At 47.2% G+C, this 70,097-nt stretch overlaps 4 protein-coding genes and 3 long non-coding RNA genes across 9 annotated transcripts in view; 4 read left to right on the forward strand and 3 right to left on the reverse strand.

Moving 5' to 3' along the window:
- itpr2 (inositol 1,4,5-trisphosphate receptor, type 2) overlaps nt 1-4,803 on the forward strand; it is an 87,089-nt gene extending 82,286 nt beyond the window's left edge. For both annotated transcript variants that reach the window (XM_035402253.1, XM_035402254.1), the window contains 2 exons: nt 2,403-2,564; nt 4,687-4,803. In XM_035402253.1, the coding sequence (XP_035258144.1) occupies nt 2,403-2,564; nt 4,687-4,767 (243 nt within the window). In that variant the 3' untranslated portion in view covers nt 4,768-4,803. The remainder of the gene's footprint in view (nt 1-2,402; nt 2,565-4,686) is intronic.
- A 6,235-nt stretch (nt 4,804-11,038) lies between these two features.
- Nucleotides 11,039-15,759, reverse strand: sspn (sarcospan (Kras oncogene-associated gene)). The gene is made up of 3 exons (XM_035402476.1): nt 15,564-15,759; nt 12,643-12,729; nt 11,039-12,115 (listed from the first exon to the last, which is right to left on the reverse strand). Exons 1-3 carry the CDS (start codon nt 15,621-15,623, stop codon nt 11,756-11,758), a joined length of 507 nt encoding a protein of 168 aa, XP_035258367.1. The 5' UTR covers nt 15,624-15,759; the 3' UTR covers nt 11,039-11,755.
- Nucleotides 15,760-18,500: 2,741 nt separating this feature from the next.
- On the forward strand, nt 18,501-23,817 carry bhlhe41 (basic helix-loop-helix family, member e41). Of its 2 annotated transcripts, none has more exons than XM_035402354.1 (5): nt 18,501-20,232; nt 20,336-20,399; nt 20,527-20,658; nt 20,831-20,942; nt 21,193-23,817. In XM_035402354.1, exons 1-5 carry the CDS (start codon nt 20,171-20,173, stop codon nt 22,122-22,124), a joined length of 1,302 nt encoding a protein of 433 aa, XP_035258245.1. In that variant the 5' UTR covers nt 18,501-20,170; the 3' UTR covers nt 22,125-23,817. The 2 variants fall into 2 exon arrangements, with proteins under 2 accessions (XP_035258245.1, XP_035258246.1); XM_035402355.1 differs by having other exon boundaries at nt 18,691-20,232; nt 20,551-20,658.
- Nucleotides 23,818-25,829: 2,012 nt separating this feature from the next.
- On the reverse strand, nt 25,830-56,683 carry rassf8b (Ras association domain family member 8b). The gene is made up of 5 exons (XM_035402353.1): nt 56,311-56,683; nt 39,452-39,683; nt 33,256-34,205; nt 32,595-32,733; nt 25,830-30,395 (listed from the first exon to the last, which is right to left on the reverse strand). Exons 2-5 carry the CDS (start codon nt 39,552-39,554, stop codon nt 30,274-30,276), a joined length of 1,314 nt encoding a protein of 437 aa, XP_035258244.1. The 5' UTR covers nt 39,555-39,683; nt 56,311-56,683; the 3' UTR covers nt 25,830-30,273.
- A 10,493-nt stretch (nt 56,684-67,176) lies between these two features.
- Nucleotides 67,177-70,097, forward strand: part of LOC118219320 — a 14,900-nt gene continuing 11,979 nt past the window's right edge. The window contains exon 1 of the long non-coding RNA XR_004763681.1: nt 67,177-67,201. This is a non-coding gene — a long non-coding RNA (uncharacterized LOC118219320). The remainder of the gene's footprint in view (nt 67,202-70,097) is intronic.
- On the forward strand, nt 67,208-68,975 carry LOC118219363. The gene is made up of 2 exons (XR_004763749.1): nt 67,208-67,326; nt 68,895-68,975. It is a non-coding gene; the product is annotated as an uncharacterized LOC118219363 (long non-coding RNA).
- The window catches only part of LOC118219328, a 3,822-nt gene continuing 3,439 nt past the window's right edge, over nt 69,715-70,097 (reverse strand). Inside the window, exon 3 of the long non-coding RNA XR_004763699.1 lies at nt 69,715-70,097. This exon is cut by the window's right edge and continues 614 nt beyond it. This is a non-coding gene — a long non-coding RNA (uncharacterized LOC118219328).

Raw genomic sequence — 70,097 nt, forward strand, 5'->3', positions numbered from 1 at the left:
TGCAGAATCACAGGAGCGATTAGTGAACGGGTTCACTGCTGAGCATTGTGCAGAATCACAGGAGCGATTAGTGAACGGGTGCACTGCTGAGCATTGTGCAGAATCACAGGAGCGATTAGTGAACGGGTGCACTGCTGAGCATTGTGCAGAGTCACGGGAGCGATTAGTGAACGGGTGCACTGCTGAGCATTGTGCAGAATCACAGGAGCGATTAGTGAACGGGTGCACTGCTGAGCATTGTGCAGAATCGCAGGAGCGATTAGTGAACGGGTGCACTGCTGAGCATTGTGCAGAATCGCAGGAGCGATTAGTGAACGGGTGCACTGCTGAGCATTGTGCAGAGTCACAGGAGCGATTAGTGAACGGGTGCACTGCTGAGCATTGTGCAGAATAGCAGGAGCGATTAGTGAACGGGTGCACTGCTGAGCATTGTGCAGAATCACAGGAGCGATTAGTGAACGGGTGCACTGCTGAGCATTGTGCAGAATCACAGGAGCGATTAGTGAACGGGTGCACTGCTGAGCATTGTGCAGAATCACAGGAGCGATTAGTGAACGGGTGCACTGCTGAGCATTGTGCAGAGTCACAGGAGTGATTAGTGAACGGGTGCACTGCTGAGCATTGTGCAGAGTCACAGGAGTGATTAGTGAACGGGTGCACTGCTGAGCATTGTGCAGAGTCACAGGAGCGATTGGTGAACGGGTGCACTGCTGAGCATTGTGCAGAGTCACAGGAGTGATTAGTGAACGGGTGCACTGCTGAGCATTGTGCAGAGTCACGGGAGCGATTAGTGAACGGGTGCACTGCTGAGCATTGTGCAGAATCACAGGAGCGATTAGTGAACGGGTGCACTGCTGAGCATTGTGCAGAATCGCAGGAGCGATTAGTGAACGGGTGCACTGCTGAGCATTGTGCAGAATCGCAGGAGCGATTAGTGAACGGGTGCACTGCTGAGCATTGTGCAGAGTCACAGGAGCGATTAGTGAACGGGTGCACTGCTGAGCATTGTGCAGAATAGCAGGAGCGATTAGTGAACGGGTGCACTGCTGAGCATTGTGCAGAATCACAGGAGCGATTAGTGAACGGGTGCACTGCTGAGCATTGTGCAGAATCACAGGAGCGATTAGTGAACGGGTGCACTGCTGAGCATTGTGCAGAATCACAGGAGCGATTAGTGAACGGGTGCACTGCTGAGCATTGTGCAGAGTCACAGGAGTGATTAGTGAACGGGTGCACTGCTGAGCATTGTGCAGAGTCACAGGAGTGATTAGTGAACGGGTGCACTGCTGAGCATTGTGCAGAGTCACAGGAGCGATTGGTGAACGGGTGCACTGCTGAGCATTGTGCAGAGTCACAGGAGTGATTAGTGAACGGGTGCACTGCTGAGCATTGTGCAGAGTCACAGGAGCGATTGGTGAACGGGTGCACTGCTGAGCATTGTGCAGAGTCACAGGAGCGATTGGTGAACGGGTGCACTGCTGCCAGTTTGGGCTTTCCCTCTGGGTCTCAGCGTTTCGGCTGCAAAAACTGCTGAGGAGCATCACAGCGCTGAGACAGCCAGCCTCCTGCCTTTTTATTGGAGAAAGAGAAAGCTCTCCCCCCCCCCCCCCCCCCCCCCCTTTCCCTTTCTGTAACCCCCTCCCCCCCCCCAATCCAATCCGTTATGTAAGCGGCAGAATCTCCAGCACAACATGGCGCCGTCACCCAGCACCTATCAGCAGTGAGTCCGGCGGATTACATAAGAGCACCTGATCCGCTTCGGGGGGGGGGGGGGGGGGGCTCAGACGGAGGGAGCCTCTCTGTTTTTCCCTCTCGCACTTTCTCGTCTTTCGCCGGCGCGGAACTAACGGCCGGGAGAACCCCGCCGGGCCGAGAGCGCCGCCGGAGCGTCCGTCGCCATGGCGACGCTTTCATTATCTCTGCCCCCACCTCCCCTCCCCCCTGCACGTGTTCATATGCCCCCCCCCCCCCCCCCCCCAAGGGTTTAAGGGTGGGCTGCTTGTGGCTGTCTGGGTTCGCGCGGGTCGCCCCCGGGGGTGAAATGAACAGTTAAAACTGAGCTATGCAGCTCCTGTAAACAGCACTGTGACTGTTACAGTACTGCTCCACTCCTGTACCTGACTGAAGTTTTATGCATTTTTATTTTGTAGCTGTAGCGTGTGGCTTCCTCGAAAATATCAGGTCAAATAAACGATCAGGCTAATCGATTGTGAGTGAATCCTTCGCAGGAAACCACAAGGAAGGGTAGTCTCCTCTGCAGCAGAGTCTGGATTGCTGTTTTAGACACATGGAACGTACACACATGGGGTAGCCCGCCCCTGCTCCAGAAGTTAGACGCAAACTCATCAGGAGGTCTCGTGTGTTCTGACCCCCCCCCCCCCCCCCCCCCCCCCCAACCACAGGAGAAGAACCTGGACTGGTTCCCACGCATGCGCGCCATGTCGCTGGTGAGCAGCGAGGGCGACGGCGAGCAGAACGAGATCCGCTCGCTGCAGGAGAGGCTGGACGGCACGCTCTCGCTGGTGTCCCTCCTGTCCGCCCAGCTGGCCGAGCTCAAGGAGCAGGTAGGTGCTGCCCCCCAGAGGCCGGGAGGTCCCCGCTGCTCCACGGCTGCGCCTGCACGCTCAGTCCACCTAGCAGGCTAACACTGAGGCTCACGCACATAGCAGTCTAACCCAGAGACTCCACCCACATGGAAGTCTAACACAGGGGCTCTGCCCACATTAATGTCTAACTCAGAGGCTCCACCTACATGGCAGTCTAACCCAGAGACTTCGCCCACATGTCAGTCTAACACAGAACTCCGCCCCCATAGCAGTCTAACCCAGAGACTCCGCCCACATGGCAGTCTAACCCAGAGACTCCACTTACATGGCAGGCTAACACAGAGGCTTCGCCCACATGTCAGTCTAACACAGAACTCCGCCCCCATAGCAGTCTAACCCAGAGACTCCGCCCACATGGCAGTCTAACTCAGAGGCTCCACCCACATGGCAGTCTAACCCAGAGTCTCCGCCCACATGGCAGTCTAACCCAGAGGCTCCGCCCACTTGTCAGTCTAACACAGAACTCCGCCCCCATAGCAGTCTAACCCAGAGACTCCGCCTACATGGCAGTCTAACTCAGAGGCTCCACCCACATGGCAGTCTAACCCAGAGGCTCCGCCCACATGTCAGTCTAACCCAGAGGCTCCGCCCACATGTCAGTCTAACACAGAGGATCTGGGCTCATTAATGTGTAACTCAGAGTCCATACAGTCCATACGCAGTAGCATCTCCCATTAGTTCATAGACCATCTGATCCTTTTAAGAAATCTGAACGTATAAAGCACAGTAAGTTGGCTTCCAGTGTATGCTACTGAATGTATAATGTTTGTAGCAGGCCTACTTTGCTGCACAAACATAGTTAATCCAACTCGTGAAAACACAACTTCCGCGGCCGTCGAAGAGCGAGCTTCGCGCAGGCGGACAACTCCGCATTTATATATAGAACGCCTGGCCGCCGTGCGCGAAATGTACAGTTTCCGCTCGTTTCCACGAAATGATTGACATGTTTCTGTGTCTCTGGGTGAGGAACAGAAGCCGCTTGCGGGAAAAGGAACTCGCTCACTTTGTCGAGCTCTGAGAGCCGCTCTGCAGCCCTGCGTTTATCCGGAGCGGCATCCGGTTCTTTTGCGTCCCAGTTTCCCCGAGTTTCTGAAAAAAACGCGTTCGCCGTCTGCCTGGCCCTGACAGGGCAAAGCTTTCGCTTCCCAGAATGCCTCCCGGTGCGCTGTCTCTCTTTATTCTGCAGTGCTGACGGCTCGCTTCGAGGGCTCCTGGGTCCTCCCCCCCCCCCCCCCCCTTGTTTCTGTTGTCGCTGTTTATTTGTGGCTCCGGGCCCCCGTGTTCCCTGCCTGCAGCCCTGCTTTCGCCGCGCTGCCAGGACGCGGCCAGATCGCCTCCCGTGGCTCTGCCCCGACTCTGTGATAAACTGCATGCGTGAAGACAAAGTGGCTCACGTACTGTTTGTGTGATACTGAGGGACCAGGCTTTTCTGTGCTTTTCTGGGCTATTCCGTGCTGTTCCCAGCTCTTCCCGGCTCTTCCCGGCTCTTCCCGGCTCTTCCCGGCTCTTCCCGGCTCTTCCCGGCTCTTCCCGGCTCTTCCCGGCTCTACCCGGCTCTTCCCGGCTCTACCTGGCTCTTCCCGGCTCTTCCCGGCTCTTCCCGGCTCTTCCCGGCTCTTCCCGGCTCTTCCCGGCTCTTCCTGGCTCCTCCTGGCTCTTCTGGGCTCTTCCGGGCTGACTGCATAGGAGCACTTAAGGCTGCTGCATTGCAGGTCTCTCTCAGCAGCCCTGCAGGAGCCACAGCATTAGTTAACTTCACTGTTGCTGAATTATTAAAGGGACGGTCCCTCCGTGACCAGGCTTATTAAAGGGACGGTCCCTCCGTGACCAGGCTTATTATTGTGGGTAATGATTGGCGTTTGGGTCTGTAGATAACTGGCTGTGGGGAAAGACTGGCGTGAGGTCTAGGTCACTGGCTGTGGGTAAACTGCAGAAACACAGGAGGATCTGCTGAGGGGGGGGGGGGGGGGGGTGCATATGAACTGCTCAGTGTTTGAGGAAGATTCTCTTCTCCCTCCTTCTCTTTCCATTCTTCCTCCTCTCCCTCATCCCTTCATACGCCTCTACCTCCACCTCCCAGATGACGGAACAGAGGAAGAACAAGCAGAGGATGGGCTTTCTGGGCCCTCCGCAGGTCAACCATCACATTTCTGCCCACTGAAGTGCCCCCCCCCCACCCCCCACCCGCCCAGCCACCCCGCCCCCCCAGCCAGGGGAGGCCGTCACCTGGGCAACCGTCCCGGGGGGTTTGGACCCAGCCGGAAACCAGTCGGGGGAAAGCGGAATGGAACGGGCGTGGCAGGCAGTCCGGAAAGTGCCAATCAGACTGGGGTTTGGGCGGGACAGGGGCGGGGCGGGGTAAGCGGGTGGGATGCATGGAGTCAGGAGCCAGCCTCTTTCGGTTTGGCGCTCGCCTTGCAGCCGCTTGTAGTCGCGGCGGGAAGCGAGCCGCGCGAGCTCAGGCGTCGCGGCGCCTGCCGGCAGTGGCGGCACGCCACCTTCCTTCGGCCTGGAAGGCTAACGCGTTTCACGTCAAACGACCCCTTCCTTCATTTTAAAATAGTGCCTCTAGACTAAGCCTCGCTATGCCATTTGTGTATGACACAAATGGGACCGGGAGTATTTGAATATGGAGAAAGTGTGTTGGCAGTGGCTTAGCCAAAGTCTCAAAATGCTAATAGCGACAGACAGCCCTCTCCTGACTGGTCGGTTGCACGTAAGGGGAAAAGAACTGGACTACTCGATTTTGCACTCTTTTCAATGCAAGTCAAAGTGTTTCTCAAAATTCAGTCCTCCTGGTTAAGCTTGGATAGTTCCCGTTGTTTGTTCCTTAGTACAAAATAAACACGTTTAATAATGCAAGGGAATCTCACCACTAGGTCTACTGCTGCAAATGGCTGCACCATTTTGTGTCTTTTTTTTTTTTTTTTTTTTAAACGATGTACGTAGTTTATAAAGTTTAAAAAAAGTATATTTTTTTAAATGTATATTTTTGTGGAATTAACTGGAAATATGTAATACCATTTGTGCCTAATGTCTGTTGTGGGTGTGGCCTAAGCTGTATTATTGATTTTCGCCGAACCTGCTCCTAATCCGTGGACTGCACAATGTGTTCGGGAGTTTGATCCGTTCTTAACAGATGCCGGTGGTTTTTAGTTTGTCCTGTCACGTGATTGTTCTTTTATTTCTCTTCAACTAACTGCGTACAGTGCTAGCCAAAAGTCCTGCTGAGTAACAGTGAAATGTGATATTTCTGCTCGTATTATGTATTGCAATTTTTTTTTTTTTTTTTTTTTACTAAGCGCAGTTGTGGTTCAGCACAAAGAAACGAATGCAGATTTCAACACGTAAGGTGCACGTTTTCAAGCTTTGGATTGCCTCACGTTTTACGAGCGCGTTCGATCCACGGCTGTGAAGAATAGGCTTTTTTTTTCCGCTTTGCGCTCGCACCTGAGCCCCCCCCCCCCTGCGGCTTCTGAGCGCGTGCGGACAGCCGGCGGTCCTGCCGACGTACGGCGACTCCGTATCCAGGAAGCGACCTTTACCGCGACTTACGACATCATCCGCGCGCCCGGGGGGCGGGGGGGGGCGGGAAGTCTGGTCTGTGTCGCGTTTGCCCACTTCCGATAAGAGCCCCTGGCAACCCAAGCCAATACCCCCCCCCCCTCCCCCACGGGGATTAGGGCACCTGTCCCTTTGCCGTTAGATCACAGTGCCTTACTAAATAGCGTGTCCTTGCCACGGTTAACCGCAGGGCTTTTTAGGATGTTATTTTTAATGTACAGAGGAAACAGCGGTGTTAACGCAAGTGTTCTGTGCTCCGAACGAACATTCAGATTGTTCATCTCGTTCGATTGACACACAGTAGATTTTCAAGGTTTCTTTAATAGCGAGGAAACGTCAGGATATTTACCGATCATGATTGACCAAGAGAGAGGTCATAGGAACCTAGAATCAGGATAAAAATTTATTTAGTTTTTATTTCTTAGGCCGCTCAAATTCATGACTAAGAATGAATGCTTTTCTGTGGAGTTGGCCCTCTGCAGCGTAGGCAGTTGTAGATGTGGCTCCAGCATTGTACTACAGCACTTTGGCATGTCACAGATGCACAGGAAGTAGAGCGGGAAAAAATTGTGTGTAAAAGGGGAGAGGTGTGTGGGCTTTTGGAAAGATTTGGAAAGAGATTTGTGATAATAAAGAATTTTGTGATCTTGTGATGTCTTTGTGTGGGTGTGTCTGTGTCTGTCTGTGTGTGTGGGCATGCAAGTGTGTGTATGTGTGAGAGAGAGGGGGCTACAATTAGCCACTCCAGAGAGGGTTAGGGTTAGAGGTGGAAAATCCAACAATTAAAAATTTTCACTGTCGTCGGGGGTTGCAGTGACACTAGGCCACAGTCTGTCACTGCAGTCCCCACAAAGCCCCCCATCAGACACGCGCACACACACACACTCACTCATGCACACTCACACTCACACAGACGCTGACACACATTCGCACACACACACACACATGCACACTCGTGCATGTGCGCACACTCACTCACACAATCTCCCCTTCATGGGGAAACAGCCTTCTCAACTCAGTTTGGAGTTCAGCATTTCGCAAGAGAGGAAGGTACCGTTGCTGTTTCCGACCCCTTGTGGCCTTAGTTTTGTATTATCATGATTCATTTCACTATGTGGCTAGCTAACAATATTCTGTACCTTTACCTTCGATTGAGCCAATAGTTCCTCTGCATGATAATACCTGATGCAAAAAGATCTGCCCCCATGAACATAAGCAACCTCTGAGACTTTATTAATTTGGTCAATGGCAAAATCAAACCCCTTTTCATCCTGCTTAAATTGACCACTGAATCAGTCAATCTGATTTTAGCGAAGCGGCAAAGTTGACTCGCTGGTCTGGGAACTTGATTAGTCGGGTCTGGCTTTCCGGCTCGCTAAAATCAAGTGAAAGCACTTGGGTTCACATGCATTTTAAGTTCCTTTTAGGGGTAGAAAGTGTCTGGTGAATCAATGTCGTGCAGCGCCGTGCGACGTTGTGAGCTTCGTTCCAGTTCGTCCAGGTCGGCTGTCGTTAGCGGCTGATTTTAAAGACGCCGTTCGGTCGGCCCGCTTTGATTTGAGAAAGGGAACTGACCCCGATGGCGGCTGGCCTCGCTCAGCTCAGACGAATCGCGGCGGCACTGTAGCCTTTCATGAACACTAATGGCCGTGACAGAATTGCTTGGCAACTGTCACGCGTTGTCTGCGTCGACCAGCGGGACGTAAATCGGGTCGAGGGAAGAGAGTGTTTTTCGCGAATGCCGTTCTGAGGAGCCGCCGTCGATAATCTCGACTGCGAATGAGGGGCTCTAAATTTATCGCTCGGGGGAGGGGGAGGGGGAGGTGGGGGGAGACGCGTGTGGTTCCTCCCGTCGCGCCTCGCCGTCTGGTCGCAGGTCCGCACGTGACGAGGGGAGCGGTTTCTGTGTTCGCCGCGGTAACCTGCGCCGCCGCCGCCGCCCCTCTGGGACACGGGATTGGCCGCCCTCGACCGTGTCTGAAACGGAAGGCGGCGTTTTCACTGTCTTCGCAATTTTTCACGCTTGTCCTTCGTGAGCATGTCCCAAACTGCAGCGATTATAAAAAATAAAAAAAAATGCTTCTTCCTACAGTGATTTATTCCTTATGTTAAATGTTCTATGTAGCCGTCACCAGATAGGATATCCCATAGATCTTTGCTATGACCTCAGGATTCTTACTGTCGCTGCCCGATCCGTGCCTGCTGCCCGATTTGTACCGTGTGCGCGTAACCGCCCTGCATATGCCACACAGTACTACAGGAGAGAGCTATTGCTGTTTGGAGGAGGCGTCTCTCATTGACGTAATCTGGTTTTTCATTGGTTCCCGGCACGCTGTTCTGACAATCTAATGCTGCAGTTACCGTAGGAACCCAGGCCAAATGACAAGGTGGTCACAGTCGGCCAACAAAGTAGTCCGGCATCAAACTTGCGATCCTTCCGATATCTTGAAAGAGACAATTTCACACAAGACACAGAATAGTAAAAAAGAACATTATTGCACATCATTAGGAAACAAACGGTCATTTATTAAAAGTACAGGAAGTGACATGTCCATAGCAAAGTACAAAGGAAGCTGACAGTATTGCCTACATTAATAATGTTTTTTTTAAAGGTATATATTGTTTTTGCTCTGAATAGAAAAGAGTTGCACATCTGAGCTCCAGCTCCATGGTTTGCTTTTGAAGGTCATAAATAACACGGTGCAAATCAACAAAAAAATGTTCTTCGTGGCCCCCCTCCCCGCCCCAATCTCTTTCTTTCCCTTACAAACTCCCACTCTCCACACATTTTCGTCTTGGACTCCAGCTTCATTGAATTTAATCTGACTCACACTCACAAGTTCACAAAATCGTTCTGCGGTGTGTGTGTGTGTGTGTGTGTGTGTGTCGCAGGCAGTGGCCGTTACATTTGAGGTCGGCGTTTGACGTCAGACCGTGATTCAGAGAGTGAAGGCATCTTCTGTTAGCGTTTGCGATAGCCTTAGACTTCTCACAGTTTACGCAAACCTCAAAAAATCGCAGGAATCTCCTGAGATAATCTCTCAGGGTGTTGTTGTTTATTTTTTTATTTTTAAAGAGGTGGCTGTCAATTTGCTCGTTTCGAGCTTCAGAGCAGCTGAAGCGGGTTGCGTGGACAAATCCACGCTTTCAAAGAAGCGAAACCTTGATGACTAAAAGACCTCTAAAGCTTCGTAATTAAGAGTTTGAGAATGGAGGTGACACTCGAGATGTGCTTTGTGACGGCCGTCACTTCGGGCGTGCCAGAGAGAGACGGCCTTTCCAGAAAAGCCCCCCCCCCAGCTCGAGCAGAGGCTTCGTACGGAACGTGATGAGCTGCACAGCCGCTACAGAATCTGAACCTGCAACTGTAGCCGTTACAATTCACTGTGAATTACGCATTATAGTTCAACTATTTAGTGAAACTGTTTAAAAAAAACGTCTATTCGTTAACCCCACGGAGTGGTATCATGCCGACGTGCCTAGGTCCGAAAGTATTACCCATTTCAGCGATATACGCAAGTGTATTTGGTGTCATTTTCGGCCGTAACTAGGCAAAGTGGTCACTTTTCATTCATCACGTGTAGTCTGCAGCTGTGAGTTGTGTGTGTGTGTGCGGTCTGTAGCACAACAAACCACTGCAACTACTGAGTGTTCAGTTCCAGTCCATAGATGGCTAAAATTGCATAATTAATTAATTCCTTAAATCGTATTCAAGGTGCTCTTGAATTTTGTACTTACTCAACGAAAAACGAAAAGTTAATAGTGTCAAGAAAAAGTGCCTGGATCATTTTATGCCAAAAGGCCTCAGACCAAAAGCCAATGGAGAATGACAAGCATGAGTTTATGGTAGTGCTAATGTTTAATGTAGCATTTCTGCACCCATTTGTCACACTTTTTGCAATGCTTACTGTTTGTCAGTTACGCACTATGACAAAATGTAAAACTTGTAAAATTGCAATGCATCGATCCCGTCAATACTGTGTATATTTGTGCACAACATATGGTTTATGAACACTGTAGGCCAAACTCTCGAAAGAATAAATGGCGGTGGTGGTCTCGCCGCTCCTCCTCTAGATTCCATTTTGTTCTCACTACATTGCAAGCATTCAGCAGACATACTTTTTTTTTTTTTTTTTGCATTTTTACAAGGTACCCATTTATACAGATGGATATTTATTGATGCAATACTTGATTTGCTCAAGGGTGCAACGGCAGTGTTCTACCTAGGAATCATACCTGCAACCTCTAGGTTACAAGCGCAGTTCCCATTATACTATGCTATTGCCACATTCTCTACGACTAGGGCACAAATAAAATAAGACAATATCGTTTTGTCGCTGTCCCTTACAGAATGGAACATACTGATTAAATAAAATATATCATCTATATATTGCAACACTTCCCCATGCACTGGCAAACATTCCAGTTATTTCACTATATAAAACCAATTATATGCTTTCAGATATTGCAAATATGTGTGTATATATATATATATATATATTTAGAGCACACTGCTGTAAAACAATTTCTCATTTTCAACAATCCCATGTGGAAAAAGTAGTATCCTGTAGTATACTAGTTTATACTAAACAATACTTGAAGTATAATGAATGTTCAAATGAAGTATGCTTAGTGTACTATTTTTTTTACATGGGATTCCACATACCTTTATGCACCATATATTGCACTACATTCCATTCCAGTGAGGGTTGTATCTACAAGCAAAGTGCTATCAAACCAGGTGAAAGGGTGATCTACGATGAGATGTGCATTTTCCCGGGCCCTAGAGAGGCTCGGTTCTCAGAGAAAGTGCTGTGTATCACACGTTTATTAAAAAGACGGGTAAATGATCTGAAATGGGTGTTAAATCACACATTTGTTAAAAAGATGGGTAAATGATCTGAAATGGGTGTTAAATCACACGTTTGTTAAAAAGATGGGTAAATCTGAAATGGGTATGTTAAATCACACATTTGTTAAAAAGACGGGTAAATGATCTGAAATGGATATGTTAAATCACACGTTTGTTAAAAAGACGGGTAAATGCTCAGAAATGGGTATGTTAAATCACGTTTGTTAAAAAGACGGGTAAATGCTTAGAAATGCGTATGTTACATCACACGTTTGTTAAAAATATGGGTAAATGATCTGAAATGGGTATGTTAAAGATGCCCCGCTGGGCTTGCCCGTATAGGTCTACACGTCCGAGAGTCCTGCTGTCCTTCCTGTCTGTGTGACTAAGCTATTCACTCCTTCGTCCTCCGTCACATCTCCCCGCCTAGCATTTGGAGCTCAATTTTGATACATAACTGCCTTAATGTGTTTTGTCTTTGGAAAGAATATCTGCTTTAGCACACGCATCGGCGAGGTATCTTCAAGCAAACGCGAAAAACTTAAACAAAAAGAGTCGGTATAGAAAAATTTGAAAAACAAACGCACCGAAAAACATGTCTCCGGGAAAAAGGAAGGCACGTACAAATGCACACAGTGCTCGGGAGGGGCATGCGAACCGCGCGTCCTTGCGGCGGTTGGCTGGGTGGCCGGAAGGGGAGGGGCTTCCCTCCATTGCCCCGCCCCCCCCAGACCTAGACCTTCTGCCACTGGCCGACGGAGAGCGAGTCCACCTGGAGGCCGGCGAAGAACACCTGGTACCTGTGCTTCCACATGACGAAGGCGGCCGCCAGGCAGACCAGGGCCTGGGCCAGGTTGAGCACTATCTGGAGGATGAAGCACAGCTTGAGGGTGCTGGTGAAGGAGGAGCAGTCCCCCGCGTCGGCGTACAGGAAGGAGCGGGCGATGGGGTCCTCGGGCTCCAGCACGCACCGGCAGTCATTCCCTTCCTGGCTGCAGGTGAAGCCGTTCACCTGGGCGTAGTGGTGCCCGGCGAAGGCCAGCGCCAGGAGGGACAGGACCAGGGCCAGGGTGCAGAGCAGGAAGTACAGGAGCTGTAGGGGGGAGGAGCCTGTGTTTATGTGAGCAGGAAGCACTGGAGCTGTGGGGGGAGGAGCTGTAGGGGGAAGAGTCTGTATCATGTGAGCAGGTGGTACAAGAGCTGTAGGGGGAGGGGGCTGTGTCATGTGACCAGGAAGTACAGGAGCTGACGGGGGATTTTAATGATTTTATATTTTAATGAATTAGGATAGGGTGGCCTATCTCTAGTTATGGACATAACTGATCATCTCAAATCGTTTTGTTTTTTTTCTCTATTATATATCAATGCTTCTTACATCTCAGTATTGATTGATTGGATTTAGCCTTATACAGAAATGGAACATACTAGAAATACATATGAATGAAAAAATTAAATATTTAATCAAGATAATGCATTGCTTTACAATATGTGGACAGATATTTGTGATGTTTTGCAGTGTGCTCATTTCGACGCGGGGACGTGCTGCAGTGACTGTGAGCTTAGCCAGGGTACTGGCAGCGCTAGCGCAAGCTCGAACACAGACTCGTTTGTCTGCCTCACCTTGGCAACGAACTGCAGGGACGTCTTCTCGTCCGGAAGGTACGTGATGCAGTAGAGGGCAAACCCCAGCAGGGACACCAGGCAGACCTGCGGCGAGAGAAAAGGGGGGTTTAAAATCAGGTCCCCCCCTTGCCATTTCCGTTTTGTGTTTTTTTTTTTGTTTGTTTGTTTTTTTTTTAACACAGTGTTCACATCCTTTATTATTATCAAGTCACTGGTTCTTTGTGCAGCAGGAAATCTGAACAAAAACACCTCGGTGAAATTAAACGGTGAAACGGGCACAAGTCGTGCTTTTAATCTGGGCGCGGCCGAAGCGGTAAATACTTAGCGGCAAAAGCCTGCCGCGGGGTTCCGGTGATGTGACTGCCCCCCCCCCCCCACTGTTTTGGCTGTTTATCTCCTCCCGTTTGCGGCTCGGTCCCGTTCCCTTTATTCGCGGCGGAGCTTCACGAGGTCATAATGTACGCTGTGTAAAATGGTAATGACTCAGCATCTGGTAATATAATTACCGCCATAACGAATTGAAATGCGCTCCCTCCCCTCCGCCCCCCTCGCTCCCACCCCATAGGAAGACTCAGTGGGATGTGCCGGTCTTGTGACTAGCATGCAGCTTCTAATTTGATTGTTTTTCTTGAGCTGTTTACGGCGCCCTTGCCCGCCCTGCCGTGTCTTGTGAGAGCCAAACTCGGGTTGCCCCGCTGGATGGTCCAGTTGCTTCCTGTTGTTACGAGCTGACTCTGCAGTGAGGTCATCTATTTATCTATTTATTTATAGTCAGTGGCCCCTTATGACAATGAAATATACTGAATAATTATATATATAATTATATATTGTAACACTTCATTGCAGTCCCCCACCCCTTAAGGAGAAAGATGGGTTTTTGGCCATTGTGTTGGAGGTACCCTGAGCTGCAATGACTCTGATACGCTCAATAAGATGCATCCAGATGTGGTTGCAAGTTATACAACACGTAAAGTCTGACTGGGGGGGGCGACACAGCTCAGGAGGTAAGAGCGATTGTCTGGCGCTCGGAGGGTTGCCGGTTCGATCCCCTGCCCTGGGCGTGTCGAGGTGTCCCTGAGCGAGACACCTAACCCCTAATTGCTCCCAACGAGGTGATTGGTGCCTTGCATGGCAGCCTTTCACCGTTGGTGTGTGTGTGTGTGTGAATGGGTGAATGAGAGGCATCAGTTGTAAAGCTCTTTGGATAAAAGCGCTATATAAATGCAGTCCATTTATACCATGACTGCCGCGGGTTTATTTGGCCTGTCAGTCAGTGTCTTCTAAACGCGTGCCGAAGTGCAAAAAGGTGACGGGCTCCAATGAATCGCATCCTAGTTGACCGATGGTCTAAATGGCTAATTTAGCCAACGTGCATGTGTGAGCGCGGGAAACAAAACGGAGGAACCGCGGCGTCACAGGAAGTGCGGAACGCGTATACGTTTCTGTCCGCTTCCTGTTTGAAACTTCCATCCTTAATGGGCTTCGGATCGTAGAGAACCAGAGACGAACGGTGGGTTTGCTGAGGTGAGCCAGTGTACCGATCTGCTCCCAGGCAATTTAAACCCAGCCGCTCCCCTGCTAGCTGAGCCAGCCGACGCAGGGGGTTGGGCAGCGTATAATTAGCCTAGCCTTGCTCAGGTAAGATGTGGCGCTATTTCGGCATGTTTAAAACATTTTATTCTCTCTCTCTCCGGTACGTCACGAAGGTTATAAATACCTGGATGCCGTCTGTGGCGGCACAGAAAACTGTTATTCAATTCTTTGAATGAGTCATTGGCTGGGATTCAGTCAATCAACACTTTTCTCAACTTTCGCTAACAAAAAGCAAGATACATTTTTTTTTTCTACTCGCAAAGTTTGAGTTCGTTAGTTGCTGAAAAAAACTTCCCAAACTGAGTTTGTAAAGAAAAAAATGTAATGCTTGCATTTGCTTGTACGTCAGTGACAAAATGTTGATTGAGTAGAGTCCAGGTTTGTGATCCCTTGCAGTAAACTACCGTAGAAATGGGAGACCCATAGGCTGGGCCTATCGATTCTGCTAACATCTGGCCTTTAAAATGCAAACTGTGCCAAACCCGTTAGTGTTTTTTAAGGCACAAACGCAGGAAGACCATGAAACTGAGGCCAAAGGAAGACGAATGCGTCTGCTCTCAAACCTGCCAATGGCCGGACTTTTGGCTGAACTTCTTTGAGATTTGTTTAGTGTTCGAACCCTGTCTCTAAAATCACATACATGCGGCCAGTCAGGTTGAAGATGGGCCGACCAAAGGTTGCTAAGCAATCCTTCAACGAAAAAAATAGAACATGACCACCTGTTTCAGCAATATAGCCGGCTGTCGTGTTCGGACCGGAAAAAGTGTATCCTGGCGTTACCCTAAACGGGGTCGTGTTTTGCCTGGATATCCGTTTTGTGTGCTTTTGTTCGCCACTTACAAAACAAAAACACGGCTACGGAAACGGAGACCTTGTGCTCGTTGGCTGGAGGAGAACACCACGACCTCAAACCTGCTAGATGGTAGTTTCTTCAGTAGTTTCCACAAGTACGGGTGTGGTTTGGGTTGTTTATTTTTCCCCCAGTCTTGGGCATTTCTGCCGTGCGAATGTGAGCTGTGTGTGTGTGTGTAGGCCGCGGGCGGCGCATGCATATTTTCTTGTGGCTATTTTTGGCCCCTGGAGGAGGGGGGGCAGGCAGCCGTGGCATGCAACCCAATCATGCAGACACTCCAACAGCGAGAGAGAATGTCACAGGAGGGCACGTGGAGGAGAAAGAAGAAAGTAAAGAAAGGGGAGAAAGAACAGAAAAGGCTGAAGAGGACAAAGGAAGGAGAAAGGGAGGGGGGGTAAAGGAGGGAAAGAGTGGAGAAGAGAGAGAGAGAGACGGAGGGCGGTAGGTGGAGAGGAGGGCCTCCTCAGCTTACGATGATCCCGGCCCAGTGTGGGGTCTCCCTGGCCAGCAGGGAGGGGCTGATGCTGGTCATGACGAAGGCCAGCGCCGTGATGGCGACGCCCAGGAGCAGCTGCAGTATGGCCACCAGCAGCGGGAAGCGGCAGCTGCAGCAGGTTCGCCGGCCCGGCCTCGGCCCGCCGGCCTCGCCGCCCCCGCCGCCCTTCCCCTCCGGGCCACCCCCAGCCGCCTTGCTCTTGTCCCCCGCCGCCGGGCCCGCGCCGGCCTGCCGCTTCTCCTCCTCCGTCCCCATTCCTGCTCTCGTCTGCTTCTCTCTCCGACGCTGACTTTCCTCTCTCTCTCTCTCTCTCTCTCTCTCTCTCTCTCTCCGTCGTCTCCTCCTGAACTGCCCGCCTCTAACTGCCCTGCCCCCCCCCCCCACCCCCCCCCACAAATAGCTGGGTCTCCAGGCACAGCCCGGGAACCGACCGCTGCTATTTGGAAATCAGAGACGGCTCTGAGCTAATATGGAAAACATTTGGAGCGGGTTCCTCCGAGCCACATATAGAGCAGCGCTCAGAGGGAGGGGGGGGGGGGCGCAGCGGACACGCAGGGGGGATTCCGACACACAACTCTCACAGGCTGGTAATCAGCGGCCGGGCCGAACAGACGGCCGTGGGAAAGAAAGGGAGGGGACGGGGGGGGGGGGGACGGGGGGGGGAGGTTGGGGGAGGCCTCCACCACAGACACACAACCGAGCCTGCTTCCACGCCTGTGGGCGCATGCATGCTCAGCTGCGTGAGCTCTCACACCCTCCTGGAGTGTGGGGGGGGGGAAGGAGAAAGGGCGGTGTCACATGACTGGTACAACGCCTAAATGTGATCCAGAGTCATGTGAGGCTTAAGCCTTAATCTCATGTGATCAAAAATACATTGAATATCCAGGCTTTTGAGGTGGATTCTTCCCCGGCATTTGTGTCAACTTCCTCATCTTTATTCCTCTGGTAACCAGTCAGATGGGTTACTGGTCAATGTGGCCTACAACATACTGCATTACTGCTGTTAATTTTAAACTCATTTTTATTGAAGAGAAACAGCATTACATATTTTACTTTCCTAAAGTATGTCCCCCTTTTAATCAAACACAGTGCCGTGAAAAAGCATTTGCCCCCTTCCTGATTTCCTCTATTATTGCATATTTGTCACACTGAATGGTTTCAGATCTTTAGACAAAATGTAATATTAGACAAAGGGAAACTGAGTAAGCACAGAATACTTTTTAAAATTATTATTATTTAATTTATTTAATGCAAAAAGTTATCAAACACTCATATCATCCATGTGAAAAAGTAATTGTCCCCTTTAGTTACTCAGTCAACCAACTGCCCAAATTTAATTGAAAATTGAAAATTCAGCTGATTGAACGTGGCCCTGTTGAATCTAAACCACTAATATTGAGAGTGAAGTCACCGCCACAAAGATTCTACATTACGCTATGCCACAATCAAAGGAAATTCCAGAAGAGATGAGAAGAGAAGTTTTTGAAATATATCAATCTAGAAACAAAAGTAACAAAGCCATTTGTAAGGCTCGGGGACTCCACCAAACCACAGTGAGAGCCATTATTTCCAAATGGAGAACATTTGGAACAGTGGTGAATCTTCCCAGGAGTGGCCGGCCTCAAAAAATGTATCCAAGAACATGGAGACAAGTCACAAAAGATCCAAGAAGAACATCCAAAGAACTGCTGCTAGGCCTCTCCAGCCTCAGCTAAGATCAGTGTTCATGACTCCACAATAAGAAAGAGACTGGGCAAAAATGGGACTCATGGGATAGTAGCTACGCAGAAACCAGTGCTAACCAAGAGAATCAGCAATGCGTATCTTGGATTTGGAAAAAAAAGCATGTCTAGTCATCTGTCCGTGAGCTGAAGCTGAAGTGCAATTGGGTCATACAGCAAGACAGTGATCCAAAACCCAAAAGCAAGTCCACATCTGAATGGCTGAATAGAAACAAAATTAAAGTTTTGAAGTGGCCATGTCAAAGGCCTGACTTGAACCCTATAGAGATGCTGTGGCCAGGCCTGAAACGAGTAGTCCATTCTTGACCCTTTCAATTTGTCTGAATTAAAGCAGTTCGGCAAAGAAGAGTGATATCGAATTATAGGAAGCATTTGGTTGCAATAATTGCTGCTAAAGGTGGTGCTCATTTGATCTGATTTACTTGTTTATTTTAATTATGGAGGCCATGTTCCATTTGCTCAAAACTATAAGTATGTGTCTGACTTCTTTTAAATATATTATAAAAATTAAAATAAAGAACTGCAATAGCTGTAAACTTAAGGGGTATCCCCGCAATGTGAACTCCGCATGTAAAACCTGCCTGTTTTGTGCGCAGTGGTATCGCGTGACTCGCATCTCGACTGTCCTGCAGTCTGTTTTTTTTTTTTTTTCTTATGGTCATTCTGTTTTATTGCCTGTTGACCGCGGCTCAGTTAAAAAGAACAGAAGCAGTCCAGAAGTATTAGGTTACGCAGAGTGCGTTTTGGTCGTGCGCTATAACCGCGTCTTGGGTTGGCGTGCGCGTCTTGGGTTGGCGTGCGCACACGAGACTTTTAATTTCGGTGAAGCGAATTGATCACATTTAAGGCCTAGTGGCTTTACCAACTTTAAGACGGATTAAGGTGTCGTCTGCATTGCTCGCCGGAGTTGTATTTAACACGTTTCCTTGGCGGCCGCACAACGTTGCCTGTGAACGTGGGGCCAGAGGACATTCAGAAAATAACCCTGTAGTTAGCGTCAATGATAGTTCATGTTATTATCGGGTTAATTATAAAAACCTCTATCAAAATATTTAACAACGATTCGTGAATGTTTTAATTCAAAAGAACTCTATTTGAATTTCTCAAACATTCCCAGCAATTATTTGGCAACTGAAAAATGAAAGTTTAATTCATGTTTTTATAACATGAAATTTTGTTTAAAATGGAACATGAAATAGGTTTCTGTTTTACTGGAGCAAAGCAGGCGATGATAGCTTTAACAGAAGTAAAAAGATTCTCAAGCGTGAAATTCTGTTCAGGATAAATCCGTAATTACGCCAAGCAATGTGCATCAAAAGGATGAATGTCAGTTTCTTTACTAATTCATTGTGCAAAACGATTTTAAATATTTTTTGGGAGTAAAACGTGCATGAAAAAGGCTTCCTTCAGCGAAAACGTTTTTTCCATGATATGGCTAACTTATTATAAATGGAAATAGGCTACACCCGTCCATACCGCACAGGACATAGGCTGGTACTGTGCCAGCCTATCGGTGAACATCCTGAAATTATTTACCAACAATATAACATGCAGTCGAACAATATTATGTAAGGCATTTAAGCGGAAGGCATTCGTAAACCTCTTATCTAGTTGATCTAGTGCGTTATTACGCGCTCCACTGAGTGTCTTCGTTGGCCAGTAATCGTTCCGTGGCGGCAGCACGGTTAACTGTCAATTGCATGACTTCAGGTCCGTTCAAAATACACTTGGCTCTGTTCTCTGTTTGCAAGACTGCAGGTAAAACCTCAGGCTGACTGTCAGGTGGCGGAATACTTAGGCTACGTATGACCATGCACTGAATGCACGTGATGCAACGGTTGTTACAATAAATAAACGGTACATATTAAAATTCAGAAGATGGGTCTTTGTGATATTGTAGTAGACCTACACAAATGTAAATTTAATATTGTTTCGGCAATATAACAGATTTAGTTTAGGAACGGTCAGCATAAAAATCAAATAATTGCACCTTTGCAAATGCTTGCAATTAAACGGCAATGACGACTGCACGGTATGTGCCATTTCCCCAAATATAATGCTACGTACAGTTTATGTTCGTTATACTTCACAGCTTTGCTTACATATACTGTATACCTACTGTATGGGCTGTCCGCACGAGCGACTGCGTTCCCCTTTTTCTTCCCAAACTGCGAGAGTAAAAGTAAAACTAAAATCTCCCCCAAAACCCCGATTGGCTGGTGAATGCTCAGTGGCGTCCAATGAAAATAAGCCCTTCCTATTTTCGCCTTGTACAGCACATGTTTCAGCACGAAATGTTTCTTGCTGCTATGGTTACTGGTTATGCCCCGTCGGTAGGCTGATTTTGAGAGTGATTGGTGAGCCAGGAAAGGGTTAAGGAGGAGTAGCTTATCTTCACGTTGGCTAAAGACTGTCTGCACATCACATATGAGCCGTCTACTTGTGTCCCGGGCACATTTATTTCCATGTGGTCTTTGCAGAGGGAGGTGCACGCCGCTGCAGAGTTCTCCAGAACTTTTCACGAATGTTAATAAGTATTGCCGTTATTATTCTAGAACGTATCCTATAGAGTTTATACCATTAACAAATACCGTCTTTTGGATTGCTTGAAAAGGAAGGGACAATATTTAACGAACCCATAATTGCCAGTGCGCGAGTTGGTGCATTTTACACGTGAGTTGGGAGCTGTTCTGTTTGGAGACGCGCGTGCGCTCTGGTTACACACAAACTGGTTGCAAAGTGACCGCAGAGACGAACTGGTTGTCATTCTAAAGTACTGCACCAGTGGATGTAGACCAACTGCTCAATATCCCCCTAAACGCACTTGCAAGCAGGAAAGTTATGGATGAAAGAATATCACGTCTGCAAGAGAGGCAATTGCTGGACCACGCGGATTTTCTTGGGTAAATTTATTATTATTATCATTATTATCATTATTATTATTATTCACATTTTATTTTACGATTGTTGTGCAAAGTCTGACAAGTGAGCATTGTTTTATGACAGGGTCGAATATTCATCGCTCTACATGTGCAAATCAAAAAGAGCCATGAAGAGAGAGGAGAGCAAGGTACCGTAAGCTTAAATTTTGTTTTGCTGGGTGAACGTTTTGTCTTTTAAATTGGCTGGTTTATTCTTTGGTGATTGCATGCGACATAGTTATTCTAATGTCATTTTACTCTCCGTTGTATTTACAGCGTGTTTGTTTTTTTCATCAACAGGAAGCTTACAAGTTACCTCACAGATTAATAGAGAAGAAGAGGCGAGACAGGATTAACGAATGCATCGGACAGTTGAAAGATCTGTTGCCCGAACATCTGAAATTGACGGTAGGTCTATTTTCATGCAGTTTATCCCCAGCTGTGTCAGACGTCTTTTTGTAAAGGTTAACCGAGTCCGGACACGTGCGAAGTTCTGCGCATGCAGTTCTTTAAAGGTTTTAATGTCTTTTAATGCATACCGATCATCTCGAACGTGTCCAATTCTTGTTTTTGTGCGCAGACGTTGGGGCATTTGGAGAAAGCTGTTGTTCTCGAGTTAACTTTGAAGCATTTAAACACCCTGACCGCTGTCACGGAGCAACAGCACCAGAAGATCGTTGCATTGCAGAGCGGTAAGTTGCATAACACCGAACGTCTATCAAGCTTTCCAGTTGGAAGTTACCCGAAACCGAAAGAACGAAAAAGGACGCTGTCATTGTATAAAATATAGCCCATATCATGCCGTTGAATTTAAGCACGAGCCCACTGTTGACCCCTTATTTTCTTGTCAGATTATTGCGTACCTCAACTGCCAGCGTAGCTATGAAAATGTATGTTGCTCAAGATTTCTGCTGTTAACTATTTCTAATGCATCTGTCATAGGAGACCGATCGATGAAAGCCGCCATTCAGACTGATTTAGATGCTTTCCATTCTGGCTTTCAAACCTGTGCAAAGGAAGTAATGCAGTACCTCAGCAGGTTCGAGAACTGGACTGCGAGGGACCAGAGATGCACGCGGCTCATTAATCATTTGCACAAAGTTTCCGCGCAGTTTTTGCCCAGCGCGCCGCTTCTGTCGCACCAGCCATCTGAGGGCAAAAGCGCCGCCACAGCACAAGAGCCCGACGGCCAAAAAGCGGAAAGCCAAGCCAACTGCGTACCAGTCATTCAGAGGACACACAACGGAGAGCTTAACGAGAACGACACCGACACCGACAGTGGATACGGCGGCGAAGCGGAGAAATACGACGGGAAATTTGACAAAGAATATAAATCGCAAGGACCCAAATCGGTCAAAATCAAGCAGGAATTTGGGGACGACCATCCTGCGAAAAAAACCAAAATAGACTCGACAGGTATTGGGATGGGAAGCCCGGATCTGACAAACAGACCGGACGTGGCTCTGCTGAACTCGCTGATGGGACTAGGAGGTGTTTCTGTCGGACAGCAAGCGCCCTTCTGCATGCCATTCTATTTCATTAACCCCTCCGCCGCAGCCTCCTATATGCCGCTGTTCGACAAATCCAATTTAGAGAAGTATTTCTACCCAGGTACCGCAGCAGTGGCCAACCCGTTCCCCTTGCTTTACCCCGGACTCCCCGCGCAAGCAGCCGCGGCTGCAGCATTTCCCGGCTTGTCATCCGCGCTGTCGCTGGATAAACGGTGCGTGTCGGCTCCCCTCTCTCAGAATAGCGAGTCAGCACCTCCAGACTTTGACTCCTCGAACGAATCGTGCTCACCTGCGGCAAACGAGGACAGTTTGGATGACGAAAACCCAGACGAGTCCCCAGAGACGGAAAACGGATCGACATAAAGAGCCAGCTGGCAAAAAAAAAAACTTTCTGCTCGTCAAATCGCGACATGTGTCTGTCTTTTCTTTGCGTATTTAAACTAAACGAACAGAAGAACGTTGCTGTTAATATTGCTTTATTTTGACGGTTCGTTCGGCGTTAGTGTTTTACGGAAAATGCTTATTCGCGTTTAAATAGGACATTGAGTGTATTCATTTCATGTAAAACAATATACATTTCATGTAAAACATAGACCCAAAGCTTTATATGAGCCTGTTGTGTTGGTTAGCCTTGGCTTGATAGGTGAACCCTTTTAGAGCGCTTATAATGTCATAATGTTTAAAGAATGCTTTGACCTGCGGATGTAACGCCTACTCCTCAGACATTGTGGCTCTGACGCGTGCGTCCCTTATGGACCTGTTCTCCTGCACACAAAGATGCTCACGTAGACGATACGTTAAGAAAAAACGGCGCAAGGTACAATGGCACCTTAATTGAATTTTGATATTGAATGTAACTTTTTTAGAATATGGAGGTGTAAATGATAAAATGCCAGGTGTTTTGCTCTTTGCAAGGTGAAGTGCACTTGTTCTTTGCTTAGACCCATGTCCCCACCCATTCCTGATATAGTTCAAGCACTGTATCCAAATTTGGATATATTTTCATATATACATCTAATAAATTAATAGGCAGTAGTCTTAGAAGAGACCCTTTCTGTGTGTGTGAGTGTGTGTGAGAGAGAGAGAGAGTGTGTGTGTGTGTGTGTGTGTGCGTGCACACACATTTGTATATCTGTTATGTTGCCGTACTCAAACATACGTCAAACACCAAACTAAACATTGTTTCAGCCACAGGGCAGAAACCTACCCAGAACCACTGTGCTTCTGTCAGAAGAAAATTTTTTAACAAATTTGACAAATTTAAGCGAGGAATTCGGCTACTGAAACCGAAAAATGGCTCCCCAGTGTTGGGAAATAAATTCCATCCAGTTTTCCTTGTGTTCCTACATTCCCTTACCAGCCCCGTGCACAAATGTTTACAACTACTGGGGACTGAGTTCATCGTTTACGCCATTGTGGAATGTTACAAATTTAAAATGGAGTAGATTCAGGTGTCCGCCTGGCAAAGCACTGCTCACAAGTGGTGTCCTTTAAAAAATTTTGGCTCGTAACAGAAGCGATTCGGTTTTCAAACTGGGGGGGAAGGCGGGCACGTCACACTTGAGCACCGTCCCATACCCGTTTCCCAAATTCAAGACTTTAGATCCATTTTTAAAGGAAAATTTTATTTCGGTAAGACATTCCGTGAGGTGTTGAGAGGCACAGTGGCTCAGTTTGAGCATTTTCATGAGAATGTTCAAGAGAGGAGACAATCTCATAAAGATTATGGTCTTTAAATAACTATATATACAATTATTTATATATACTGTATGTATATACGTTCATTTTTTATATTCAATGCTGCTCTTAGCTGTTTTGCCTCAAATGCGCTGCATTTCCAGTTGTGATATTGCCTAAAACAGTGGCCCGTTTGTGTAAATATTTTTTGTCAAACATACATTATATGATGGAACTTATGTCAAATGTTATTGTAGAAGAAATGTGTGGATTTTTCAAGGATTTCTCAGATTGATGCACTTTTTGTTAGTGCTTGAAGCGTAACCTGTCTGAAATTGTTTTAAGAAAAGTTCTAAAATAAATATCAGTGAGAAAATTACCATTGCGTTTCATTATTTGAGAACCACAGCAAGACTGGTCCTTTTCATCCAGCAAAGTCAAACAACTAAACAATAATAATGTTTAAGGTGTAGTAAAAATACTAAGTGACGTGCTCCAATACAAATAAAGTGTGTCGGTAGTGCAGGAGATTTGAGTCCTGCTACTGGGGTCCTCCACATAGCCATTGGCGGGAAGGGTTGGCGTTAGCGCTGCTGCTGGGGCCCTCCACATAGCCATTGGCGGTAAGGGTTGGCGTTAGCGCTGCTACTGGGGTCCTCCACATAGCCATTGGCGGTAAGGGTTGGCGTTAGCGCTGCTGCTGGGGCCCTCCACATAGCCATTGGCGGTAAGGGTTGGCGTTAGCGCTGCTGCTGGGGCCCTCCACATAGCCATTGGCGGTAAGGGTTAGTGTTAGCGCTGCTGCTGGGGCCCTCCACATAGCCATTGGCGGTAAGGGTTAGCATTAGCGCTGCTGCTGGGGCCCTCCACATAGCCATTGGCGATAAGGGTTAGCGTTAGCGCTGCTACCGGGGCCCTCTACACAGCCATTGGCGGTAAGGGTTAGCGTTAGCGCTGTTGCTGGGGCTCTCCACATAGCCATTGGCGATAAGGGTTAGCATTAGCACTGCTGCTGGGCCCTCCACCCAGCCATTGGCGGTAAGGGTTGGTGTTAGCGCTGCTGCTGGGGCCCTCGAACATAGCCATTGGCGATAAGGGTTAGCGTTAGCGTGACCAGATGCTGAGGCATCGCTGCGCACACTGCAGGTTCAATCAGGAGACCAGAAATACTGAAGAGAAAAAAAAAAACATCAGCTGACTAGAAATCAGACCAGAAGAATGCACAGTAGGTCATGCGTTAACCCAAGTCATGTGATTGAAGAAGCACAAAAACAATCTCTGCCCCTTCCCTGGAGCGGCTGGGGTGAAACAGCAAAAAACAAATTTGTCCAAACCAGTTTTTTCTTTTTTTTTAAAATCTTATTTGGAGTTGTTTGGGGACTCGTTTTCTCTCTGGCAGTACAAAACAAGTTTGTTCACGTGGTTTTCTTGTTAATTGCCAGCCAGCAGCCCTTTTCTGGGAAGCTTTTTCATTTCATAAACCCTTCTAAAGGTTTTTTTTTTCTTTACTGTAAAGCAAGATCCCATGTACATTTAAAAAAACTGTAAATTATCTTTGGCACATCTCCAATGATTGCTCGAGTAGCGTTCAAGTGATTAACCCTCTTCGATTGCGCGGTTGCGCCGGGTTGAGGTGCGAGGCTAACCTGTAGCTAGCCTGCAGCCGGGCTGTTACGTAAGGCCGAGCTTGTGAGCCGTGCTGTGCGTGAGAGAGCCTGCGGTGGCAGCAGGCGACAGGAGCGACTGCGCTCGCTCTTTCCGGTGCTTTCCGGCCTCTGGGCATTCCAGAGGAGAATCCCACCACGGGCCGATGACACGGAAACGGGCTGCTGTGTAAGAAACGCGTTTCTTCAAAACTCAAAAAAACAAGTTGATCTTCAGTCTTATTTGTAGATGTAAAAAAAAATCTTATTTCTGTTTAAGAGAAATTTACCAATGCGGTGGGACAGTTTTACTCATTTCAAGACCTGTCAATGGGATAAGACAAACATACTAAAAAATAAAAAAAGAGGAGAACTAAGTCTCTTAAACACTCTTAGACTAAAACACTTAAGACAGATAGATTATTCACTTCTCATATTTTACATATGAATTTAGAATATAAATAAGGCATGATGATAAATGGTAAAAGGGTCTTCTTTAAGCCATTACTAGTGTTTGTGTGATGTTGACATCTGGAGTTATAAAGCTTTAAACAGAACAGTACAAAATGGGTGAAAATGTACAAAATTTAGCCTCTGCACAAAGGGTCTTAACTTTCAGGCCCCTTGGAATATTATTTATGCAGTTAATCAGAAATTGTTCTATATCAACGCTACGCAACACTACACAAGCTGGCAACTGCAAGAAGACACAAAATGCTTCATAAAATAAAAGGTAAAATTCACCACAGTTTGTTAGATGCATCCTTTATTACCCATGTTTATTGTGGTAGTAATATATACCAAATACAGCATGATTCATTTTTAATAAGCTTTGAATCAAACGTTGGTGCAACTCTTATCATGCTAAGTAAAACCGGTCTTCCAGTTTGGTGTTGAACTACATTTCCCATCAGTCCTTTCACCAGTATCTCACAGACAGCTAAGACAGAGACTTTGCAATGAAACATAAATGACTGTGTATTCTCTCTTACAGGAATTTCTAAAAGATAGGAACTTTGACGCGCCATGTTACTCGATGGATGGAGGGCAAGTATATGTGATTCATTTTGAAAATTTCAGAAATAACGACAAGTCGCTCACGGCATCCAAGCCAGCCGTATAGACCATACTAAAGGTCAATAGGTCAATGGGAATAACTCTTCATAACTTTTAGCAGCATCCCTTGAAGCAGATGACTGTGGGTGTTTGTATTATCATCTGCAGATAATTTGGGTGAATTCTTATTACGACTGTGACACGTTTCTTCGGTGAGTGGGAAAACGGGCTTGTGATTCCACGAGGTTTCCTGCCCACTGCTGAATAACGATGGCGTCAGACACGAAATACGCACGGCCGTCCGTTCGTTTACAACTTCCTATTACGAAATTAAGAGACTGTTATTGCGAAAGATTGGTGCGCTCGATTTCTTAACGTAAAAACATTTTCAGAACCATTCGCAAAAATGCAGTTAGGACATGAAACGTTTATTACTGTATCATATCTTAGATATACACCTCAATGTGAGCAAAGCAAGCTGCAGACATAATAGAAGGAAAAAAAAAAACATGCAATTACCAAACTATACATCGTATATAATAGCATTTCCATACGCACGCACGGTTCATATGCTCAGTCTCAATTCCAACAACATTTAACCGGTGATATTTTAGTTGTAGCTCACTTTTTAAAGGTGACGTAGTAGAAAAACGTTAGTTTATATTAGCTGTACACAACAATGTGCTGTTTTACACATATTCAAAAATACTTTTTTATTTTTAAACTACCATCGTAACTTATTTACACATTTGTTGTATAAGGCATGCTTTTGATCGCCTCAGCCGAACAAATGCTAAATCCATACATCGGCAAAGTCTTGATAGCTGTACAAATGTCCTTCATTTAAACAACAGACGGCTCAACTGCTAACAGGTATACAGGATCGACAGGAAGGTTTACAGCAATGGGTGCGTTTCTACCCCTCAGTGCAAGTCCTGCACATATAAATGCATTCAGTACGTGTCTTGAAGAATGGACTTCAGGAATTTAGTGCTCATGGCTATGTTAAACAAAAACTGAAACTCTCGCAGATTTTCCACTTCCCTGGTAGGAACGGCGAGAGCGTAAGGCCACACCAAGCCACCAACCCCAGAAACGGACAGTCCAGAGGTTGGGAGACAGGGTTGCCCGTCGCAAAAGCAGCCCAAATCCAGCCCAATGGCCAATCAAAACCAGCCCAAATCAGGCCCAATGGCCAATCAAAAGCAGCCCAATGGCCAATCAAAAGCAGCCCAAATCCAGCCCAATGGCCAATCAAAACCAGCCCAAATCCAGCCCAAATTCAACCGAAATGGCCAAAAAAACAACAACCCGATACCAAAACTCAAAATATGTCCCTGCCAAACCCTATACAAAGTCCAACAGCATTGCTACCTTTCAAAGTTCCAACAGCATTGCTACCTTTGAAAACTACCATCATAAAAAAAACATTTATGTCCTAAATTACCTTGTATTATTAGACATATAATCAGAAATAAAGTGTAGCTCAGTGAGAGTGCAGAAACTGCCCTGTTGAAACTTTGTCTCCGGCTTTCTCTTCCTCTTTTTGATGGATTGCCTCCCAGTCTGGAAAATAAGAAGGCACTGCATTTACTTCAAAGGCATTTATTGCCATTAATGCAATTACACTACCTTGTTTCAACTGACACTTTATTTGTTCTCTTAAATTCAGGCCATTTTCACTTTGCCACTCTTCAATATATCTTTCCATATTTTTCCCACTTACTGGTTGTCATCTCTTTCTCCCCTGGTTGCTAGTTAGCTAGCTCTTTGGTTAAGTAGCTATCTCCAGTCACTGTGTTTGGGAATGAGAGACTGTTGCTGCAGTTGCTGTGTTTGGGAGTGAGAGACTGTTGCTGCAGTTGCTGTGTTTGGGAGTGAGAGACTGTTGCTGCAGTTGCTGTGTTTGGGAGTGAGAGGCTGTCGCTCCAGTCGTTGTGTTGGGGAGTGAGAGACTGCTGCTCCAGTCGCTGTGTTTGGGAGTGAGTGACTGTCGCTCCAGATATGCCTCAAGATATATTTGATGTCTTATCAAAATCAACCACCGGCAACACTTAAAAAACAGCCAATTCTGTGGGAAATACCTGCAAAAAACCTTCAGCTATGTCACATTGACACAAGACCTAACTGCATCTTTCTTGCTTTTGTATTGCAGTCTTCCTTTCTAACGAGGAAGGAGGTTTCAAAAACCCCATAATAGGTGGAGCTACAATGAGCTGTCAATCACCTATCGCTGTCAGAACCAATCGGAAGAATGTTCTGTTCTCCGCAGAAAAGAAACGATTGGTCACAGGCAGCTCCGCCCCCTCGTTCTCCCAGCAGTGCCGTTTACTGCCCTCCTGCCTGCCAGACTTCCTGCGAAAACCCCACTCCCACAAACCAACTGTGCGGCCCACGCTTTCAAAGACTAATTACAGAGATAACATTTTATCTTCCACAACATATTTTTAAATTGATTTAGAAATAACTATGTGCAGAAGTCTGCCCTCATTAATTGAACATTAAATAAAACAGATTTATGTTTGATATTTGCTCTGCCAGGAACCAGAAACAACCTCTTCGTTTACTTTGTTTTCCCAATGTTAAGGAAGTCACCCCTAAACAGGCAGAATTACACTTGCCCTCACTTGCAATTTGAACTGACAATAACTGATAATAACTGCACATTCCACCGGCTGCTGTAATACACACGGGGCCTGATGATTGGTCCTTTAGCACACGCAAAGCCAATAACGTGGCCAGTGATTGGTCGTGGTATTTGTTGTGCACCAGTGGTTGGTTGTGTTATGAGTTTTGCATGCGCTAAAAGGTTTTGCACGTGCTAAGAGTCTCAGTTAATCAGACACTTTCTCAGTAAGAAACCTTCTTGTCTGCCTCGATTTGATCACTTTTTCCAGGCGCCGCGCCATAGTCTAAGGAACCCACACAAGCTTACGAACCGTGAGAAGACTACAGCTTCAAACTTAGCCTATAATGTGATAATATTGATAAAGGTAAAAAAAAAAACTAAAAAAAACACAGTGACTTCTGGGAAACTGAGGAATGCAGAGAGGCGTAGAGGACCACGCTCCATTCCTATCTCACGTGATCGACTGCTGACCCATTTTTCCATATGCAATGCGTCAATAGAACCAAAAGGCATCAATCTGTCAATCAGACAGACTGCAATGAACAGTGGGGAAGCCACTGTAATGTTTTTTTCCCTGTGGAAATCAGGAGAGGCTGTGCACGAGTGTCAACATACTCATAAATCAGTGATGCTCTGGCTGTGTCTGTCTTATTCACCAGCACAGAGGCAGGTAGCTTAATGCAGGCTCTGTAGGACAGGAGCACCGCCCCCTAGTGGTGAAACTGCAGAAATCAACCATGTGATCACAAGCTTTTCACAAACTCTTATCTGCAATTTGGCTATTTTTTTCACGCCAACACTGTGGAAAGTTTCACAATACTGAAATGTGAAGAGGGTCACATGTCACGGTCCTTCATTGGTCCTTGATGAGCAGCTATCTCCTGCTTATATGAACTCACAAGCATCTTCGCTCTGCTATTCCCTCCAGGAGTACTGCTGACTGTTGGAGTCAAAACAGACTCCGCCCCCCTCTCCAGAGAGAAAACAGACTCCGCCCCCTCTCCAGAGAGAGAACTGACTCCGCCCCCTCTCCAGACAGAAGATGTGCAGATAAGGCTTTTGTTAACTGATGCCCTCGCAAGCAGGGAACAGGCAGGATAACATGTTAAAGGGAACAGGGAGTGCTCAGTCCCAAGGGCTTTTAGTGACAGTCCACCAACCGGATCCTCCGATTCCAAGAGGACACAACACACTGTGGACAGGTGGGCCTGGTCACTGCTACAGAAAGGGGAGGAGAGATCCCTATAAGAGGCGGAGCCAGAGGGGAGGTTCCCTTGAAGAGGCGGAGCCAGAGGGGAGGTTCCCTTGAAGAGGTGGGGCCAGAGGGGAGGATCCCCTGAAGAGGCGGAGCCAGAAGGTTGTTGTCTTGTACTGGGGTTGAATCTGACAGGAGACCTCTCAGGAGGAGGAGGAGCCAGATAACAGTCCCACCCACGGGGAGGCGGGGCCAGCAGACAGCTGAAGGAGGAGGCGGAGCTCCCATGGAAGACTGTCGAGGGGGGTTGGATTAGACGTAGATGCCCTCGGGGTTGAATCCTGACGACAGGGGGTTCTGCAGCACTCGCAGGTCATTGGGCAGCTGGCGGGAGGAGCCGGGGCGCTTCAGCGAATCAGACTGCAGGGGCAGGTCTACACACAAGGAAACCAGAGAGAATCCCTTTTACATTCGGCTGCACGTATACCGGCCACAACTTCCAGACAAAATGCTATGTAATATTCCGTAATAATAATAATAATAATATCTATCCAGGAAGTAATGTTGGAATATAATTATTGGAATATGGCGTGCTGATATAGCAAATATAACATTGTTATTAAACTAAAACCATTGTAATTTTGAGCCAGATAAGTCTGAACTGGAGGAACTACAATGCGATGGGAAAACACAAGATTTACCGTCAGTTTGAATTCTTTGGAACACAACGTTGATTTTCAAGTTTGCGTGATGTTCCAAATGGAAACTGACTTTAAGCATAGAAAGAGTTTGTGGACTACAACTGTAGGTCTCTGTGTCCAGCGATTTGCAACACCACCGAAACGGTCACTTAAAAGAAGGTCAACATCACAAAATGATGCAAAAAAATGTCTGAAAGAATGAACCAGGGACCTGAATATCAAGGACCCAGAGGGGAGCTGTTTTCAGCTTCTGGGCATAAACCTCTGATGCTGTTCCTTAGTTATTATAAAGCAATGTGCCACCAGTCCTGATGTACCCCAGAGTGACCACAGAGAGGCAGTGTTGGGCCATGTAATCACGGCGCCGCTTCATTGGCTGATGCCCAGGAGGTGAATCTGGCCCGCACATTGCTTTGGGAAAGTGCAAGCCCATTCACACCAGCATAAACAATTAGCATAAACACATAGTCAGGCAGACCTGCAGCTCTGCACACATGAACCAAACAACAGGGCAGGCCATCCTGGGGATTTCAGTTCGCCTTCTGGAGCAGCTTCAACCGGAACTCCAAGTTAGTGAATGAACTTTTTTTTGTCATTTTTTGAGTGAGTTTCCCTTCTACTCCCTTCAGCTTGGGTACTGTATGTTTAGGTAGATGTCGGTCAAGTGAAACCTTTTTGGTACAACCGGTCGGCCATTTTGTTCAAAGCTGGGGGAAGGGTGCAGTTAAATCTTTTAAAAACATTCTGCTTCTCAGACTGGTATTGCTGCATGAGCTTGGCAGTTCTACTGAAAGCCCACAGACCTCTTTGTATTCTGATATCAATTACATGCGTTTTTTTCTTTCACTCAAGTCATTTTATTCATTTAATTAACGTTGGCAGACTTCCGTATGGAGTGCTCCTTGTATTTTCAATACTGCAATACTGCATTCATGTTTTCATCCAGAAAGAGCCAGTGTGGGTGCGCACACCTGTTTCTGCTAATCAAGGTCACTTAGCAACGACGCTAGCAGTTGATTAGTGGAATCAGGTGTGCGCACCCACACTGGCCCTTTCTGGATAAGACTGGGGCACTCCAGCTCTGAAACACGAAGGGCACCTAATTAAGAAAAACAAACAGCTTTGTTAAAACTGTGGGGCTGCTGTTGAGGTTGGAATGGTCCCCCAGGACCGAGTTTTGAGAAGCACCGCGCCGGGGGGATCGTTGGAAAGTTGGCCGCGACGCCGCGGGGATGATGGCGAGGCGATCGCAGAGAGTGCGACGCGGGCGACGCAGGGAGTCGGCCGGCCGGCGTTCTGTCTCCCGGCAGCCGTCGCCCTGGAGACCGGGAGTGACGCCGCTGCGGTAAAGCGCGCGCGGGGGGCTGTCATCGATCGATCGGCTCGTCCCGCTGCCAGAAACCGGCGCGGCGGGAAACGGCCCTTCGTCACGAACGCGTAAGGCTCCGCTCTCGAAGCGCAGTGTTTCATTATCCTTTCTTCACCTTTTCTCTTCTTTTTTCATCTTCAAAATAAGAAATAATGGGCTTAACGCAAGCCCTTTCCTGAGAGTAATCCCTTTATTCAATGCACTGTGATTTACAGAGGACTGTGAATTCAACACTAATGAGTAACTGAGTGCCAAGAACAGTGAGAACAATTTGAGAGCATACAATTACCATAATTAAGGTTATATTATGAACGTCCTATTAACCAGTCGCAGTACCGTTACCCATCATGCCCTGCTGTGAGGGGTACTGTTACCCATCATGCCCTGCTGTGAGGGTTTCTGTTACCCATCATGCCCTGCTGTGAGGGTTTCTGTTACCCATCATGCCCTGCTGTGAGGGTTTCTGTTACCCATCATGCCCTGCTGTGAGGGGTACTGTTACCCATCATGCCCTGCTGTGAGGGGTACTGTTACCCATCATGCCCTGCTGTGAGGGTGCGTACCTGTGGCCAGGTGCATGGCCTCCTCCTCGCTCAGCACCGCGGGCAGGACGGTGACCTTGGTGCCCGTCTGCTGGATGAACTGCTGCAGGTTCACCTGCCTCAGCTCCTTAGTCAGCTGTTCCAGCTCCTGCTCCTTCTCCTGAAATACAACAGTCGATCGGCCAGTCAATCAAACTGTCAATGCGTCAGTCAATCACACAAACAAACGCCAGGCCCTGTTGTGCCTTGTGTAGCCAGTTTTGAATTTTAAAAGGAGGGTTTTAATGTTTTTAATGTGGCTGGACTGTTGCTATAGAGAGCTCTGCCTCACCTATAGCCTCTTGCTGCACCGTTGCTATAGAGACCGTGTGACTGACCTGTAGCCTCTTGCTGGACTGTTGCTATAGAGACTGTGTGCCTTACCTGTAGCCTCTTGCTGGACTGTTGCCATGGAGAGCACTGTGACTCACCTGTAGCCTGTTGCTATAGAGAGCACAGTGACTCACCTGTAGCCTCTTGCTGGACTGTTGCTATAGAGAGCACTGTGCCTCACCTGTAGCCTGTTGCTATAGAGACCGTGTGACTCACCTGTAGCCTCTTGCTGGACTGTTGCCATGGAGAGCACTGTGACTCACCTGTAGCCTCTTGCTGGACTGTTGCCATGGAGAGCACTGTGACTCACCTGTAGCCTCTTGCTGGACTGTCCGAGCGACCTCTCCACGGCCCTGTAGCTGCTCTCCAGCCGGGTTGTGTGCTGGGCCTGCAGCTCCAGCTCGGCCTGGACCTTCTGCACCTTGGCCCTCAGCTCCTCCTCGTCCACCTGCTGGGCCTCCTGCATCTCCAGCTGCAGCCGCTCGGCCTCCAGGCCGGCCTCCATGCCCCGCACGCGGGCCAGGTAGTCGCCCAGCTTGGCCTCGCACTCCTGCACCCGGGCGCGGAGCTCCTGGAGCCTCTCCTGGAGCTGCTTCTCGTTCTCCTGCTCGATCTGCAGCTCGTTCTCCCAGAACTCCTCCTCCTCGATCTCCGCCTCGTTCCGCCGGGCGTGGCGCTCCAGACGCAGGATCTCCTCCTCCAGAGCCGGGCCCGAGCCGGCTCCGCCCCCGCCCCCGAGCTCCGCCCACCCCCGAAGCTCCGCCTCGCAGCCCTCCAGCCTCCGCTCCAGCAGCTGCAGCTTGTCCTTCTGCAGGCGCACCAGGCGGGCCAGCTCCTCCCGCGGGCCCGCCGCCGCGTTCTGCCCGTTCAGCGCCCGCAGCTTGGCCTCCGCCTCCCGGCTCCTCCCCCCAAAGATGTCCATCAGGCCCTTGGCCCCGCCCGTGAAGGTGAGCGACTTGCGCTTGGGCTCCTTGCGCCGGAGCGAGCGGTCGCGGTCGCCGGCGGCGACGGCGGCGCCGGGCGGCCGCAGCTTGGCCAGCGGCGGGAGGCTCTGGCGGTACAGGCCGCGGGCGGGGCCCCGGGCGGCCCCGTCGGAGGTGGGCCGCTCGCTGAGGGAGGGCCCCGTGCGCCGCAGCACCAGCTGCACGTCGCAGGCGTACTGGCCCCACTTGTTGAGCGAGACCACGGGGTTCTCCTGCGGGGCCAGGTGCCGCTCCGTCTCACGCCACTGCTCGATCAGTGTGTACCTCCCGGTGCGCCCTGGGGAAAAAAACACACGTTAGCACAGGACTACACTACCCAGAGGGCCGTGGGGTTTTTAACTAGGGCCGGGTATGAGTAAAGACTTTATTATGATTGAAGAACTTGGGTACTGATGTGTGGTTTAATGCATTTATGCATTTTCTGTACGACCAGTGGTGGCGCCCGGCCAAGATGCGTTCTAAAAATAGATTCTTCCCCATACCAGGACTGTTACAGAACTGAGCACATTATGCGATCCCTCGATCTGTGAAAAAATTTAATCCCCATCCCTCGATTTAACCTCAAAATATCCAACCAGTTCAGGTGTTAGCAACTAGCTGAGGTAAGAACATTTATACAGCTGGATATAAACTGAAGCAGTGGAGGTTGAGCAATGGAAAAAAAGTATAAATTTTTATTTCCCTGGGGGAAAACTACACAATTCAGAATGCTAAAAAAACACCGGCCTCTGCTTTTGGCCGCTCTGCCATTAGATTAACGTAACCCAGTAGGCTTCCACGCGAGCGCAAAATATTTATGTGTGCTTAACTTACGACTGTCATTTAAATTCTGACCGAATCTCCCGTGTCGCGAAACAGACGTGCTTTGCAGCGATGCTGAAGGAGCTCTCCGTGATTAGGCCCCGGCGCTTCGGCGGCTAACGAGGAGAACGCCGTGAACGAGCGTAACCGCCGCACTCGAGGACAATCAGCAGCGTCCGAGGGGCTCTTTGTCGGCTCAAAAAAAACAAAAACCTCAACACCCCTTTCTGAAGTGCCTCCGCCGTTTGCTGGACAGCCGACATGTAGGGAAACAGTCACGAGCATTCTACAAGCCCAGCGGGAAAGACCCTAATTTATAGTTAAAACCGTTTACTGTGTGACAGCAAAAGATGACTTCCTTCCAAAAAAAATGTTATTTTTGGAGGGTGGTGGTACTTAAGGATGTATTGATTTACATTAATGGCATATAGTGGGGAGGCTCTTAAGGCTTTTTAAGATTTTAAATTCTTTTAACGTAGCATCCATTTATACAGCAATTCCGGTCTTGCTCAGGGATGCAAAATGGCCACCTTCAGGCTACAAGCCCAGCCCTGTAACCCTTACCCCAGACTGAACACATATGCTAAATATCTGGACTGATTAGGATTGCAAAAGGCTTTTCAATGACCCTACCGCCCTTTAAAAAAAAGGCCATTATATTACAAATGTCAGTCAGAAGTGCGCTGATTGAATCGAGGTTGCCTGTTGATTTCTTTCGTAATCATCTTCTTTTGAAGTGGCAGCTGCTGTTAATTTTAAATCCTCTCTTTCCCCTTTCGCTCTCGCTCCTTCCCTCCCCTCCCTCCTACAATTTGGTCAGTTTCTCTCAGATTTAGTGTGTGTGGGGGGGATTGGGGGGAGGGGGGGGGCGGGGCGGTGGACCAACAGTCAGCCCCGGTTGCCAGGGGAATGAGGTCATGATGGAACAGGAAGTAGAGCCCATTGCTCGCACGTTACGTGAATTCCAAGCCCACTGAGCAAGCTGTGAGCAAGGAGTGAGTCAATATGGACCCCCCCTCCCCCCGCCCCCCCACGGAATGACACAGAGTGAATCACAGGACCACCGAGAATTAAGGGAAATCCTGCCAGAGAAATACACAACATGCTTAACCGATCTGGTTTTGACAAATGAATTTCCTTTTTACAAACTTTCCAGCGAATGTGGTGAAGTACCTCGACCCGGCAACTCGCTGCCCAGTAGAAAATGGCAACCCTGTGCATCACGGTTCTGTCATCTGCTCCGAAAATGAGCGCTTCTCGATTAACTGGGGAAGGTCGGAAAACGTCACATGCTCGCACGCGACAACGCCCGGGTGTTCAGTGGGGTCCGTTACGTGCCTTCCAGATCCCAACCCAGGGCCTGGCTCAGAACAATCAGCCTGGCTTTCGTTTCTTTATTGGGGAGGGTGGAAGGGGGTTGTTCCAATGCTCACATATGGAGTTCATTTTCGCAAAGTAGGCTTGGTGAGTAAAGGGGGGGGGGGTTATTCTTCTTGAGAATTTGAAAGGAGACACGAGCGGCTGCGGCAGTGGCAGGGGTGGTTTGAGGAGAGCTACAGAGGAACGTGTCTCAGCCCCTCGAACCCGAGCCGCGGATGGGCCCACGGGCGGTGGGGTGGGGGGGGGAGGTGGTCATCCGTCCTTAGTTTATAAAACTCGGCTGCTTTTCGGTTTCAAATCGACCGAGCGCCCCCCCCCCCCCCCAGGAAACCCTGAGGAGGAACAGCGGGGGGTCACGAGACGTGACGCCAGCTCCAGCTCCAGCCCCTTGGGGCCCCGGAAAGTTCCGGAAGGTTCCGGCTGGACGGGGCTCTCTCGTTACCGGGCGGAAAACCCTCCCCGAGCTCGTAAGGCCAGACGCAGAAACGAGGGGAAAAAAAAAAAAAAAAAAGTGCTTCGTCAGAGAAAACCGATCCGGAAAAATCCAGCAGCCTTCAACGAAGACTGCTGAGAGCACAATTTTTAATACACGCACCCCTTTTCTAAAAAAAAAAAGTAAAAAAAAAAAAAAAAGGAAATCCCTTGGCAAACATAAGTTGCTGTAGTTCAGTGAACTGAGGGTTTGACATCCATAGAAATAAAATACACCGCTTTACTGTAAAAATGAGGAAGATTAATATCTCACAGCAGTGTATTTTTGAAAACTGTGCTTCAACATCTAAAAGCGACAGAAAGTGCATCTGAAAGCTTGTACGTTTGCCCATAATGTGCGAAGGGTTGCGACATATTAATGTGAAATATTCCACGTCTGTAAGAGGCTTGCTGCCACGCTCGATACCGCAGGAGGCCTCGATTGAAGTACTCCTGTTCGGGGCAATCATCGGACAGACAGACTCGCTCAACCGTTGATTAATGTGTCTTCACATATCAGACCTTTTAAGTGGTACTGCATTAATAATGCTGAGCAGACCCGCAAAAATCGCTCGGTTATAAATATGAGTTCCTCCTACAATGTGTGCGATAAGGTAGCATGCCAACAAGCCCATAGCAGCAGCAGCAGTAGTTCTGTTTCCACTCCCAATGTGGCAATGTCGATTCTTCTTCTGCTTCTCTTGCAGAAGCAGATAGACATCGGTTAGCCGAGACCCCGCTAAGGTCCTCCTTAAATTATTTTCTGGATGCGCCAAATTGCCTTTTTTCTGTTCTTCCCTCCTTCTTTTTTTTTCTCCTTCAGACATATATGGCTGTCGAAACGAAACCAGCTCTCGGAGAACACTGTTAAAGCTTCGCTTAGAGACTTGGCGGGAGGCCACGGTGGACTGAACACCCGGGGCGCGTTTGTTTGCGACGTTTTCCAAACGAGCGAACGCTCACACCTCCGTTCAGAATTCCCTTTTGCGTCCACGCCGAACAAACATGTACTTCAAACGTAGGCGCAGCCATCGCATGTAATCTGGTGTCCTTTACAGTGGCAGAACGTAGCCTCGCCGTTTAAAGGAACAATTAAAAAAATGTAGTCCTTGTGGACATTAATGCATTGAGCAACGATAGGATTCGCGCCTCAAACTCCCATAGTTCATTGCAAACGCAGCTGTCTACGATGCCTATGGGATCTTGGAGAAGAGCGAGATGCGCAACGAACAGCGAACTGCGTTTGACCCTAAAGCCATCCGGTAAACACGCGAGCGGCGGGGAGGCTCCGAGTGGAACATCTGTCACGTTTCGGGGGGGGGGGGGGGAGACCGTCAATGCACAAAGACCCGGGAGCGCTGGGAGGAGGAGGAGGAGGAGGAGGAGGAGCGGGGGGGGGGGGGGAGGCGTTCGACAGAACCCCGGGGTCGCCTTGGCAGCGAGCGGAGAGACAAGGGAGCGTTTGTTCCGCGGGAGATAAGAGGGGCTGGCCGGGGAGCGATTCTCCTGGAAAACAGAACCACAGAAGAAGAAGGGCGGAGGAGGCCTTTCATGTGGCGGTGGCGGCGGTGGCGCCGGCGCCGTGGACCGGACGACGGGCCTCGTGTTTAAAACGGCAGCACCGCGGATAACAGCAAGCCGCGGTGAACAGCAAGCCTCGGCAACGCGGCTGTCACGTCCTCCCAGGACGTCGTCGTCGTACGCGAACGATGCAGCCGGGTTTCTCCAAATCGTAAGAACCCCTGAGTAGGGGGCAGGCCATTTCTCATGCAGAGGCCACGGATTATGGAGCACTGCTTCTTAGACTTTTCACTGTACTTAGTCTGGAGCACTGGTTTATAGACTTTTTACTGTACTTAGTCTGGAGCACTGGTTCTTAAACTTTTTAATATACTTATTCTGGAGCCAATTACACAACTTGTGTTTTACATGCAACCCATTTATAGAGCTGGGTCAAGCTAGGGTTAGGGTAAGGTTAGGGTTTGACAGCTCCGTTTGAGATCCAAGGGGTAAAAATGGCAGTTTCTGTCAAGGTCATTGGGTTCGAACCAGGTTGTGTCACCACGCACAGTAGAGGCCAAAAAAAAAAAGTTAACCATTTCACCAGTTACCCCCAAGCCAGACTTGGATTCTATTCAATTAAATTCAGCCGAACATTTTTATTGCCCAATTTGATTAGGACGTGGAATTTGCCTTTGGCTGAAAGCAACCAAATGCCAGAGAGTTTACAGCATTCTACCGTAGGGGTGAGCAGCTCCACTCCCAGTGTCAGTGCAGATGTGTTGGTTTCGTTCCAACCAATTATTCGGGCTCCATTTCACAAACGGCTGTTCGGTGGGTCGCGGCGAAGTGCTTTCGCCGATGATACTTGCAGTGCAGTTTTAGCTCATTGACTCGATCTGAAGATCAGATCGAATAAACGATGCGACTAATTAAATAATAATGAATGCTGAAAATAATCGGCCCGTTGCCGTGCACCCGCTCTTCTACTGGAGAGTCAGGAAGTGAGCCAGATATCCGTGACCCAAATTTTCCACAAAGGAGGCCCAGGCCAAATTCCTGATTTAATTTTTTTTTTTTTTTGTGGGAGAATGAGAATCTTAATGCCAAAAACTGGTGGAGTTTCAGTTAGCTGTCAATCACATGACGTGCGAGCCAAACAAAGCGTTAGGTTCTTTACCTCAAAGCACAATGATTGGTTCAAAGCAGTCACACTGGTCGCATGTGGCAGCGCCACTCACTTTGTGATGTCACAATGCCTCATTATGTGACATCACAAAGGAGCTGATGCTTTTCCAGTTCATGCCCAAGTTCTTGTTTGCAAAGCAGGCAGCCATGCCCCCTCCCCTCCTCCCCCCATGACTCACTCACCAATGGCTTGAGCCAGGGCAATGACCACTTCCTGGCAGGTGGTCGCCTCGGTGACGCCGCAGACGATCCGCTGGACGCCATCGACCCACACTTTCAGCTCCATCCTGTGTCACACCTGACCGCGGCAGGTAGCCAGGCCGTCATTCCTCCATGCTGGGGGGGGGGGGGGAAGCGTGGGCCACCTCCCTCTCTCCACCGCCCTGGGTGAGGGGGGGTTTCAGATGTCACCAGGCTGTAGACAGGGAAGTGCAGTATTTAATACCCGTGTTTCTTACGCACTTGACGTAGGCATTTTCTTTGGCTTACTTCTACAATGTGAATCGCCTGCAAAGCAAACCTACGCCTCCGCCATTTTGGATCCATCCATCCACCCGAAACAAGCCAAAACCTCCATAAATAAAAAATAATAATAAAAAATGGTAAAAGAACTACAAAATGAAGAAATGTTTCAAGATAGTATTTGCATAAAATGCTTTTTAGTGTGAAAAGAGCACATCTGCTACAGTACATGGAACTGAATTGTTTGATTAGGCTTAGGTGTGACGCAAAGCCAGTCTAGTCAAACTGTCTAGTCATCCACAGCTTGCGAAACATACAATTTCAGACCGTGTTAAATTCAGATTTAAAAACAAATCAACATACCGCGCGCCCAGCAACGACTATGACTGATTTCAGCCGTCCACTTACAAAACAACGGCCCCAAAAACGTTCCTATCTGTACGCAGCCGAGCAGTAAATCCACACGGAGAGCGGGGGGGGGGGAGAGTGTGAAGAAGGCTCAGTTCCCAAACTTTTCCCCGTTTTGTTTTTTGAGCACCCAGCGCTGACGGACGTCGCCGCGCAGGAGCGAGCTTCGCTTCCTGCCGCCGCCGCCGCCATTGTCTCCGTCCTGTCCGCTCCGCTTCCCGTCCCTTCCAGATGTTTCCCGCCCGTCGGAGCGGGAGCACGTCCCGAGAGTCTGCGATCGTCGTGAGCGGGGGGGGGGGGGAGGGGGAGCACGTCCTGAGAGTCTGCGCTCGGGAGCTGGGGGGGGGGGGAGCGGGAGGGGCGGTGACGTGAAGGCGGGCTTTTGCGTTGCGTTGTTTACGCCTGTGTGTTATGGAAAAGGAAAGTTGAGCTGTCCTATTCTGTGTAGCCTAGGCGAGGAAACGGGCAAAAAGCTTGTGTGTGAGAGTGTGTGTGCGCAAGCGTTTGTATGCGAGTATATCTGCATATGTCTGTGTGTGCGTAGAGGTGTTCGTATGTTTGTGTGATTGTGTGTGTGTGCGCGCGTGTGTGTGTGTGTGTGTGTAGAGTAAGAGTAATCTGTGCATTGTGCACCATATGCTCTTCCCCAATTAAACAGCATCCTGTGCTCACACACATGCGCACGCACACACACACACCCCACTCACACATATATGCATGCATGCTACATACGTGTACTTACATAGTACATTATACACACGAGCACACACACAAACACACACACACACACACACATTTCCACTCCACAAGACCCACTGAAGAATACTGTATCCTGTAGGGTGTGATGTGCTCAACAGCATAATGTCTATTTACATGTGCCCCACCCACAAAATAACAGTGACTGGCAAGGCCAGTAATTAAAGAATCTTAGCCTGTTTTTTTTTAACCAAACTCAGTCTGTTTACAGTCCCGTCTGAAGTAGTGCTGAACGACAGATGCACGCTTCCTAAACGATAATAAGACTACTCTCCCATTACTGTCACTGTCAATACACGGATGCCCGCCAACTCCCCACATAATGGGACACTGATCAATAACTCCAGTTCAGAGCAGAGTTGAGCTTGTTACTTTACAGACGGTGCACTTAATATGTTTGTGCAATGTCAGCGATGTAATGTTATGATCGAAGCCTCATACGCCGGCATAATATTTCAGGTTAGCAGCTGCTACCAATTCCAAACCTTTAAACTGCTGACTATTCCAAACCTTTAATTGCATCTTGCATCAGCTGTCAAGCTTAATCTTGAAAGGCAATACAAGAGATACTCCACAATAATAAACAGCTTTTTTTTTTTTTTTTAAAGTAATGCTATTATACCGATTTTGCCATTGTTGCATGTTTGCATGTCCGCTGCAAGTTTCGGGTAATCGGTAGACCACATGCATTGGAATAGCCTGCCAGGTCACATAGTAGAGGCAGAAACGCAGATTTTCAAGACCAGGCTCGATACAGTGTTGGATACTATCTAGTCTGTAGGTAATCAGAGCACTAATTTAGTCAGGAAAATGGTGAGCATTTTTGGGCTGCATGGCCTGTATCTGTCATTATGTTCTGTTATGTTATTTTCTGTATATTCAAGTAATACTTACATTCTCTATTGCCCGTATTGTGCAAACTCTGTTATTTTGGGGGTTTTTTATTGATTAAACGGATTATTTGAATTTACGAAATTAGCAAGCGAGCTGGGCGAACTGCTGCAGGGGCAGAGCAGCACTTGACCCGTGTCCCCACGACGCTCTCCGACCTCGCCCGCTGGCGCAAATCACCCGCCATATGCTTCCCCCTCCCCCCTAAGCCCCCCCCCCCTCCCCCGTCATCCGCATTCAGAGGGGGATTACCAGGGATCAGAACCGGAAGTTCACACTTTTTGTACCGAAAACAGGAGACGTATTACGTCAAGCATATTAAAAAACAAAACAAAAAAAAGGACTTAACAGTTGTGGTTTAGGCGTGACGAGGCGGTGCAGGTCACCCCCCCTCCGGTGCTGTGAGATGGTACGGTCCGCACCGTATCCACAGTGAAACCAATGCTATTTTTGGGTTGATTTCAAACACCGGAAGGGAAGGGGGTGACGGCGGGAAGTACTAAGGCATTTTGCCCTGTTTTTCTCTTCACGCAACTGCACTTTAGCTGCTGTTTGCTGACAAATACTGGCAAGGTGTTGTCCAGAAAAAACTGACAAGGCATCTCCACCATTTGGAGGCTAGCCCTTCTGTGACTGTGTCGACTGTAGTGGGAACCATTTTGGGCTAGCTCTTCTGTGACCATGCTGACTGTACTGAGAACCATTTGGGGCTAGCACTTCTGTGACTGTGGAGATTGAAGTGGAAACCATTTTGGGCAAGGTCTTCTGTGGCTGTTGCCTGCAGTGGGAACCATTTTGGGCAAGGTCTTCTGTGGCTGTTGCCTGCAGTGGGAACCATTTTGGGCAAGGTGTTCTGTGGCTGTTGCCTGCAGTGGGAACCATTTTGGGCTAGCTCCTCCTGTGACCGTGTCGACTGCAGCGTGAGCTATAGTCACTGGCCAGCGGGTGTGTGCCGAGCGCTGCGGGAGCAGTCCTCTTTACCCATAGTGCAATGCAGGGTGACTGCAGGGACACAAAAGTTTCAAACTCAGGAGGAAAAAAAAAGGGGGGGAAACAGTTTTTCTTTTAAAAAGGAATGCTGATTAGCTCCCCAGAGCCGGCCTCCTGGAGCCTGTGTCAGACACGGCTGAGGTGCCGAAGCCCCTGGAGCCGGTGGGGAAGAACGCAGGCCTGACAGCCTGAAATCGGGCCCTGTTCTGGGGGAGCACTGGGGCCTCTCCTCCTCAGCGAGGGCCTCGCTGTTTTTTCCACGGGCTGCATTGTATGGAAAGACAAGTTAATGTGGGGTCCCTGTGCCAAACGAGGCCTCCTGTCCTGTAAACGGGTTAATTTAAAGAGTAGTGGGACACGGGGGGGGTGTGTGGGAAACCGAGGAGAGACTGTCAGGTAATAAGTCTCTGCACGGACTGCATGGAGACGCCAGCCAGGGCTGAAGGTATGCCCGCCATCTGCTCCAGCTGAGAATGCTCTCCCTGTAACCCTCCCTCTCTCTCTTCCTCTCCCTCCCACTTTCTCTCTCCCTCTCGCTCACTCTCTCACTTTCTTTCTAACCCTCCTCCTCTCTCCCTTTTTCTCTCTTCCTCTAACCCTCCATCTTGCTCACTCTCTCCCTCCCCCTCTAACCCTCCCCCTCTAACCTCCCTCTCTCTCTCTCTCTCCCTCTTTCTCTCGCCCTCTCGCTCACTCTCTAACCTTCCCTTTCTCCCTTTCTGCCCTCTCTCTCTCTCTACCTTCCCCCCTCTCTCTCTCTCTCTCTCTCCCTAACCCAGTGCACCCCCCCTCCACCCCACCGCTCCATAAGACTGAACTAAATCTGCAGGTGCAAGTGTAAAAAGGTAGAGGCAGGTGTGCTCGGCCTGTAAAGGGGAACAGACTGGCATTCAAAGACCATGCACAAGCAATAAGGCATACGGCCCTGTCTGGTCTGTGTTTTCTTCCAAAACTCATCTTCAGAGAAAGGAATCAACTGCAGACCTTTTGCTCGCTTCCTTGTGCATGAAGTAAACTAATGATTCAATGAAACACAGCTGGCCAAGAAATAGCTGAGCAGCCAACTGTTCAAATACTTGCGGCCCCCTAAAATGGGGGAAACTAATGTATAAAAAGGGCTGTAATTCCTACACAGATCACCCGATATGGCTGTACACTAAATACCCTCAATTTAAAGCTGACAGTCTGCACTTTAACCCCATATTTATGGAGTTTAACCCCCTGTTTCATCGGCTGTGGCGGAGTGCAGAGCCAAAACAACAAGAATTGTCTCACTGTCCAAACACTTATGGACTGCTCTGTAAATATGCTGTGCTATATGAGGGTCGTCCCCGTCTGCATCGGTAGTCATTATGGCTCCTGCACTGCCGCGTTCTCTAGCAGATGGAGAGCCTTACCTGCAGCGGTAGCCATTACGGCTCCAACTCTGCCGCATTCTCCAGCAGACGGAGAAGGGGGTGCAGGGGTTTGTCCCCCCTGTGCATTCCCGTAGGCGGTCCAGAGCCGGTCAGCCAGCAGAGTCATAAAGTCTCTCGATTGTGCACGCACCGTGTGGCGGCACCGGGCCGTGTGCAGTACCGGTTCCACAGAGACGGCCGGTTCTGTTATTCGGATTTTGCAGCCGGGGCGTCTCCGTACGCAGACGCGAGACGCACTCCCTACAGGGACAGCGCGGTGACTTCTGCTTCTTCCAGAATGTTCCGCCATCCAGGTCGTCCCATGTGACTGCGCAGAACGGCCGTTTCCTACAGTAAGCGGCGTAGAGGACCCGTAGAGACAGAAGCAAGCTGAAAGGCCTGTTCCAGCTCAGCGGCGTGAACAAAAAGTGGTGTTGTTCTTTTTGGACTGCGCTGCTGCAAGGCCTAGCTCATCATCGAGCGCGTGTGCCGGGATGTAACTTTGGGGCTCCTAAAAAAAAAAAAAAAACACGAAAAGGTTCGCTCTCTCGCTTCCAAGCGGATAATTAAGCTTGGTTTCTGCTGAGCGCAGCTAATCTGGAGTTTTTTTGGGGCTTATCCTCCGTCACGAGTCGAGTCCCCCTTTATCGGCCCCCTCCTCTGTTCCGAAGGCAGAAATTTAAAAAAAGAGTCTCCGTTATACAGCTTAGCTCTTTGGCAGCCCCCCCCCCCCCCCCCCCCCCCCGCCCCCTCCCTTTTGTTTTTAAGCAATAAAGAACAAGGACTTCTTTTCAACTGTCGTGCCGCCGCCTTCCGAGAGAGAGAGCCGAAGCGAACGGAGCGATCCATTCAAAATTCCCGAAAAGCGGACCGCTACCTGACGCTCCGGGGGCGGGCGGGTGGTCGACGCGGCCGAGGGGGCGAGCCGCCGAGGACAGTGACGGACCCGAGCGCGGCGGGAACGCGCTTTTGTCGATCCTTTTTAATTCAGCGTGGCGACGATCGCTATCGCCCTGAGGGGGTTTGTGGCCTGGCCGTGAACAACAACAACAACAAAAAAAGGAGAGAACAAAAGGGCCTCTGTGGTACCTTTCCCACTCCTGGGAAAATACTCCCAAAATTACGCGCTGCCAGTAACCTTTGTCCAGCACCTCCTACTCCGGTCAGACCGCGCGGAACAATACTCTCTCTATTCTGGTCACACAATGCAAGTTTCTAGAGAAATGAGCAACCCCGTTACATAATGGCATAAAATTAGACCGTCTTTTGGACAGGGATAAAGCACTGTACACTTAAAACTAGCTTGGCCCAGGTCAGCTAAAATCGTGGCCCATCAAACGGGTCGTCGTCGTCCGTCACCCAAGCGGGCCGAGCGAGACTCGCGCTCGCAAAACACAACATCGCCAACGTGTTCCGCGGGCTCTTCCCGCCTTCCGGGAGTGAGTCAGTGACCTGAAAAACCGCGGGTGATGGTTTCCGGGGGTCTCGTGGAAAAGCGGACTAAATATAGACACCGACGTACATCACAAATGACCTGGTTCATCAACTGGAAAATGTGGGCTAATGTGAGTAGCGGTGGGCTAATGTGAGTAGCACTGGGCTAATGTGAGTAGCACTGGGCTAATGCGAGTAGCACTGGGCTATGGTGAGTAGCGGTGGGCTAATGTGAGTAGCAGTGGGCTAATGTGAGTAGCAGTGGGCTAATGTGAGTAGCAGTGGGCTAAATGTGAGTAGCAGTGGGCTAATGTGAGTAGCGCTGGGCTAAATGTGAGTAGCGCTGGGCTAAATGTGAGTAGCACTGGGCTAATGCGAGTAGCACTGGGCTAATGTGAGTAGCACTGGGCTATGGTGAGTAGCACTGCGCTAAGGTAAGTAGCACTGGGCTAAGGTGAGTAGCACTGGGCTAATGTGAGTAGCACTGGGCTAATGTGAGCAGCACTGGGCTATGGTGAGTAGCACTGGGCTAATGTGAGTAGCACACTCTCTCTTTTATGAGTATGCCTTTTTGCAGACCTCCTCCTGAGGGCTCTCTGCGCGAGGCTGTATGCCAGCTTTCCCCCAGCCGCAATCTGCCATTTTTAAAGCCACGCCGTCTAGGATGTTTGATTATAGAGGACCTGGGCGAAGACACTCGAAGAACCCCCCCTCCCCCCCCCACCTCCCCCCGAACCACTAATGAGGGGTAAAAGGAGAGGAGGAGACGTCAGCATCGTCGCTTCCAGGGGACAGCTCTTTCATAAAGAGCCAGGATAAAAATAAGCCCTTCAACCTGCCATTCCACCCTCTTTAAAGCAATCTTTTTCCCTTCAGCCGCCAATGTCACAGGATAAATAAGTAACCTCCGGCTTCACTGTTCTCACACATCGTCGCTAGAAAACCAAACCCGAATCATTCGGGAACTGCTGAGAGAAACTGCAGTCCCACCTTTGAGCCAGTTGGCGCTAAGCTGGTCTTAAAGAAAACATTCCTTTAAAGGGCTTCCTCTGTTATCGCTAAGTGTCACCTTTAAGAGCTTCCTCTAATGTTATTGCTTACTCTCATTAAGTGTCCACAGAGACGTCTGTTGAAACCACTGGTTAAGCCTTAAAAAAAAAAAAAAATTGGGGGGGGATTTTTCTTGTGCAAAACAGGCACAACCTAACCATCACTAACCAGCCTGTCCCGACTTTGTAAAACAAGGAGATTTTTTACAGCTAAGTTGTTTGCACAGAACTTTCCCCTTTATTTTATTGATCTGTTTACTTATTTTTTTTCTCTGCGGCACAGGGGACGGCCACGGGGGACCCGCGCCGCTGCTGCTTTGGCAAGCCCAGCGGAAGGCGGTGGATCCGCAGCTGGGACCAAACCCAGGCTATAGGTAAGGAACGGGAGCCAGAGCGCCACCAGGGGTTAGTTAGGTCAGCTTCAGTTTGACGCCGGCTCCCGTGTCAGAAACGACACTCTCTCTCTCTCTGATTGGCTTCTCGTCGGCGGCGCGGCGAGGCGGCGGGCGGTTTTTACACTCCCCCGGCGGCGGGAGGGTCACCTGTCTCCAGCGCGCGCGTACGGGTATAAATCCGTGCCCCGCCGGCGCGGCGCGGGCACCTCTGAGAGAATGCGCCGAATCCGTCCTCCTTCCAGCTCTCGGCGCCGCTGGAGCCGCCGCTCTCCGACCTGGCGTGAGGCGGATTCTTCATCTGCAACCTTGGGCTTACAAGCCCAGTTCTCTAACCATTATACTACACACATAACAAAGAGGGCTATGGCTAAAGTGCACACTGAAGTTAACCCACGGAGCAGGCATTACTCAAATCCTCCAACGAGCATGACAGAAAAAGCTGCCAAGCAAACGTTAGCATGAGTACACATACAAATAATACTGTGCTCAAACACACGTTGACCACACTTTCATATTGCCCCACTCAACGCACTGAGTGAGTTAAAGACTTTCTGAAAGCACAGTCACCTGCAATTAACACTTCAGCGTACCTGCATTCTGTTGTAAATTTGCGTTGTAAAACCGTCTCTAACTGCCTGTTAGTGTAACGCGAGGAATTTCCAGGTTGTAAACAACAGCGAATCAACTACGGCTGAAAAAACATGAACTTGAACTTGTGTGTCACCAAGCTACTTCACAATAAATTCATGGTAAGATAGGAAGCATACTATATTATATCATTCTGCCAACCAAGTATTCTGAAAGCAAACATCTGTAGAAAAGTGCACGCGCTCTGCAGTACTCCTGTGTAGGAGAGGCCATGCTTGGCATCTCTGGTACGTCAAACTCACGTGCTATGCAAACAAACTGCAAGTCTGACAGACTACAGATTCATTACCAATTCAGATAGACTACAAATTAACGTCTGATTCAAACAGGTGGCAGATTCATTTCTGATTCAAACAGGTGATTCATTTCTGATTCGAACAGAATACACTTCTAACGTACTGCAGTTGCCAGCCTGTACTGCACTGCCTTAGTGCCTTAGTCATGGGGTACAGCTGCGTCAAGCACCCCTCAGGTCTGAAGAGAGAAGGCCTCCTTCACAAGGATAGTACGATCTGTGTCTTTCACTGACACAGTATGATCAGATTCTATCACAGGGACAGTATGGTCCATGTCCTTCACAGGGACAGTATGATCCATGTGGATGTGGAAGTCCACGCTGTTTGCTCTCGTTACCATGCTCTCTGTAGTGCTCTTGACCAAAGGAATGACACTGCTGCGGGCCTCCTTCATCCCTGACCCAGGCCGTGACCCCGTGACCTCTCGGGCCAGAGAGGCGAGTCCCGGCCCCCGGGGCCCTCAGACAGCTGAGGAATGCTGTGTTTACCCAAGAGCCCTGACCCCACCTGGCCCCAAGAGCAAGCTGCAGCCCTGGGCTAAATTTGACCCCCACAGTCTGGCTCCTGGAACTTCCCTCAGGTACACTACAGACATAAACACATGAAACTGCACTGCAGACAAAATCACATGAAAATTCTCCGCAGACAAAACGCATGAAACTGCACTGCAGACAACATCACATGAAAATTCTCTACAGACAAAACACATGAAACCGCACCACAGACAAAACAGTGGCTTCACTGTCCAAAGTATGATACACATCACAAGCTCGGCCAAAAGCCTGAATGCTGTGCATATACTGTATAAGGCACGTGCATATATTTCAGCAACCAATAAGGGGACTTTTTATTAAAAAGGTACTGCCGATAGTAACCGAGAACTTAGTTCATTAATCAGTAACGTTTTAGCAAGTTCTGTTGTTTTCGTAAAGTCTTGCAAGCGGACACTTTTTATTAATTATAGTCAAAAATACTGATTCAGAAATTTCACCGTGACACTGGATTGCAGCTGAGAGAAAGCCACGTCTGAGTAGAGTGCCTTTTCCCTCCGCCCCTCGCACTCCCACACAAGCACCGAACCAGCGGAACGTTCTGCCCTTAAGCAAAATTCATTAAAATTGTCAGCGGGAGAGAGCGAAGACAGACATTCATTCATTCTCAGTAAATTCTCCAGAAGAACTCTGATTTCGTAATTCGACATTTCAGCTCCCGGGCCTTCCCGCCTTCCCGGTTAAGGTCGCGACCTTTTTGGCGGAGACGGCGGTTTCTGACTCCCGAGGACAAAGGCCCTCATTGAGATGCGGCTCCGTGACCTTTGACCCCGGACGGAAGAGAAGCTCGCTGGCGGGAAGTTGCGATGGCCCGGACGACGGCACGCGGGATTTTTGCGCTCGCGGATCAAGGTAAGGAGCCTTGATTAAAACATGCTACACTTTCAGACTGGGGGGATCTCAGAGGGAGGGGGGGGAAGGCGGTGGAGATCAGGTCAGCCCCTGGCCCAGGTCCCTTCGCACATCGTGTTCATGTTCGTGTGAAAGCTCAGAGTGGCACAAAGCTGGCGTCTGCTCCCAAATCCACACCCAGTTCAGCGGAGGACAGATGAGCACACGTGACACACCATCGGCCGGGCGGATATTCATTAGATATCTGGTGAGTGCGACTTTGGCTCCTCTTGCCTTTCATTCACACTAAAACTCTACTATTTCAGATCTATATTTAAAGTCTGAATAACGTGATTAAAGTGTTGATTTAAAAAAACAACACACGACTGACTTTTTTATATTTAGTAAGTTTGTAGCACAAAATGTGTGTGTGACATTTCACTGAGGGATTTTCTGCACAGTAGGTAACTGCAGGTCTCATGAACTGCTTTACCTCCAGGGAAACGGGGCAGAAATCCCCCCTTTCCTGGGATAGCATGATAACTCGTTGTGTTTTTTTATTCGACGAGCTCCTTGTCCCCGCACAGAGATTTTAAGAACAAACAGCATGTTCAGCACCTGCCAGCTTCTTTCAACACCGCGGCACGCCAGGGGCTGGACGAGGCTTGTTTTAGGAGGCAACGCCTGTAAGAGACGATCTGTTACACGGTGAGCCAACCTGGCAACCCTCAAGTCAGCTGACTTCAAAGCCACAACATTATAAACTGACAAAAGTGCAAGCTAAGCCATTTCAGACTTTCAGAAAGAAGGGACTGCCCTCATAAGCCCTGCTTGCCTTTGGTCCAGAACGATGTATTCTTTAGGGGGGGGAATCATGATTCAGCTGAGACGCTTTTAACAAAGTAAAAGTTCCTCGCACAGGCCCCGAAACATTCCTGTCCTCCATGTCCTGGGTTTACAAAAGCCTTGAATTCCTTTTCATCCAACCAAGACGGTATTTCTATCTGAGCTTTAAATTAAACACTACAGACAACAACCCATACACAAATGGAATATACCACAATATAAATCTACAAATGTGTATCCACAAATATCTACAAATATGTATCTACAAATATCTACAAATATGTATCTACAAATATCTACAAATATTTACAAATATGTATCTACAAATATCTACAAATATGTATCTACAAATATCTACAAATATTTATCTATGAATATCTACAAATATGTATCTACAAATATGCATCGACAAATATTTACAAAGTGCCAACCCAAAATGTTCAGCTGTACTGAAACAGAGACCAGCCTCCAGCTCACAGATACCTGTACCAGTTTTTTTTTTTTTGCGAAAATTGTCATTTGCAGCCTCATATTGTCTTTCAGAATGTTGCTATGTGACATGTTTAAAAATAGACACCAGGCCGTACATTCAACTAGTAATTACTGGCTTACCTTCTCCTTCTGTAAAATATTCAGTTACACAGTTGGGAAATTTGTTCATTCATTTGTTCATTAGCAGATTCAATTCAATTTCATTTGTGTATTTGTCTGTATTATTATTGCAGTGATACTATCACCAATTTCCCTTCTGAGGAAAGAGGGGAAAGTGACCTGAAAAAAAACATTCCCAGCAGGAAGAATAATACTCCAACAGGAAGAGATCTGGGGATGAACCCGGCTACAGAGGGGGAAGCCCATCCTCCGCTGGCCAGCCTGATGTAATAGTAAAGACAGAGTGGTAACAGTGGCAGTCTGAGGTAATTAAACTAACTTGTGAAACAGGATGTCCGAGCAGAGAGGTGTACTGTACGCGCAGGTGATTCATTTGGGCCTCCAGGTTGCATCATGGCGTGGGCTTGAACCAGGAAAGGGGGGGGGAGGGGGGGGGGATGCTTTATTTGACGCCCACCTCCCTCCATTCTGCTGTCCGTTCAGCTATTGGGTCTTTTTTCTTTGGCTGGGCGTTTCCCGTCCCGGCCGGGCAGCTGCGAGCCTCGCGATTCGCCCGCGATTCGCCCGCGGGTTCGCCCCTTCTTTTGAACCACAGAGAACCACAGAGCCGTAAAGTTTGTTTGCTCCTCTTTGTCTCTAATCTCGGTCAAACAATGGCGTGTTTGTGACAGGGGGTCAAGGAGGCAAGCCCCACTGCTTTCAAGACCCCCACCCCCCCACAACCCTCCCCCACTCCCCCCCTCCCCTCTCAATTAACGCTGGCCATTGTACATTAGCAGATAAGACCATGGTGCCCACCGACAGAGCTGAAGATTACAGGCCCGCCCCCCACAGTCACCTGGAGACAACCGCCATTCAATCGCTATAAGTTAACATCCCGGGACAGAAAGGAACTGACTTTACGCTGACAGGGCTTGAGAGGGAACGTTCTGGAACAAAAAAACCTAGACAAAAAAAAAAAAAAGAGTACACCTTATCAAGAGCAGTTTCTGGCGCTAGGATACTGTATGTCCTTGTTCGTTTTAAGCCAATACAGTTTAATGTTTAATTCAGTCCTCCCTTCATCGGGACATGTAATTTCTCACAGTCTTCTGCGCATGGTTTTAATGGATTCAGAAGCTCACGGTGACATCATGCATTCTGACACAGCGGGCGCTGGGGGGGGGGGGTTTAGTTCAGAGTGTGGAATTCCTCTGGGGACAATCTGGCGATGTAGTACCTCGCCACCCCAACACGCCAAAGATTTATCAGGAAACCCGGATGGTTCTCGGATGATGAGCATCTCTGGGGACGCTAGTATTTGGCTGTTTTGCTGAACACTCTCTCCTTACACAGAGAGAGAGAGAGCTCAAGGAGAGAAAAGGCTCTTGATGTGTGTGTGTGTGTGTGTGTGCTTATGACACAAGCCAAGTCCAGCGCCGCTGGCCCTGACACTGTGGAAAATCAGTATTTTCAGATTTCTGAAATTCACAGAAATTCACGTCCCTGAACGCGATCCCTGCATAGCAAAATTTCAGAAGGAAAACGGTAAGTGTCAATCACGGCAAAGATTCGGACTGTTCCGTGGGACGCCAACCCGGGGGGGGGGGGGGGTGGTCTCCGGGACAGCTCTGCGGACATCAATACACAGCAGAAACTCTGGGGGGGTGGGGGGGGGCACAAACCCCCGCTGTCATGGTGCGGGAAGCCCTCCGTGGAGCATCCTCGCCCTGGGTTTCCACGGTTACTTCAGGAATGCACATTCCAATCTGGGGGGGGGGGGGGTCGGGGGTGGGTGCTGCTCTGACAGACCCTGTCTGGCGCTGTAAGGCAATATTCTGGCTAAGGCGCGCAGGTGCACATTTTTGGCTTTCAGAGAGAGATGCGTGAGCCAGTTCCACATCTCTTCAGAAAACAACAGTCCACGTCTACTTGGCTTGGCTCGCTAACCAGCACGTAGCCAAAGGGCTCAAACAGTCCTCAGCTCCGAGGCCTGGAGGCAGCTTCTCCATCAGCGGTGAGACTTCAGACAGCGTGTCTCCGTCCGCAGCCCCGCCTGTGTGAAGAAACGAACAGCCAAAAAAACCGCCCTGCGTGGAAAACGCATAAATGAAACATGTCCACGATCGATCTTTCAAACGCCGCGCGAAACGTCTCCCGTGTTGTCTGCGTTTCAGAACGGCCGGCGAAAGACGCAGCAGCAGCAGCAGCTCGCGCGCGCGTGCGCGAGGCGTCCTTGGGTCCGAGTCGGCGAGGCTCGCGGGCTGCTCTCCGGGCGGTTCTGACGGACTGCAGACGCGTGGCGGCACAGGCGCTGATCCTCTGGAAGGTAATCACGTCACGTGTGTCGCTCACAAGGCCTCGGCTAGGATGCTAACCAGGCCCCCAGCTGCTGCTCGTGCTTCTGCCGGGGACTGGGGGGGGAGGGCAGGGTTCGGGGGAGGGGTTGGTTGGGGGAGGGCAGGGTTTGGGGGAGGGGTCAATTGCGGGGCAGCAAGGTTTTAGGGAGGGGGTTGGTTAATTGGTTGGTTGGTGTCTGCACTGATGGTATCCATTTCCCTTGCCCAGCACCAGCAGGTAGCCCCCCCCCCCCCCCCGTGTTTACAGACAGCTCGCTCTGGCCTGAGGAGCAGCAACAAAAGCACACTTCCACAATGTAGCCCGGCAACAAAATCACACTGCCACAATGTAGCCCGGCAACAAAATCACACTGCCACAATGTAGCCCAGCAACAAAATCACACTGCCACAATGTAGCCCGGCAACAAAATCACACTGTCACAATGTAGCCCAGCAACAAAATCACACTGCCACAATGTAGCCCGACAACAAAATCATTATTATTATTATTATTATTATTATTATTAATAATAAATTATTATTATTCCATCTCTCTTCAAGCTCTAATGGAGACCATTAGAGCTTAATGAATATGACATATGCATCCAAAACACTTCCTTCTTCAAGAGCAAAGTCTGTCAGTCACCACCTTTTGCTGGGCTGCAAACATAAATCTCAACATAGCAGCAGTATGATTCGCTTGACCCATGATATGTCTTTAATTTACACCACGGTGTGAAAAAAAATGATAGTGATATTTTTTGTGATAAGTATGCCAAAACGATCTAAGATAACAGATCTTGGGGGAAGACTTTGTTTATGTGAGATGCTTGTTTCTAAGATCTTTATTAAAAATAAACAATTGACATTATTACATTACTGAAATGTTTGCATCGTAATGAACAAACATACTGTATAGGCTAAAGCTGGTGGTAGCTGTAGTAAAACGCACTTTTTGAGCAGAGATTGAGCACAGGTTACATCTCAAAACAAATTCGTTAAAAAAATAATGCGTAATGTGTCATTTTTTAACACGCCTACATGCGTAGTTAAGGACAACACATTTTGTGTTACTTTCAACACAGTATGTTTAAGACTTTAAGTCTCCCTTGTAGCACATACATTGTATATTTTCAACACAAAACGTTGACACACAACGGGTTTAAAGCAACGCAAAAGCAGTAATACAAAAAGTGTGTTGGATATTTACACATCCTTTTTTGACAGGGTTGCATCCCTCGTCTTTATCGCATACAGGCCCACATTTTGAATGAAGTTAAACGCCAAAGAATCTTAATAATGGATTTATATCTTAATAGTGTTTAGGTGCATTTGTCACAATCTCAAAGCACTTCCTAGCGCAAAAGAAACGTCTTCGGTAAATGTCAATGAATATGCGTATAAAGGAAGAAGCGCGCGTCAAGACTATTTCGTTTAGGCCTATAATCAATTATGTATTTATACAGGCCAATCTACCAGACCTGGGTCACTCCTCCATATTTTGACCGACACACAGCGTGTGGCCATTCGGCTGTTCCAAGCCGCACAATCTGGCTTCCAGATGCATTTTGAAATGATAATGGAGACAAATGTCACCGTTTCAAATCGCACTTGTTCCTTATAGGTCATCCTCGATACGACCTGTACTGTCCTGTGCCTCCTGGGCCTTCTCTCAACATATACATATCCATTTTAAATAACGGGATTTTGGGAAGGTGTTGAGTCGAGTCCGCGTAAGGTATCAGGCGATGCACAAATTCGTTGCAGCCTTCCAGATTTCAGCATCTGTCTTGCAAGATGTTCAATTTCGTATAGGCCGACAATTTCAGTATCAAGACCTTAAATACGGACCGTAAACTGACAGTCCTATAACTAATGAAGAGGTTAGACATTTTCAGACACTTTTAGACTCTGAAAGAGATCTTTATTTCGGGGAAGTAATTTCAGCTTGAGTCCATTTCGTCACTTATTAATTTTCGAAAAAATATTTTATTGCTGCCTCTTGACAATTCCACACCAAGCCAGCGAGCCACCAATCGGAATATTTTTCATGCGTAAAATGCCAGGGTTTTGGTTAAGGTTTTCCAAAAGTTTACATTACTGGGAAGCATGCTGCTTTTAAACGTGTATTTCGGGGTAGAAGACAACACACTTTAAAAAAAACTTTAACATTTCAAAAATCGTTTCAGTGACTAATGTCAGAACTCTTGGTGGCTGTAACAAAAAATGAAACCGCCGTACAATATCAAAATCAAGGCAAAATACTTTACATCGAATTTGGGCCTAAATTTCGCCAGGCCCTCTTTAGTGCGCTTCAGAGTTAAGTCGCCTCACACCAGACTGTAGCCTACTAAATCTGGAGAGATCAGTAGAGCGCGTCAGCTATACACGGACGATGCTTATGATGAAATATGGATTACGGCGGCGGCATGCAGCACACAGCACGGGAAACAGATTGGCACCGTATCTCAGGCGCGCGGCAGATTTATCAGAGAGGATTTACTCATCGTCAGAACATATTGCTTCTCAAATGCACTCAGGCCCTCTCAAGAAAAAAAAAACAGACTACTCAGCGGCTACTACTGAATTATAAGGCTAATAACGCGTTAATACAGCTACGCTACACCGTTGTTTTTTCAGTTGTGTTGTTGCGCAGTCACGCTTTTCAAACAATTAAAGATGTGTTTTTGTTTTTTAATGCAATCAATAACATGTTTATAATGTAGTATTTTAATTGTAGCGCGTCTGTTTTCATTTAATTTGGTCGTAAAGATAGTTTAGAGTAGAAAACTTCCACCACACACCAAAGTCGGGTTAAAGACTAAAAACTAGTGGAAAAACAAGAACTGCTGGAGAACTTTCAGAGATCCTTGAATAAATAAAAAACAATAATTGGTGTTTACCAATTATTTAGGCAACACATGGTCCTTTACGTTTAGGTTAAGTATGCGGACTATGTGTAGGCTACATGTATGTGTGGTTACACACTCACACGCACAAACACACACGTAATGCCGCATTACAACTATTACTCACAAACAAAACAAATATATAAATTATAAATCTGTAATTACCTTATGAGTTCTTGCAGCACACCGTATCTCACCAGTGCCCTATTCACGCTTACCATATATGACCATATATCCAAATGTTCATACCTTTATCCGACCGCAGCCAAGGAGAAGTGCTGCTCAGTGTTGCTGTCAGCCTGCTTTCCTGGCTCCCCTCGAGTTCTTGTGCTAGAGATTCGCCGTGGCATGAAATCTGCAAGTCTTACATATTTCTCCACCGCGCACCCCGGTGGCTCGCGCAATGGCAACGCCGTTACGCGGCAGCTCAAAGTAATTATAGTCCAAGTCAGATATTGAAACCATCCGACAAAGTGGGGTATTTCAGATGCGGCTTCGATAAACTTACTTTGATTGTGCGCATACTTGGCTGCTCGCTATCGCTATCTGTACATTCCCCTCTCCCCCTCCGGGCGCGAGCCTGTAAATACAATGTAACGGAACTGGGACACCGCAAGGCATTGTGGACCGTTTTAAAGCTGCAATACTCTTTAGAACCCCAATTGCGAAACCGGACAGGGAAAATGGGAATCTGCGTAAAAGTTATGCCTGATAACAAATAACGGTAAAATAGGAGGATATGAAACGAGATATTTGTTACGAAATATAGACATCTAGTGAACAATTTGTTTAGATCAGAGTGGAACTTAAAATCACATTAAAAATGTTCTCCAAGATTAGACAATGTCATGATTCCCCACCCATGTCACGAATGACTTCCCAGTTTATACATACAAACCACACACACATACACGTACAAAACATACAAGTCATAGGTTTAGTTTAAAAATATGCTTATACTTAAGGTGTACACATTTTTGAATGTTGCCTTTCATTTCAGAAATGGTATATATAGTCATGTGTGTGGTCAGCCAAAATCTGAATCAAATAGGGCCTACTAATCTTGCAATCTTTAGTATTTATTTAAAACACAACCCACACACAATGTGGTTACAAGAAAAAAGAATAGCATATGCATTCAGTAGGCTACAGACAATATTGTAGTTTAATAAACATAGCCCTCTGCCTAAATACACAGAGGTTTTTAAATGTCACATTGACAGGTGGAAAGAACATTATTCATTGCAGTACATGACGGGTAAACTTGCCGTCCCCAAGAGTTCAGTTGTCTGTTATGTCAGTTGGGTTCTACCTGTAATGTGGACATCCACAAATAACTCAGTGTATTTCCTGACATGACAGATTTAGAACCCTTGCCAGTCATTTTCTGTCTGAAGCAGTGTTGTGGACTAGGCTACAAGCTTTCCATGTCCATGGCAACCACAAACAAAATGGAGACCCGGGAATTGTGACTGGATTGAGCCATGCACATTATGCATCCCGCACAGTGTTAAGTCTCCTCTATCAAGTGGAGTATATATGTTGGCGACTGTAAAATGTCTGTAAAATGTAAAATGTGACACATCGTAAATGTAACACGGTCAATAACTTTTGTACACTGGTGTACAAAAAGTAGATATGGTTTGTACACGTGCAATTCAGTCCTCTACACAGTAAAATATCCAGTGTTAATTGAATTATTAAAGATTATTAAAGTCCCCCAATGGGGACCCAATACTATCATCTGTTAAAGTTGAATTAACACTGGACATTTTACTCTGTACCGAGAAAAGAACGGAGCAATTCGACAACCTTCCAAGGAAATTGTATTTTTTTTTTAAGTGTTTTTGAGCAAGGTAAGTAAATTTCTGTTCCAGAAGCAATTTCCGGATATAAGGCATTATTTTTATTTAATATAAATCAAATCATGCATTTTAAGCCGTCATCTATCTGTCTTTGAAAAGTTAGTATTGTTTTCTGAGTCAGTTTTAAATGATGTCCCCATCTGCATGCCGCTGTTACAAACAACACACTTTCGGTATTATATGTTTACAGAACGTCATCTAAAGAAAAACGAGACGGTTTGTACCCATGGAGATCACGGAGAGGGCTTCAGATTCCGAGATTAGGGACACTAGATGGTGTTGAAAACCATCTACATGTGGTGTCCTTTTGGGCAGACCCTGGGCATTTAAAATGGTGTTTAAATGCATACAATGCAGGATATTTACCTTGAAAATATATATTTTTTAAACTAACAATGCCAAGGCATATCTGGTAATGTCTGGGAAATTTACTGATAGAAGACTTCTTTGATGGTAAACAGGACCACAGCTAGGCTAAAAAATCCTGCATAGTATGCCTTTAAAATTTCTTAAATAAATGAATCTTACTCATCAGCATGTTTGACTTTTTATTTTCAGTGTTTAACATTAAATGTGTACTGCTAATTTGCTTGCTGCATTGACAGAGGATCATCATCTGGATGCTCCAAACGATTAATGGAAAAGAAATAGGCACCTGGTCATGGGCATTTATAATAAGAACACGCCAGACTGGTATGTGTTGTAGGCTATTTGCTTTGAAAAAACTTACTTGGGCGTTAAGAAAAGAACAAATGCAGCTTTCCTCCTTGGCTTGGATGCCACCACAACTCACTTCACGGTAAGTTAGGAAGCTGCTTATGCGTCACTGTTTGTGCCTTTTTTCTTAAATAAAGCACCGTGCTTCATTATCTGAAAATGTGGCTGGTCTCACATTACCACTGGAAATGCGTTTCCTGGACTAACATTATTGTGTGCAGACAAAATTCTCCACTATAAAACATTTTAATTTACTGTTGCAATAATTGTGTCCCTCTGTTACAATTACACCATCCAGGTCATATGATTGTAACATCGGACTACTTGTGCTTTGATTTAAATTGTATCTGACTTGATTAAGTTATGAATGTAATTGAAACAGGTAATGACTTTCATAGTGAATTTCATAGTGCTAGGCTAAATATTTTCTGAGTAAATGAGTAAAATCCGTGGGATTTCATGCACTGCAGTTTACACTAGAGTTTACAGAGAATGGCGCGATGAACAAAAAAACACATGAGCAGTCGTTCTGTGGGCGAATACTTGGGAGAATGGACAGACTCGTTCACATTAAGAGCAGGGCCACAAACACTCAAATAACAGCCGATCGTAACACTGGTGCACAGAAGGGCATCTGTAGCGGACGGGCTACAGCAGCGGTAGACCACACCAGGTTCCATTCTTCTCAGCTAAGAACAGGAAGATGAGGCTTCTGTGGACACGTGATCACCAGAACTGGAAGACAGTGGATTGAATAAACTTTGCCTGGTTCTGCAATGACGTGTAGGCGTTGTGGATAAAATTGCTGCCTTAAACAGCACAAATCCATGGCAGCGATTCGGTTTACTCCAGTGACCTGCCCAGTCTCCAGTTCTCAATCCAACGGGAACACGCACCACGTCAGTCTAACATTTTCTCAGCTTCACAGTTCCAGATTTCCAAGAGCTGACATCATTCTGGAGTATTCATCAGAGTATTCAACCTTGCACCAAATGTAAATTGTAAAATGATTATTGTTATTTCAGGACTTTTCCCTGGAAGCTACCCATCCCCCAGTTAAATATAAACTGTGTTCAAGGTATAAGCTTCATGAATGTAGATATTTTTGGTGGAGTACTGTTTTCGCTAACCGCTCACCCAAATTGGACACTTCGGATTTTAGCGAAAGGTTGGTGGAAAATCAATGGAGGTACTAATTGTTGTAAATGTGTTTGTATTGCTAGTACTGCACAGATCCCGACACTCCAGGATGGGGGTTTATCCCGTTTTCGTCCGTCTGCTGGATTCATTGCAGTGCGCTCCTCCCTCCAGGCTGAACAGGATGCGCCACCCAGCGGCCGTAGAACTTTCTGGAACACGCGAGCCCTCGTCCACCGCTGACACGGTTCGCGTGACGCAGCAGAACCTGTGGAAAAAAAAAAAAGATTGACGTTCGGTCATTTGTAAAGAGCGGAGTTGGTGTGTGCTTGGGGCCCCCAATAAAAAAAAAGTAGCGTTCGTTTGGCGTGTATCCCGGGCGGTGGGGGGGGGGGGGGGGGGAAGGGGGGAGGACGTAAATCAGGGAGGGGGTGGGGGGGGGGGGAGGAGGCTGGAGCACAGAGAGAGGGGTGGGGAAGCGCTGATTCACAGTGAAATCAATAGCAGCTGCGCAAGCCCTCCCCAGCCTGAGAACACACCCCTTTCGGGAACGCTTAAATAATGGATTGGGTGGGGGGGCGGGCGGGGGTGGGGGGGGGGTGGGGGGTGATGACCTCAACAAGAAAATATTCTGTTAGAAAAGCATGTGAGGGAGAAACGGCAAATGGGATGGACAGAGGTTTGATTCGCGGCCCCACGCTTATGGGTGCCTCCCCCACACACACAGCCCTACCCCCCATTTAAAGCACGATCGTGGGCCGTTTTTTTTTTGCACTGGGCCAGGGAAGACCTGATTGTGGAGAAGCGGAGGTTTTTCTGAACGATGTAAATGGGCTTTAATGAGTGCAGGGGTCCGTGTGCTGTTGCTATGCACCATTTCACCCTTAAGACTGAACATTTAGGCTCAGAATCTTTGCGATTGATCAGACTGTGAAAATCAAGGTCAGATTGGCCAAACACTGGGAACGTCCCAGAAACATCTCTGTTTTCATCTCATTTATCTGAACAGCTAATGCTCAGCATGCAGTCAACTCGCATGCAGAGACCGCTCACAACTTCTGCTTTTAAAACTCCAGTTTCACCCCCCCAATGATTATGAAGCATTAGTATGTTTTCCAGGTGATTGACAGGTGCTCTGGAAGGCACAGATAGCCAGCTTTTCGAAAAACATGCATTTGAAATATGTATTTGCTTCTATCTATTGTATATGGAGTATATCTATGTGTCTTTCCTCTTTTTTCAATATGATTTATACATCTGTGCCACCTGCAGAACCTGTTTCTCCGCCATTTTTATTGAAGTTTAGATCCATTTATTTGAGAGTGGTTTCATAGGAAGATGTGTGTGTGTTTATATGTGTGTGATTTTTTTGCCCATCCCTACAGGCCAGTTTTTAATTAAAAAAAAAAATTTAAAAATCAGACGGTGCGGTACGGGAGAGAATGTTCTGAATGCAGAACACAAGCAAGAATGCATGTGTCTGGCTGGAAATATTTCTGTCGTGTTGACCTGGGACCTCCCGGGTGGTGCTGTGGTATTGAGGGTTGCCAGATAGTGGGACCGCTCGGCGGCCCGGCATCCTGCTATCGGTGCCTGTATATAAGAATTCTCCGTCCTCCATCTGCTGTCTGTTGTATGTATTTCTCCCGACAGAGACAAGTGGTGTGTTACAGACTGGGGAAACTGCTGCTATTTTACGAACTGGCGGCCTGTTTGGGATCTGCATGCTGAACACGGCCAGTTTAAGTCAGACTGAATTTGGTGTTCTGTTCGAAGGTAATAGTTTATTTTTAAATCTACGTAACATAACAAAGAATGAGGGCTGCTGACAGTTTAGTGAATAGATTTTTTTTTTTTTTTTTTGAAAAGGATGCTTTCCAATATCGTGCATCATGGGCAGCGCCCTGGCAGTCATAAAACGCTGACGGGATTTTGGGTGTTATCTGCAGCGTTCAGGGACAACGGCGTGTTAGCGAAGCCGAAGGAACGACCAGCCCCTGCTAATCGTAGAAATTCGAAGGAAAGGGGTTCAGTGGAGCGTTAAGCTTTACTGTGGTTCCTGGCTGTGTTTAGTAAATAGTGTTGGTTTTTTTGGGGGGTTGATTAGGGTCCTCGTGGATGTTCTGATTGGCTGAAGATCCTGGCCCTTAATTAAGTCTAAAGCACTGAAAGCCTTTGTTTTTAGCCCGCTCTGAGAGAGCGGCGCAAGATCACTTCCAGATGCTGGGTCCAGGCCTGCACCACTACTGAGGCCTGAACTCAGAAAAGAAGAGAAAAGAAAAGAAAAGAAAAAAGGCAGTGCATAATGAATGCCACGTGTCGTTTTTCCCCTTCTTTTTGTTCAATTTACACGTAAATATTCGTTCAGTTTATTCATTTGTCCCTCGTTTGTGAATCACTTCTTCACAGTTCCTTTCAGTCCGAGTTGTGTTTAGTGTCATGCATGGAGATGGGTGATTCAAAGACTGTTGCCCAGAATAGCCATCTGTAAGGTCTCCTCACACTAATACCATATTATCACAGATGGAATGGAAATACAAATATATAATATTTTTATCTTATTCATAATATAATTATAATTTGAAATATTAGAAAGGAGCATATTTTGAATATATATTGCAAATATCTAAAAAAAAATCATCATTTTTTTAATCATCAATGTATTTGGATATTCAGACATTTAAATGTCATTGAACACAAAACAACAGTGTTAAGACAATTACAATCACATTAAATATTAAAGTTACTTCTAAATATCAGGTCCAGAACAATTGTTTGAAAGGTGATATACATTACTGTACAGCTGTTTTGAATAAACCATTTTCTGAGCCACTGAAGAAATTGGTAATGACAATACAGAAAACATAAAAAAGTAAAAGTAACAAAAGGTATTTGCCCCCTCCCCTTCCTATTCTTTTAGGGGCAAAATATTGGGGTTATACCCATTTGAAATAGCTAGTCAACCTCTGAGTGTATGTCTGAGTCATCCAATTGTTTTAAAGGACATGCATGTTAAAACTGTAGATTTTCCAGTTTAATTCTAGCCTTGGTCCTCCACTGCACGAGCTGTCATCACAGCTGGTCTCTTTAAACAACTCTGCAAAAAGCACACGCCCACATTAAGGGATCGTCACTAAAGTGGCGTCCACTTTTCACACGTCCTACGAACGAATGAAGTGCATCTCTAGCCTGATTTGCAGGTTTGAGCAGCCAGGGATCGCACAGGGAAACAATATTTAACTTCACGAGGTCATGGAAAAGAGTCTCTTCACACATTCTGCTGATAGGAATCTGAGCTGAGGTTGCACTGGATAAACAAGCTGTGTTTTTATATTAGTTAATAGTAAACTGGGGCCTGGTAGCAGTTTTCCAAGGCTTGAAATCTAGGGTTTGAACTCCTGTTGGAGATTTTGGACTGATGTGTTAGCGCTTTCCACCACCGCCATCAAAACACCAAATGAGGGACTAACTTTTGGAAGAATGGCGTTCCATTCCTTGGGTAGAGTTCCAGAAACTTGTAGAATCTATGCCAAGGCACATTGAAGTGGTTCTGGTGGCTTGTGGTGGCCCAACAACTTACTAAAACACCACGTTTGTTTTTCCTTTAATTTGTTACCTGTCTGTATGTTCTCTTACACTGTGGATGAATCTAATGTAATGTAATGGCCAGTGTTTATGGAGGCTGTTTTCCCAACCAATTATTCTAGCTTCAATTTTTTTGAATCGCTGTCGTTCAGCAATGCTGGTTTGTGCCATTATCAGGCCGCATCTTGAAAGTGTCAGTTTGCGAGACTGGTTTCCAGTAACCAACCACGTTTTGTTCCGTTTCAGCCCACCAAATTTTTAGGTCAGTGGTTGAGTTGATTTTAATTCCACAGATGGAGGAACGTGGTGTAAACCAGGCACTTGCTGTTCCGAAACGATGTGACTAAACAGTCCTCCATTAAAAAAAAAAAAAAAAATCGCTTCCTCAGATCCATTTGTTGATTTGTTCGTGCTCTCCCACAGACTTGTTAGACCTACTCGGATGTTTCGTGTGGAAAGCTCTCCCCAAAGCGATATTAAAATGGTGATTTGTCCTGGGAGCAAACGAGTCGACGCTGGCTTCCTGCTAGGCTGCTTGATGAGTGTCGTTCATGGCCGCAAACAAACCGTTTCCAGCATTAATTCCGCCCAAGGTGATCTGGATGTGTCTGTCCAGATTAGATACCCATAATGCATTTTGTGTATCATCACCTAACCACGAATGTGATTGCCAGCTATTTTCTGTGTATGTTGACATGTGCAAAAGACAACTTGTAAGTATTACAATTTGGAAACTGATAACTTTTTTGGCGTTTTGTCAAAGAACTGTAAATTGCCAAAACAACCTTTTGTTTTGGATAATTCAATTCTCTGCCGCAACCACAATATGATGTGATGTGACAGTGGTCTGATCATCTGGCATAGGCAGACCCTCTCTGCTATGCCTGTTTGCCTGTACACATTTACTACCCTGCGCGGGGAACTCCCAATTTGTTATTAATTAGATGACTAAGAGTGCACAATAATTAAATATACCTGTTTTTAGATTAAATAATTTGGGGGCACAGGTTATACCTCGTGTGGGTAGGACGGTACGCCCTTTGCCATTTGGAGCCCAAGATTGTTTTTCTGCTTCACTGTTGCCTAAAACTTCTAAATGACTCAGACCTCATTTGTGACAAAAAAATAATAATAATTCACAACACAACATTACAAACCAAGACTCTAAATGTCTATGTGTAGAAGAAGAAAAAGTAGGCTAACCACATCATCTCAAGAAAGGAAATACTGGGCGTGATGAAAACTGAAGCAGGCTGTGTCGCTTGTAATGTGTCTCACCTTCCCCTCCTGTGAAAAACTCCAGTTCTGCACAGCAAAATATTAAAAAATCTGGCACGAGCGTAACGGCCACCGTGGCCTAGTGGTGTCGTCTTCGGTTCCGGAAGCAGGGCGTTCAGGGTTCGAGCCTTGTTCTTGGCCTCTTTTTCGCTTGCGGTTCTCTGTTCTCATCTTCCTCTACCATCTGAAACGTTTCTGCCTCGGCTCGATTGCGGGTGGCGCAAGGGTACTGTCGCCATCTTTGGAACCCAAGCGTCGGTGTTCAAATCTCGCGTCTACTTTAGATATTCTTGTGTTGTTGGGTTCTCATCTTCTGTTCCCCGATGCAGCACCCTTGGTTCTGTTGCCTGACTGGTGGTGTAGCGGTACTGTCGATGTCTTTGAATGCGAAGCTCGTGAGTTCGAACCCGGATGTTCCATTTGGTTTTTCTTGGGCAACTCTTGGGTCTCACTGGTTCTTCTACCCTCTGCAGCCCTGGAGCCAGAGGTCGGCAATGGCTCAGCGGGTAAGTTTGCCGGTCTCAACAATTCTGAAATTGTGGGTTCAAGCCCCACTCCTGCAATGTGCCTTTGTCTAATCCCTGTTTCTCATCCACAGGTCCTGATGTGTGAGCAGATCCTGACGGTGTCCTTGGTGGTGCGGTGGCGGCAGCGGCGGAGAGGTAAGTTGGGGGGGAGGGGTAGAAGGGGGGCGCTGGCCCCCCGGAGGAGTGGAGGAGGAACGGTGGGGGTATTAGAGCAGGGGAGAAGAGAGAGGGGGAAATCTTACATTTCTGGTCTTTGCTGGCCGGCCCCCCCTCCCTATATAGAAATAATATAACTGTTTGGGCCTGTGGGCCAGTTCAAAATGTAAGATGCCCCCTCTCTCTTCCCCCCTGCTCCAACACCCCCACCGTTCCTCCTCCACTCCGCCGGGGGGCCAGCGCCCCCCTTCTACCCCTCCCACCAACTTACCTCTCCGCCGCCGCACCCTCTCGGACACCGTCTGGATCTGCTCACGCATCAGGACCTGTGGATGAGAAACAGGGATTAGACAAAGGCACATTGCAGGAGTGGGGCTTGAACCCACAATTTCAGAATTTCTGAGACGGCACACTTACCCGCTGAGCCATTCCAGCACCCAAGCTACCCACCTCTTATTCTGCATTATAAAGCGTACAGTGTGAAACATCCAAGACAAACATAAAGGGGACCCGGGAATCGAACCGGGAACCTTGGCATTGAAAGACAACGACGATACCGTTGTGCCACCTACATCGTCGTAGACACACGGCTGCTTCAGAGGGTAGAAGAAGATGAGATCACAGACACCCAAGACACACCTGAATGAGATGCAGGAAACGAACACAGAACACAGAAACGCTTTCAGGTGCGCATGATGGTGATTAGACATTTTTTGGGGCGGGCGCGGTCTGGAGCCTATCCAAGCATGCAGTGAGTGAGATGCAGGATTGTACTCTCAACAGGTCTCCAATCCATTGCAAGGCAGGCCCACACACCACTTAAGTTTCACTTAACCACCGTGCCGTCCCAAACATGTTTATTTCAAAGTGACACACAACAATATAAAATGCATACAAATAGTCATTAGGCACTGGGTGAGATAGGAGTGGACCAAAGTTGAGCCTAAAATTGGGCGCAGCATTAAAATTGGTGTATTAATCCAGTAATGTTTTCTCAGATTCATACCTTTCCACAATTAAGATAATTAAAAAGCTGTTTACATAAGAACTTCCCTAGTTTGAGTATTGCCTTAATCTGGTTCAACTCTGATTTTAGTGTGCATGTATATCCGAGATCTGCGTTTTTCTGCGCTTAAATGGTGATTAATGGCAAGTGAGCGGATGAGAGGCTGCTCTGTTGCGAGTGCGCTTTTTTTCCACAAGAGGGAGCCAAATCTATTGACTTGTACCCTGCAATAATTCAGCCAGTGCATTTTTGCATGAGCTCTTCCTAGTCGTTTAATACAGATGCTCCGACTTAAATTTACATTTTCCCCATAGGGATTTAATTTTTTGCCGAAAATAAGGTGTGTGGTTAACGTAAGTCTAGGAGAGGTCCATGTTTTGTTCTACAAGATAAATTACAACCATTATTATCACCACCGTGGATTTCTAAGCTGTTACGTGCTTTTAATAAGTAAGTTGCTATATTGAAACGAATTACTATTTAATTAATTAAATTAATACACACAAACGTTCTTCACAATTATTTGTTGTCATGAAAAATGGACCACTTATATTGCTTTATTTTTCTATAAATTTATAAAATAAAATTAAACGAAATTTTACAAAAAGATCCATACGTTTAACTATGAGGTAAACATTTTGCGGAATGCGCAATGTAGCTCCAGTGCATAAAATGGACAGAGAACCTAAGAAATGACCATTATCCCCTTTATTCAATTGATTACGTTTTGACCAACCGAGACGCATTATTTGTATTTTTGAAAGCACTTATGGGATTTGTAGTCAGTAAGTAGTTGTGATCACTAAATCGGATCTGACGTTGGACTTCGAAAGGCCATGTGCTGCACAACAACAGTGCTCGACCGAAAGGTAAATACATGTTTTGTTGCAAACCAAAGTTAACTGTGTAATGGTTGCCAGCTAACTTGAACTTTACTTGGAAATACACTTCTCTTTGATGTCCGATGTTGTCCTTACATTGCATCAATAAATGAGTAAGCTAGCGAGCTGTGTAGATAACATTAACTAGATAGCCAACCAGCTACTTAACGTAAGCGAACTAGTTTTGTTGTAAGCAGCCATGCCACTCCACTCCTGTTAATGTGGCTAATGTTTTATGCTTCTGGTCACGTCGTGAAGTATGCAAGTCTTTTGAGAGAGTTTTTTGTTTAAATCATTCTCGTTATATGCCACTGTCAGTTTAGCTAACTAAACATGATGGCAGGCATGTTTGCTTTCTCTGGCTGTCCCTCTAATTTATATAAATTGGATAGCAGGCATGTTTACAGTGATGCACTTCAGTTAGCAGCAATAGCTAGCTGGTTTCCTTGGCTGAATTGATTGGTCTGATATTTTTGTGACTACAGCTTACAGTTAATGTACGGATTTGGCTAAATGTTGCATCTGTCGTGTCAGGCATTGTTCCATCATTATGTTCCAGACTTTCCAGATTTCATACCGTCTTATTATTACTGTGGTCAAATATAAGTACTGTACGTATAGTGTATGTTGTACGTACAGTAGTGGTCACAACTGACAGCCCTGTTTCGTGCCTGGATGTAGATTGAATGGATGTGAAATTGTGCCATTTGTAGATATAGAGACTTGTGGATTGTTACATGAAATATTTATATATTTTATGAACTTGGTCTGATTGTGAGTATATATTGTTGTTGTTTTCATTCAATGTCCAGGCCACATACTGCTGCAGAAAGGGTACTGTTTTGTTTGATGAATATGGTTGCACACACACACACACACACACACACACAGAGTCTCTCCTCTCTCTTTCACACACACACACACACAGAAGACTCTTCTCACTCTCCCTCTCAAACACGCACACTCAGACACACACGCACACACACATACACGCAGAAGACTCTCCTCTGCCACATACACACACACACAGACACATGTGCATTGCACACGCACAAACACAGACACACAGTCTCTCCTCTCTCTCACACGCACACGAACCACACAGACACACAGTCTCTTCTCTCTCTCCCACACGCACACACACATATATATGCAAACACACACACAATCTCTCCTGTCTTTCTTTTTCTCTCTCTCTCACAAACACACAGTCTCTCTTTCTCTCATACACACACACACACACACACGCCGTCTCTCCTCTCTCTCTGTCTCTCACGCACACACACACACACACACAGTCTCTCCTGTCTCTCTCACACACATGCACACAGACACATATATATGCCCACACACACACACACATATACAGTCTCTCTCTCTTTCTCTCATACACACAGTCTCACCTCTCTCTCACACACAATCTCTCCTCTCTCTCTCTCTCTCTCTCTCTCTCTCTCTCTCTCTCACACACACGCACACACACAAGGAAAGAACATGTCCATGCATTACCATAATATGTAGATTGTTTACATATCTTTGATTATGAATTCGTTGTATTGCACTTCCCATTTCTCCAGGTTAGCGAATCAATAGGTGTCACCGTAATCTTAATTTGATATTGTATTTGTATTATTTATTTATTTATTATGCATGCTTAAACTGAGCCCAACTTTGTTTGCAGGAAGCTGTAGTTTACGGGGGTGTGCATCAGTGGAATTGGTGCAGGGAGCTACAGGTGAAGGGTTTGCTTCCCTCTGCTGGACAAGAAATGACATTACAGCAGAGCAAGTCGGGCTTAAAAAGTTCTGCACTCCTTCGTTATGATCAAAAATATTTTTTGTATGAAGATTTTTAATGCTGCGCACAATTCAAAATAATAAATATCTACTGAAATTAAAACTGTTCTTATTGTGTATTTTTTATTGAGCAATGACAGCACATCTTTCAAAGATTAATGAAACTGCAGAACATACACTGAGTTATCTTTCATTAAATTTACATTACATTATAGATTCTTAGCAGACGCTCTTATCCAGAGCGACTTACAACAAGTGCATTACAAAACTCAGAGACAAGCGCTTTACAACATTCCTGCAAGAGAGCTACAATAGGTATAACTTTGCAAAAAGTGTGAATTGTACCCCCTTTTTTTTTTTTTTTTTTTTTTAAATATATATAAATTCCCACCCCCCACCCACCTAGTTGTAGATGAACCTAGTTACATGAAAATAACATGACGCGTGGTTACTCAGTTGAGGTTTAATGGATGTTAGAGGGTAGTGGGGGGTGATGAGGTGAGATGTAGCTTGAAGAGGTGAGTCTTCAGTCTACGTTTGAAGACGGCCAGGGTCTCTGCTGTTCTGACTTGCACAGGAAGGTCATTCCACCACCGTGGGGCTAGAACAAAAATAATGTGCATTTACAAGCCCTGTCCCCAGCACACATCCACAGCACTTCATGAAAGCAGAGGAGATCAGTGTTCTCAGAAATGTAGTACCGGCTAGCTTAACCATCTCATTTTTAATCACGGTGAAGGAAAACATTCAAAGGCATCATTTAAAACCAACCAATTACCCGCAGGCACACCTTTACCCCAGTAATTAGATCATCTGATTGGATGGGACTTCAAATCACTTGTTCAATACACAAATAACAACAGCACAAGCATTCCTTACATATAACAAAAGCTTCACAAAGTAGCTTACATACGATAAGCTGTGGGTTTATATTTCGCCACAGTCTCTTCTTCGTGTTTTAGGGACATAATTCTACGTGTTTTACATTTTAAAACACTTTAAAAGAAAGCAAACACATATTAGAGTTTTTAATGAAAGTGTTTGTGTTAAAGCTATACGCATGATGACTTCTCTTGTCTGGCCTTGCC

This window comes from Anguilla anguilla, chromosome 19, assembly GCF_013347855.1.
Source record: "Anguilla anguilla isolate fAngAng1 chromosome 19, fAngAng1.pri, whole genome shotgun sequence".
Classification (NCBI taxonomy): Eukaryota; Metazoa; Chordata; class Actinopteri; order Anguilliformes; family Anguillidae; genus Anguilla; species Anguilla anguilla.

What these genes read in the sequence shown, in the direction of transcription:
- sspn (XM_035402476.1), bottom strand. Translation starts at nt 15,623, where the DNA reads ATGACCAGCATCAGCCCCTCCCTGCTGGCCAGGGAGACCCCACACTGG. An exon ending in CACACTGGGCCGGGATCATC is followed by an intron (nt 12,730 to 15,563) that starts GTAAGCTGAGGA and finishes CTCTCGCCGCAG; the next exon opens with GTCTGCCTGGTGTCCCTGCT. An exon ending in CCCTGCAGTTCGTTGCCAAG is followed by an intron (nt 12,116 to 12,642) that starts GTGAGGCAGACA and finishes TCCCCCCTACAG; the next exon opens with CTCCTGTACTTCCTGCTCTG.
- bhlhe41 (XM_035402354.1), top strand. Translation starts at nt 20,171, where the DNA reads ATGGATGAAAGAATATCACGTCTGCAAGAGAGGCAATTGCTGGACCAC. An exon ending in GACCACGCGGATTTTCTTGG is followed by an intron (nt 20,233 to 20,335) that starts GTAAATTTATTA and finishes GTTTTATGACAG; the next exon opens with GGTCGAATATTCATCGCTCT. An exon ending in CCGAACATCTGAAATTGACG is followed by an intron (nt 20,659 to 20,830) that starts GTAGGTCTATTT and finishes TTTTGTGCGCAG; the next exon opens with ACGTTGGGGCATTTGGAGAA.
- rassf8b (XM_035402353.1), bottom strand. Translation starts at nt 39,554, where the DNA reads ATGGAGCTGAAAGTGTGGGTCGATGGCGTCCAGCGGATCGTCTGCGGC. An exon ending in AGTCCAGCAAGAGGCTACAG is followed by an intron (nt 32,734 to 33,255) that starts GTGAGTCACAGT and finishes GTTGTATTTCAG; the next exon opens with GAGAAGGAGCAGGAGCTGGA. An exon ending in GGCCATGCACCTGGCCACAG is followed by an intron (nt 30,396 to 32,594) that starts GTACGCACCCTC and finishes CCTTGTGTGTAG; the next exon opens with ACCTGCCCCTGCAGTCTGAT.